A 72,089-nucleotide genomic window follows, 5' to 3' on the forward strand; every position below is an offset into this window, starting at 1 on the left:
CCCCTGCTTGTGTTCCCTCTCTCGCTGGCTGTCTCTATCTCTGTCAAATAAATAAATAAAATCTTTAAAAAAAAAAAAAAGAAAAGAAAAGAAATGGAGCCAAACTTGCAGTACCTCACAAATGTGATGAGACCAAGCCTCACAGTATTGTTACTGTCTCAAAAAACCAGTACATTCCCATCAGAGGAATATCTTGGATTTTGAATAGCAGATGAGTACAAACAAATCTTGGATCAAGAAAATTAATCTCTGGGGCACCTGGGTGGCTCAGTTAGTTAGGCATCTGCCTTCAGCTCAGGCCATGATACCAGGGTCCTGAGATCAAGCCCCATGTCAGGCTTCCTGCTCAGCTGCTTCTCCCTCTCCCTCTGCACCTATACCCTGCTCATGCTCTCTCTCTCTCACTCTCTGTCTCTCAAATAAATAAATAAAATCTTTAAAAAAAAAAAGAGGGAGAGAGAGAATTAATCTCTGCAAAAGTTCAAAGACAAAGGCAGAAAAACTCAGAAATTTATATGCAAAGATTAGGTCTCTCTCAGAGAGATTGTTCAGTGTTGAAATGCACACCCACCAGTCAATGCTGAATTGAATTCCCAGAGAACGTTAAGATAAAAATGTAGTACATCCCAAAAATCTCAGCTGAAGGGGGAGGGAAAAAATGTAGTATCACGTAAGTGAAAAACAAAAAATACAAGATTTCTAATATTAGGTTATCTGGAGAGTCCCTCTCTTGCACCCATTCCAGTCACTAGGAATAAGACCTTGGATTACTCTCCTAGTATTTCTCCCAAACATTGGAAGGGTGCATCCCATGAAGGGTAGAGAGAAAGAACTTTAAATGTAGTAGGTAATTCCATAGTAAGAAATCCAATAAGCTGGTGTACAGAAGAGATAATAAAATCAAAACCATTGACTCCTAGCCATGATGATGTCTAATAGAAGTTGCAACAAAGAAGATTGTAGTTCTTTATAAGGAGAAAATATGCTAAAAATTAAAACACTCTTCAATAATGAGGTGACTTTTCTATGAAGTGAGGAGCTCTTCATCATTATAAAATAAAGCAAAGACTAGATGACTGTTAAGTGTCCATTCATTGATTTATTCAGTCATGCATTTATTTAACAAATACTTATTGGGTTCTTGCTAATGTGTCAGGGATATTAAGCTAGATATATCAAAGATATAGTCAACTCAAAAATTTTATAGAAGTTCTGAGTTTAGGGCAAGAATTGGAGAGTCAGGAATTAATCAATAAAGTTTGAAGCAATTCTAAATGTATGTGTCTTAAATACCTGAATTGTTTACATTTGTAAAACTCAGATGATTTTCAAGCAGTCCATGTATTAGAGTGAAGATCTGTACAATGTCCCCAATCTCCTCTCTTGTGGCTTCTTCTTTGTCTTTAGCGTATTGTTTAGTAGTTACTTTTTTAGACAAATTGAGTCAGGAACATTGCTTTGGTGTTCTCGTTTACATGGGAAGTTGTCAGGCCTGATCTGACCTGCCTTTCCATCAGGATTATAAAGGTGACGGATAGTCAATTTCAAGGATTCATGATCCATTTTACCACGGCGCTTCACCTTGCAGCTAAGTAATACAGCTGTGATAAAATCAGCCATAATCACTGCATCTTACTCAGCCCTGCCTTGGCTATAAATACTAGTTTCATAACAACAAAAAAAAAAAGGCAAATGAAACGAGAAGGGAGATTGAAGAAAGATGGAGGCAAATGTGAAGGCTTATTCATAGTGACTAATGGGAGAATGTGTTTATGGTTTTTGCCCTATTTGTTTTTTTGGAAAAGAGAAAATGGGAACATACATCAAACAATGAAGAAGTTTGCTTGTAGTTGATTCATCCAAATCAATTATAAGCATTTTATTAAGCATTTATATGCATTTAGAAAAATTATTCTTCGCATGATACACTTTGGACAGACAGTTAAACAAATCCCAGCTAGGAAGACCTTTACATATATGCATATGTGCATATATGCATATGTACCTATACATATAACAAACCTCTTTGGGGGAGACAGATATAGAGACAATGGCATAGATACAAAATATGGGGAGAACTGAAGAGAGTGATAAAGAAGTTTTGGAGCCAAAATTATGTACTCATTCATTGTTGGGCCACACACTGTTCTAGATGTGAAGGGAATAGCAGTGTCAGAAGCAGAGAAAAAGCCAGCCCTCCAAGAGCTTACAGGTTAGGGAAGCCACAACAAAATAAACTAGATAGTATGTTAGGAGTGATAAAAGAAAAAAAAAAATGAAAACGTGCAGAAGGGAAGGACATAGAAATAATCAGGTGTGGAAAATTTTTCAGATTTCCTGGCTGATATTTTAGACACCTCTCTGATAGGATGACAGTTGAGTAATAGACTTGAAATAAGCTTAGGATAAGTCATCTAGGTGCTTGGGGGGTGAAATATCAAGTATGTGTGAAGACCTTAAGGAGGCTGGTGTGACCTGAGTAAGGGGGAGACAGGGCCAGAGAGGCAGCAATAGTCAGAGTGGGAAAGGAGCCCTAAGACAGTTCATGGGGCCTTGAGCTTTTGCTCTCAGTGTGATGGTAAGCCTCTAGAGTCGCTTGAGCCTATCAAAGGAGAGATGTCATATAAGGAATTCGATCTATGGGGTTGGAGGGAAGGGTCTAGGTGGAGGGTTCAAATTTAGGAGTCATCAGCATATTAAAGCCACAAGGCTGGATGAAATAATCTACTCAAGGCTGAGCACAAAGAACACCAACACTCAGAGAGGCTCTTCTGGAATTTGTAATTGGCCAGCTTTGTATCACCAGCCCCTGTGATTCTCAATTGCTTCTTTCCTTGGATGAGTTCTAACATGTAAGCATATTGGAGAAAAAAAAAAAAAAGTGTGGGGGTGGCACAGATCACTAGGTGTGGTAGCATTAATAATAGTAGTAGCATGATTGGTGCCAAGAAAAAAATTGTATTGAAAATTTACTCCCTGTCAGGCACTGAGCTCAGCATTCTATGTGCGCGTTCTTTCACAACCGTTCCAACCCTGCAGATGTGGCAGAACCGTCCCCGTTATTATAATTATTCCCATCCAGCAGGTGTGGAAGTGGAGGTTTTGAAGGTCGAAGACTTCCTGGAGATGATTCATTGAGCAAGGTGTATCTGCTTTCAAAGCCGGGTCTCTTGAATCAGTGATAACATTGCTGTGATGACGTTCCTTTCCATGAGGTAACATGCGTAGTCCTTCCAGTGATTCTCTTGTGTTTGTTAGCAAGAATGATTTCCGCACTTCCATTTTGTCTGCACCCACACCCAGTTAGAACTGTGGAAGAGCTGCCCACTGAAATTGCGTGATGTGCGTTGTTAAGTGGGGAGGGAGAAGGGATTTTAATGCGCGGGCAGAACTGGATTTAAATCTACCTACTAGCCGTGTTTTGGTGGGGAACTTACTCAAGCAACCTCTCTAGTGCCTCTAATCCCTTGTCTGTGAAATGGGAATTATGTCACCTACCTAAGTGGTACTTAACCACAGAATGATGGGAGGATTAAAGAAGAGCACGCATGTAATGTACCTGGTATAGTGCCGGGGACAGGTTAGGCACAGAATAAAAATTGCCAGTGTGCTGTGACCCTCATCACTATGACTTGCACCGCCTTCTACCTATTCACCATTGTCTCCAAATACTGTGCACCACCTGGTTGTACTTTATCTGTTATGTAAAGCTGGGTTTGCACCTTCCTCTGCCTTCTAGAAATCTGCCATGCACACCCCCCACCTCAGGCAGTTTCCAGATCCTGGTCTTTATGAAACTCACACTTTTGTTTCCCGTTATGCCTTATATTATGGCATCCTTCATCTTGCAAGGAATTCTAAGTGTATTATAAATCCTTGTAACAAAACCATGAGGCAGATTGACTTGGTTATAGAACACATTACAGGGAGAAGCAAGGTCTTTATCATTACTTTTTTCAATATTGAATATTTACTGAATATATGTTATGTATTGGGTACTCCAAAAGCATAACACATAGCGCCAACATTACCACTGCCCTCTATAAGCATTTATTTTAAACACAAGCCTCCTAAGTCTCACATCACTGAGCTGAGTGTCCCTTTCTTGTCACTATACCTACACACCCAATAAAACAAATTCATAAAAGATCCGAATTGGGTAAATAATTTCCAGAAAATTTACTTTATAACTATTTATTTATCCCTGGTTCATGTTGAATTATTTTTATTAGACAGAATATATATGAAATTAATGCAACTGTTGCTGAATTGTGAAATTAGACTTCCCAGACTGCATTTCCCTTTCTTCTTTCTGTGTTCCCAAGGCTGCTAGAGTGCATTTCACTCTTCCGCTCTTTGCTAACTTTGAGGTTAACTATCAGTTCCCCTAGGCTTCTCTCTATTCCATTTGCTTCCACTATTATTTTTTTTTTTCATATACTCTCTGATAGTCTATTTGTTTTGAAATGTATCATTGCCCTCTGCCCTCTTTCTCCCCATTTCCTTCAGGTTTCCATTTCATGTTCCAGTGACAGGAAATAAAGGGTAAAGAGGAGGAGGTACATCTTTGGGACAGGCAAAAGGATTACTACTGGATTCAGTAATTTGGTAGGAGCAATGCAACCTCTCCAAATACATTGTTCTACAGAGGGAATACAATTTCCAAATTGTTGGACATAGATTTCAGGAAGGCTTCAAAAGTATTTGTGTATGGACTCAAAAATAGCTGTTAGGCACCAAAATGGTCTAGTAAAGATAATTGATGGAAAGAAAAATATAAATGTAAAACACCAGTAAACAAAATGAGTTCGAAACCTCTACTGTTGAAGTAGGAGGAATTGGAAAGTAATTGTAAATCAGTAGTGTGAATCCAGTGTGTTTTCATAGCTAAAAGAGACAAATGATGGGCATTATTAGAAAAGTTATAAGAAACAAAATTGAAATGCCTCTATGCAGATCTTGTTGCCAAAAAACAAAATATGCAGGAGTGAGTGAGATTTAGCGTTCCTGAATTTAACCAAGGAGTGAAGAAGCAGCCAAATGAAAACAGATCTTTTTTTCAGTTTAGAAAGGCAAATACTGAGACTGATTGCAATATAAGGATATGAGATCGATAAGTGTGTGTTTTCTACGTAGTGTTTTTCATGGAGCAGTAGTTACACTAGTGGTTATAACTAATTTGTGGCTTGAGACTTGTTTGGATTCCAACAGGACTTCTCAGAGATCTTGATATTCTAGTATTTATTTTTAATCTACAAGAAACATGTGGTGTTCTTGGTTGCCCAACTTTATTAGATCATGGAGTCCTTTTCTTGTGTGTGGAACATCTTAACAGACTGGAATTCAACTGACAGTCTGTACGAATTTTTTTTTCCCCATGGTGGAGATACCCCTTAATGTAGGAAGAACAGGTGTCTATACTTACACCCAAAAGTGATGAAAGCTTGTGATGAAAATAAATATAGGTAAGTTCAAGCAGGGATTTATTAAATGTTTGTTCGTATGACCCATACATAAGGAAATCTAAAATGCTGAGGTATAGTTTAACCTTTGTTTGAAACTTCAGGACTAACTAACCGTTCAAGTAATACTTTTGGCAATTCAGGAAAACTAGTAAAGTGAGTTTATTATGACCCACTAAGTAAATATTTATTTTCTATTATTTTTACTTAAATCAGTTATCCAACTGGGCCTCTCAAACTGGAGATTGACATAATTCAAGGACAAACAGTGCACAATTTTTTTCTTTGATAGGAAATAATTTAAAATGTTATTCTTGGTATAAGAACAAACTCAAGAGGTGCCTGGGTGGCTCAGTTGGTTAAGCGTCTGCCTTCAGCTCAGGTCATGATCTTGGGGTCCTGGGATGGAGCCCTGCCTCTGGGTCTCTGCTCAGTGGTGAGTCTGTTTCTCCCTTTCCCTCTCCCTCTGTGATCTCTCTCGCTCTCGCTCAAATAAATAAATAAATATTTTAAGATAAAATAAAATTAGAGTAAATTTTGTATTTCTTCCAGAATACATTTGCCTTTGTCCTTTTTTTTTTTTTTTTAAGATTTTCCTTGTTTATTTGAGAGAGAGAGCATGAGCAGGGCAGTGGGGGGGGGGGGGGAGGGAGAAGCAGTCTCCCTGTGAGCAGGGAGCCCTATGCAGGACGCTGGGATCATGACCTGAGCCTAAGGCAGACGCTTAACTGACTGAGCCACCCAGGTGCCCCAATTTACATTAATTTTAAAGATAAAATAGCAGATGTTAGAGGGAAGTTAAAGTTCTAGTAGATTGTGCACCCAGATCCCTGAGGTGTCATAGGTATTCTTTGGTGCTGAAATTTGAGATGCCTTGAGCTTAGAATAGCAAAATAACACCTGGGGATGCTAAAAGCTGTTTTAATGTATTTTGAATAAAAGGTATAGAAAAAATCCATTACTTTAATAAATTCCAAAGACGTATCTCTGCCTTCTTTGGTAAGCTCCATGTGTCAAGGTTGGTGGAGATACACTACCCGTGGTCTCCAGTCGAAAACTGCTTCTTCAGTGAACTTGAACTGAACTTCATTGATTCACAGGATCACAGGATCTGTTCTAAATATTAAAAAAAAGAATGAGATGCTATGCTTGATATTATCATGTCTCCAGTGTGAACTTAATTCAGATTTAATGCAATTACTCTGTGTTGATTAAATCTCAAACTGTTATTAAAAAACTGAATTATTGAGGTTTACCACTTATATAACAAGTTTGGCCTTCTACATTGCACCATAAACCTTAATCATTATGTTGGCAATAATCGCTTTGTGGTTATTTAACATAAATAATTATTCAGCTACTAAAATGAGATGATGCAGCATTACATTGTCCCTACAACTTGTAGGATAGCATTGCTATTTCTGCTTGAATTATTTAACTCTTAGCATGCAGTCCTTTTCATTGTCCCTGTCTACTGAATACTAAATAGAATAATACTATGGCCCTGGCCATGGAGTTTCTAACTCTCTGCCACATCTTGATGTTACTAGGCCATATTTAAAGACTGTCATCCAGCTCTTAAGGCTTTTCTCTTTCTCATGGGATAGGAGCTTCTCACCACAAATAGACTCTTTAATAGTAAAACATCAGAATCTGGAAACCAGCTCTTTTCTTTGTCATCTTAATTATAAATTATCTGCTCTATTCCCCATGTTTTAACTATTGAGAAAAATAAGTATCCTGTCACCATATTACTTTTGTCCCTTTTTGTTGTTGTTGTTTTGCGGTAGCTGAATGTATACTTAGGTAACAAGCATTTATGCAGGGATTTTTAAGGAATGGTGCTTGGTCTTAACCGTGATAAGGAGGGGAAAAAAATTGAGAATACACTTTCTTGGTCTCATGGAGTATACCATCTAGTTGGGAGGGTTGTACGCACCAGTTTTCCTATCTCCTGAAATCATACTATAAAAGTAGAAGGAAACAATGTCTATTTTTATTTATCTCATCCTGTATTTGGGATCTGAAGGTCATATTTTGTACCTGAACTCAGGTCTCTCCACCCGACTCCTCCTTGTCCCTTACCAAATAGAGAGTCTCCTTCATATATGCAGTAGGGTCCCCAGATGCTTAGTTCTTGCTATTGTTACATTTCGGCCCAGGATGAGCCAGAGTTTAAGTTGTGCCTCTGCCGTTCATTTATTTATGTGGCTTTGGAAATTCATTCAAGTGTGTTGAGTCCCATTTTCTCATCTGTAAAATGTGTATAGCAATGCCTACTTTATAGAGTTGATGAAAAGAGTTGAGACAATGCATGGAAACCACCAAGCACATGGCTGGCGTATTGTTCTTGTTCAGTAAATGGCAGCTGTATTATCTATTATTGATGGTGGATTTACTATACAGGCCACCTATGGGGATAAAACGATTCCTGTACATAAACAACTTGTCAGGATATGCATTTGGTATCCATTTGTCTCAGAATATTGCATGAGAAATTATTGAAAAGTGGCCCACATGCTACCACCTCACCATCGTGTACCCGCCACAGGCATTTCCAATCAATCATAGTAAGCCCAAACATAGCCTTCTAATTTTTCTCAAAACTGTGTTCCAGGCAGCTACGACTGATCAATCACTATTGGCATGAGAGATAATTCCTATTGCCATCTAATAGCTAAACAGTGCGGTTAGGTAGATAAGACACAGTGGTTTTAAGAAATTAGGAGCAATGAGAAGACATTTTGTTTAGAGGTACTGAAAACTGTGATGTAAGAACCTTCTCAGGGCATAGTGAAACAATAGCTGGAAGAGTCTGGAGCTCAGCACGACAGAACATGAGGATAAGTGGGTAGACGTTTGACAAGTTTGCCAGGATGTAAGTGATTTTTCACTCTGGGTATTGTGCAAATGCCAGCCACAGCCAGCTCACTTCAAAGGACAGTGATGTACATAGCAATTTGTCTGTCACTGACTTACCTCTGTTGGACAACCTATCTCAGAGCAAAACAAAAACAAAAAAAAAAAGGAGCTTAATTTCTTCAAAGGCATTGTTCAGATGGACCTTACATTGATTTTAAGTGTGGGTCTGTGCTGATTCATTGTCTCTAATTCCCGGATTCTAGCATACCCAGACCCTAGGTTGTGCCCCTGGCATGGCTCTCACAGAGTTGGGCAAAGTTAACATGAGATAATCCGCCTACAGGGGACTGGGGAGATTTATGGCACCTTTTTAGGTTTGATAAAGTCACACTCTTTTCTCTAAGGAGACGTCCTCTTGTCTTAACTATGAACTCACACACGATGAATTGTGAGCCCAAACACATAGCCACTTAAAAGATGCTGCAGGAGATCAAAGGAGCAATGTTTCACAAAGGAATGGAAAGCTCTTGCTGCTCTGGTGGTCTCTAAGCCTCTCAGACCCAATCAAATATTCATTTCCTTGCATTCGGTCAGATACCAGGAGTTAAGGATCACGGGGATGTCACGCAGAATATCAAAACAGAATACCGCACTGGCTGCTCCAAAAACCAGTGAGCTTCTACTGTGGAATTTGCAGGCTGACTCTACACTGTGTCCCTCAATCCTGTAATGGATCAGCTGGGGTATAGCCTCACCCTAACATGTCTGATGACTCAAGACTATGAGGACCAAGCACCCTGAGGGGGCTTGATTGGGCTGTCAAGACTCAAGGGACTTGTGGCATGATGGCTATAATGAGTCAGACCTAGGTTCTCGACCAGTGTAAAATAAGGATCCTGACTGTTCCATCAGGACTCAGTTGTTTATTTCAGATGAAATGGTAGACATACCATCATACATTCTAATAGATACCGGTTGTATAAAGGAGGGAGTGGTAGGTATCGCTCTGATTAACTTTAAAATATTAAGACTTTTATAGATGCTTAAATTTTAAAGAAAAAAGATTTTATTCTCTTGATTTTGGTGGTCTCCAACTTAGGCCAACTTGAGATCATGAGTTATACAAAATATGCTAGTGGGTTTTATTTCTTTTTAATTTGTTTTATAAATAAGCACTGAATTCATTTATGACTTAGACCACATCTGGAGTCAGGAATGGACAAATGCGAGTGGTCCAAATTGTGCAACATCTTCCTTATGATGAATATTGAAGAGAATGGAAATATTTAGCTTAGGGAAGACTCAGGGCAGATACCTACTTAAAAATAGTAGAAGGTATACCAAATGAGAAAGGATGCATTTTATATGGAAGGACTTCTGTCTACAGGTGACAGTTATTGGAAAATGATATGTGTCTAAGATCAAGGAAGAATATTTTGGTTAGTCAAACTAAGAATGAAATGAAGCTTGCTACCTTGCAAGGTAGTGAATTTGTTTTAAATTGAAGTGATCAAGTAGAGATTGCCTGACCACCCATCAGAGAGACACTCCAAAATGCTAGTTTCCTAATAATAAGAGGTACCTTAGAATATACAAATACAATTTAAAATTTCAATAAATGTAAGTAAATTGCTATCCTATCTTTGATCCAAAAACAGGATAATGTGAAGGAGGCTTAAATTTAATATGGTGAAGTACACAGGGAACTTGGTGCTGGTGAATTGACCCTAGAGCATTAAAGTTGAACTGAAGGTACGACCAGAGGGAAAGAAAGAATTAAAACAAAATACACTCTTGACTGTTTTCCAAAGTTGGTGGCGAGTGAGGGAGCACCCTGCCAGTCAGCAGGGGTTGCTGGTAGAATGGTCCAACAGAAAAAGGAATCTGAAGGTTCTTTCTGGGTTCTGGGAGAGAGAGAGAGAGAGAGAGAGAGAGAGAGAGAGAGTGTGTGTGTGTGTGTGTGTGTGTGTGTGTGTGTGTATAAGAGAGTGAAATTAATTTCTAAGAAAGAAGAAGAAAAGGTACTAGCCTAACAAGATAATTTAAAACTAAGAATGGGAGGATCAACAGTGGAAATGGAGGCCAAAAAAGATAAGAACATGAATCTAAAAGAAATGAACAGAATACACGTGGAAAAGCAAAGTGATGAGGAAGCCAAATCTACCCTGGCTCAAGGGGCAAAGGAAAACTTCAGTTTGTGAGTGGAGTCAGTAACGCCACCTCTTCCAGCCAATGGGCTCATTTGAGAACCAGCTGTGATGGGACGCAGCTGCAAATGTTAACTCAGCAGATTCACCCTAGGCCTTTTTATCATCCTGGTCTTTTTTTTTTTTTTTTTAAGATTTTATTTATTTATTTTAGAGACAGAGAGCGAGCAAGAGAGAGAGCACGAGAGGGAGAAGAGGCAGGGGGAGAGGGAAAAAACAGACTCCCCCCTAAGGAGGGAGCTCACTGTGGGGCTTGATCCCAGGACCCTGGGGTCACCTGAGCTGAAGGCAGACGCTTAACTGACTGAGCCACCCAGGCGCCCCTATCATCCTAGTCTTAACAGAACTAGGAAGTGAGGTGCTTGAAAGGCCCCTCTGTTTGTCTTTTGGATCAGTCATTTGCAGCTAGAAACAGGCTACAAGAGCCCTTTGCCCAGGGCCTGCCCTTTCTGAGACCAGGCAAACCACCCTTCCCTTCAGATGGTGCCCCTTCCTGTATGGTCATTCTTGCCTTGGGCTCCAGAACAGAATAGTACCAGAGAAATGTCTTATTCTTAATAAGCAGACACGGGATCTTCTAAATGCTACTATGGTAAGTCATCCATGTTCCGTGCTGATGAGCCTAGGTTACGTGAGTCTTCAGGTTGTTTCTTTCCCAGTCAGGCAATATGCAATTGCTTAGGGATTTTCCTTATAAATATGCCCTGTCTTTTGTTGTCCAAGCCACAGTGTCTGTTCCAACCATGGACGTCAAACCCTGTCAAAGTGAATTCTAGTAGAGTTTGGAAGGGATGAGTGTGAGTTTCTGTCGCAATAGGATGTAATAAATTGACATCTTTCTTCCTAAATACACTTCATCTAGTTTGAGTAATATGAGCTACCTAAGCATCGGATTATGCACCTAAGTGTTTTGGTTTTTTTTGCAACAACAGAGAATTATGAAAAGGCCATTAGAGGTCTAACACTGAGTTTTCAGGTCTCCTCTGTGTCATGTACATTCTGGAGCATGGCTTAATTTTAAAATGGGAGAAAAAGGAAAAAATATTGCTGGCATTATGATGTTGAATAAGGTTTATAATAGCAATAATCCCCCATGAAAACAGTTGTTATCATAGTTAATGCCCATTTTGTCAGTGTGTTAACCTTCCCTGGCTCTGCCTCGGGCCATTAAACGGCCAACCATTTGTTAAGCACCCTGGAGCAAGCAATTTCAGGGGGAATATTGTTGAGCTCATTTGCTAAGTAAAGCACCTGAGAAGACAGTGATAAACTCTACACAGGGACAGGTACACACACACATCTCTGTGCATACCTTTCCTACGTCCTACCTTGAAGAATATCATGCTGTAGTGTTAGTTCCAGAATAGTCTGAGCAGTTCCACGGCCCCACAGTGTCCATTATTAAGCCAGCCTATCTCAAACTTGGGCTTTTGGGCACCTGCCCTAGCTGTCTCCTGCCATTCTTCCCTGTCCAACTGGTATCACAGTTTAGGGTGTTTGATAATTTTAACTCTGACTTTCAAGAGTAGGCCATACCTTTAAAATGCTCAAAGGATATAACTAAAAACAGAGTAAAAGTGATGTTACTTGCACACAGGAGCAAAACAGGAAAAGGAAGGGATAAGATGCTTCTGCTATCTGGGACCATCTGTCCCTTCAAGAGACACACCTTTGCAATAAATTACATCTTTTTTTTTCAATAAATTACTTCTATTGCTGATTTATTCAGTTATTAGATACTTTCAATGTTATCTCTTTTAATCATAATGACATCTTTACGAGGCTTGTAACTGGTGGGTGCAGAAACAGAATTTGAACCCAGGCTCTTTGACTTCAGTTCCAAGCTCTTCATCACCATGATAGAATGCATCAGATTCCTAGAAAGTGGCTGCCTCCTATCTCATTTACATTGCATGCCAATTCCGTTCCAGACCAGACAGCAGTTATCACAGTGGTTACTAGTGTTTGTTAAGGTCAGCTATTAGTTATTGTCCAGGGAGGCTGTGTTCAATACATCTTGCCCAAGTGTGAGCTGGTTTTCAAAGTCACAAGAATGCAGAGTTCTATAACCCAAATCCTGGTCAGGAACATTATAATGGACTTTGTTAAAATTTGCTTATTCTTGGGGCGCCTGGGTGGCTCAGTTGTTAAGCGTCTGCCTTTGGCTCAGGGTGTGATCCCGGCGTTCTGGGATCGAGTCCCACATCAGGCTCCTTCACTGGAAGCCTGCTTCTTCCTCTCCCACTCCCCCTGCTTGTGTTCCCTCTCTCGCTAGCTGTCTCTATCTCTGTCAAATAAATAAATAAAATTTTTTTAAAAAATTGCTTATTCTTTTACTCTGCAAATGATTTCATACTCTGTTACTATAGACACTCATTTGGTCCAGAATTATCAAACTCCAATTTTGAAAAGGATTTACCTAATTAGTTAAAGGTAGCTGCAACTATTCTCAACTACTTTGCTTCAGGGGAGAGCTATTTCAACCCAATGTCATTTCGGAGAAGAATAATACAGGTATATTATGTAAGTTTTGACATAATTAGTCATTTCGTTAATGAAATAATTGGACCTCCTTAATCAAAGGTGGAACTTCTTCCTTAAAGCTTAGTTTGAGGAATCAAATGGGCGTAACAGTAGGAGGTACAAAGATAGATTCAGAAGAGACAGAAAAAAATTTAATGAGAGAGAAATCTTTTCTCATTAAATTTCTAATTTGGAAAGGCTATATTCTATTTTTAATTTTTACTTCCCATCATCATTTTCACCATAGTTAACATTGTTAACTGCTAATATCGGATGAGTACCATAGAAAATGCACGCGAAACAATCCCAAAGGACAAACAGGAGGACCATAGGTTGTTTACCAGGGTTATGGTTAGTCCTTGATGCAGATCGTTTACCAGGGTTATGGTTAGTCCTTGATGCCTTGTATTGACAGAGTGAAGCCTGGGAGCAAATTCTGTAAATTCAGAGATGATCCTAGACTCTCCATTAGTCATTGCCTTTAATTGTTTCAGCAACCTAATACTTGCAGATTAGGAGAGCCCAGTTAGGATTTAAAAACAAGGAATCCCCCCCCCCCCCCCAGCATCTAGAATTTACAGGAGAACTGGCTTAAAGTTATAAGCATATCTCAAACTCATACTTTTCCAAGCACTTGAAATGTCATTATATTCTATTGGAAGAAGTAGGAAGCTGGTTCATTAGCATATGCATATCAATTATCTGCATAAGTGGTCTTTTTATCATCACTTTGCTGTCCAGGGTTTTTCTCACTTGGTGTTCTGCCTGGCAGAAAGCCTTGGAAATCTTGGTGTTTCTCAGATTAAGTAAAGTTTCCTACCTCTTCATCCCTTGGTGTTCTATAGAATTGAGCTATTAAAAAGCAATAAAAACACAGACAGGTGTCCAGTATGAGGATGAGTAAAACTGGGATGTGGGATTTCTGCAAATTTAGTAACATAAACACACACTGTAGCCTTGTAGACAAGTGTGATGCTGTAAGTTGTTCGTTCATGCTAATTTTTAAAGAATGGGTCAAGATCAGTTGTAAGATGTCTCTAAATGATGTGGTGTGAGGCTAAGATATAAAAGCTTGCAAATAAAGTTTTCAATAATTGAGAACAGATTAGAGATAATCCCTCTAACAATGTCATTCTCATTCATTTATGTTATGATCCATTTTCTTCAGCGGGAAAGTGGTAAAAAAGCCAAAAATGAAAAAATGTGTCAAATTCTTGGTATGGTCTTCAAGATGTGTCCCGTGTATTGATGTCACACCATCTGCCTTGTATAGCCAGACTGAAAAATGTTAACAACATTTGCTTGAAGGAGGAGCAAGGAGAGGGATTCTCATACAATGTCAGGACCAGTGGAACCCTGGGATTAGAAGCAACCGTACCCAGAGTTAGGGCTTTCAGCAGGAGGAAGAGCAGAGTAGGTTCCCCAATTTGCCTTTCTCCTGCTGCTCTTTAATAGCTGCTCTGAGATAATAATTTTGGATGAAATGCCGTCATTGTGGCCGTGCAAATATGAAGTGGCAAAGTCTGATTTAAAACTGAACTCTGCGCCTGTGTACTCAAAAGAGACGTTACCTAAAGTAATCATACATTGGAAGGAAGGCGGCCAGTTGCCCCAGGGAGAGGAGATCATTAATACTTTTTGGAGTCTCAGGGGCCTGTGGCCTTGAGAAAGACAGAGTCTGAGCACAAGTAAAACATCTGCAGGGTGTCAGGGCACCAGACTGAATACGGGCAGGCCCCGAGCCGCAGGTGAATGTGTTTGTGTGACCCGACTCTGCCTTTCTGAACAGGAAGAGAGGCTACGGGGGCTGTGGCTCTTCATCTTTGTGCTGGGAGTCAGCCAAGTGGGCTGTATTGAAAACTGTTTTTGATTTGAGCATATGGGCATATTTCTCTTGTTCCCACTTCCCTTTTGTAACTCTCCCAGCCGCCTGGAGCTTTTCCGCACAGCCTTCTTACGTTCTGAGTTTTAGAGACACGGGTTTTTTTAAAGTATAATTTAATAAAAGCCCGGAACAGTAACAGCTGTTGCTCATCCCCTTTGTCCTGTTTCTTATCAAATTCTCAGTTAGTTAGAGTAGCACTGGCATGGAGGACTAGGAACCTTGAATGGTACCAATGGGATCTAGCCTCAGTTTTCCCCCAATCGTAGTAGAGCTGTATGGACAGGACCCATCTCTTATTGCAAGCTCCTTTATATACATATACACGCAGGAACTTATATTATCATTTTTACTAGTGGCCTGAATCAGGGTAAGGATACTGTGATTTGAACCTAGGTATTGCTGACTCCAAAGACCAAGCTCTTTCTTTCAGTGTACTGCCTTCTCAGGGGGAGAAAAGGCACCCCCTCCACCACTCCCTGCACCCTAGGTATTAGATCTCAATATTTGGGAAAATATTAGTGCTCCAGAAAAAATAATAATTAAAAAATATTTTAAAGCCACCTGTGCATGAATGAGCAAGCGTTTGGTTTGGGGCAGCAAAACCCTAGAACCCTGCGGGCTCTGAGCTACTCTCCTCCAAGGTCAGTTGCAAACTAAGAAGCAAGAACTGGTCTATCCACCTGAGAGGAGATTTGTTGTGCAATCTAAAATCTATACACTTGTTAAAAGACTATTATCTATTTTTCATTATCCTTTTGATCTTTCTAGATTGCAGATTTAGAAAGGAAGGAATATGCATTTCTCTTTTCCATACAAAGCCCTCCAGCATGGATGCACTCTATATTAGAAAAGAATCAGGCATCTTAACTGTTGTTACTCTGTGTTCCACGAAGGATAAGAATTTGTGAACTCTAACTCCCCTGCTTTAAAAAGGAAAAAAAAAAAAAAGGAAAGAAAAAGAAAGGAAGAACAAGAAAGAAAGAAAGATTGCTACTGGCTGATGCAAGTTTGACACATTAAAGAAAAAAACAAAACTGTGTATACGTTTTGTTTTTAAAGTCAGAAACATTGTAAAGCATTACAGCCAAGGCTGCCTCAACATTTGAAGAGTTTTTTCTAAAGGAGGTCTTTATGAAGGTGCATTAGCATGTGCAAATTAAGATTCCCCATATACCATGGAATAAAAGGAAGCATTTAGAGACAGCCCAAAGGCTAATTAAATATATATCTTCATGTGGGCTTCAGTAGATAGCGATGCATTTAACGGCACTCCCTTGCTTATTGCTTCTCTGTTTGGGAAGGGTTCTTGTCTTTCATTTTGACACTGCCAAATCTTGGGTAAAGCAACTATTACGTAAGACCGCTCCTTAGAAGATGGTTTTCTTCCACGTATAAACAGTCAGTGTCATTCTAATTAATGCATTTGTGAGATATTTTCCTTATCCTGTAGATTATTCTTTAATAAATCAATAACATGGTGTTTTAATGACTCAACACCCCAAACAAAGTAAAAATAGGGCACGCCAGTCTTTAGTCATGGTGTCTTAGATGTGGCTAAAGCAAGGGTATGTCCATGGACTTAGGAAGCCTGTCCTCCTGGCACAATATAAGCACAATACAAGCCGGAGCTGGGGTACGATTCCCCTGCCCCCGGCACCAATACCACATGCTCTTACACTAGCTATCTCTATTTACGTGGCTGAATAAAGAACCTTTGGGTTTACATGACTCTGTATCAGCATCCTCCTTCATAGCCCCACAACCTCACCCCCAAAGAAGCCTGAGGAAAATAAATGTAAATTGATTCAATAAAACCTCTTTCTTCACTAATATGCAAATTAAGAGAGCCATTTGAGAGTGAAGATTGATACACAAAGATAATAGACATATAGTCACAGACACTTCTCAGAAGACAGAATTTGATGTATTGTGATTCTTCAGCTTTTTTCTCTCCAGGAGGTCATTCCCTCCCGATTGTATAGTCCTTTTCATTAATGTAGCCAAGAAAACAAATGCATTGCTCTTTTTTTCCCAGATTGGTCTAGACTTTCCGTATCAGACTGGTTAGTGGCACCAATAGTACTCATTTGCCATCATATCTTCAGGTTACATATAAATACATTGATCATATTTACAGTACCAGTATAAGGCAGTGGTGCTTTGTATTAATACTTATATAATAATAAATATGTGTGTGTTTGTGTGTGTGTGTGTGTGTATGTGTGTGTATACACCAAAGAATGTATACATCATCAATATGGGACAGACTGTTTGCTGAATTTGTCTCAGGTCCCTGTTCTACACAGGAAGAGTTAAAGAGAAATAAGGCTGCATTGTGGCTGAGGCTATACAAACATTATGACTAAAATAAGGAATGATTACTGGACCACAGAATTCTTTAACAACCTTCATTCTCCCTTCAAACCTCAGCTCAGCCATTTCTTTTTCTTTCTCTTAGCAGCCTGCGCAGGATGAACAGTTTGTTCCTTCTTTGTTCTCTCACGTTACCCTATGTGTGCACTCAGCATCTGATATTGACATTTGGTATTAATGCATCTCTCCCTTACACTGAACTAAGATTTTGGATGACAGGAACCAAGTCATATTAATCTGTACAACCCCATCTAGTTCAACGCCTGCAATGAAATCAATTCTTAGCAAAAGTTGTTGAATTAGATGGAACCATTTTAAATAGCCAATTCTCAGTGCATTTGTATGTGATTGATATACCCCCAAAATATTTACTCATAACTTTCGGGAATATATTATGGAAAGTGGCGTATAGCATTAATGACTTTTTTTTAGAGGCTAAATCTTGGCAAGCTTGAGGTGTAAGACATTAATTCATTTTGTGCAAAATAAGCACTTTTAATACTATGGCGTATTTTCAACAGCGTTATAGGAATTAATATAATGACTGAGCATCAGTGAGGAGCCTCCCTAAAACCAGGCAAGAATATAAGTGATAACTAATCCATACCAGGACATCCTGAAGATTGCCAAGAGTTATGAAAAGTCATTTACCTTCTGGTTTTCTTTAGAATACCTCCCATCTTATGCCAAGAATAGTTTGTTCTCAACACTAGTTGATTAAGGGTGCATCTACTGAGATGGTGTCTGTGACTAACCCAGAAAATTGTCACAGATCCCTCATTTTCTCTTATGTGGTCATCACTGATATTTAATTCCCATCTTCAGAAAGGGAGCAGCCTTTCCCCTGTAAGAGCATCAACACACTTCAGAGAAGATAGAATTCCATCTCCACTCTGTATCTTATTTTCTATGAAAATCCATCCAGAGTCATCTGACAAAGCCGCCCTTCATGCTGACATAGACCAGTTCCCCTCAAGTCAAGTGCCATATGGACAACTGAAAGTTAATTTCTGGCACCTTCTGAGCATCAGTGCATGTAAATATGTCTGGACTTGTTTCAGGAAGGACAACTCACATCAATTATCTTTTCGTATCTTTTAATATTTATAGTGAAAAAACCCGCACATTTGATACCGGTCATGGCCAAAACAGCATGAATTATATCCCATCTAAAGCAAAAACATCTGAGGAGTCTAAGATGAAGTGAAAGTAGCTTTTTTACATTTCAGTGGACCAGAGACAAGAATGCTTCATTAAACTAGAATCATAAGCTGATTGAGGGTAGGGGACATTTCATTATTTGTCTCTACCTTTCATAGCTCCTTACATGATATTGAGGATATCCATTGTTCAAAGTAAATATTTGCTCACTTATTAAGTATCAGATTGGTTATTACGGACAGTGTGAGGTTCTTCCACACGCAGTTCTTACTTATTTATTGTTCTTTCTTCATTTCTAGAATTGCTCCTGGGACATATGCATGATCACACTCCCTTGTGTTCCTGGGTGGCCTCAAGCTGCCTGCCACACTGCTGATCACACATTCTGCATGAAATCACACAGCCTCTTAATGTGACAGTTCCAGGGGCTGAGATGAAGCCAGGGAGAAGGCATGGTTCTGTCAGTCAAAGAGCTTTGAAATCTCTGATTTCTCTGAAGGTTGTGATTTTTCTGAGATCCTCAGATTTCTCTGCTGTGATTTCTCTCGAATTCTTCTATTTTGGAAACAGTGGAATCTGCGGAAAACATTGATCTGAGACTTAGGAGCTCAGGGTTTAGTTTTTGTTTCTTCTTTTGTGTTCTCACCACAACGCAATTAAGGACCTTGAAGAAGACCTTGAGCATTCCACTTTGTGATTTGGAGGATAAATAAAACTATGTATCTTAAGATACATAAGAGCTAGAACCATATGATGATATGGACCCTAGGCACCTGGCTTTAAAGCGCTGCCCCCATAAAACTTCATCTTGTCGAGAAGCGGAAAAAATGGTGAGCATCGTTAGTCCTTCAGAACCTGAGACACAAGACCATTTTGCAGTTTTAGGTATTCTAACTGTGACTCTGACATTATTCATGACTTGGTAAATATTTCTCCATCCCCAAGTCAACACTTAAAGAAACAGACAATATCTGTCATTGATGTCTTTTTTTTTTTTTGACATCTTACTGAGCATTAAAATGGAGTAGTGTTTTACCTTGATTCTTCCTGTATAATCGCAAAGCAAAATTACTCCTTCTGCGTAATGACTTCACAAAGTGCCCAGCTGGAACACATATGCTAGTAGCTACAGGTATTGAACTAGTAGTTGGCATCTGAATAGGACTTTTGTAGAAATTTGTCATCCTTATACCCAGGAACACCTGTGGCCTCAGAAATTTCAGGCTAGGGGCGCCTGGGTGGCTCAGTCGTTAAGCGTCTGCCTTCGGCCCAGGGCGTGATCCCAGAATCCTGGGATCGAGTCCCACATCAGGCTCCTACACTGGGAGCCTGCTTCTTCCTCTCCCACTCCCCCTGCTTGTGTTCCTTCTCTCACTGGCTGCCTCTCTCTCTGTCAAATAAATAAATAACTAAAATCTTAAAAAAAAAAGAAAGAAATCTCAGGCTAGTGGGACACCCTTTAGAATTTGGAAAGATGCAGAGCCCCTTAATTTATTACTCATTAGAAAAAAGCATCGGTCAACTATTAAAATCTGTCTCTTCTCCCTCACCCCTAGGCTCCAGCAATCTGACTCTGACCTCTAGTAGAAGCAAAATAAATAAATCAAGCAATGACAACATTTGGGAAACAATGATATTATTTAAAAAGTCATTGATTTGATTTTAATGTACACATTACTTGAAGGAAAAATACGGTATTCGCTCTTTCATGTGTGACTTCCAGCTGATTCCTGCATGTGGCTATGAGTCTTAGTCTGAATCTAGTGTAAATCACTCAAGACAGAAATATTTTCTTTGTTCGTCCATTTATTCACACCTGGTTGTGAAATATTTCCCAGTTGCATTTCCATTCATCTTCACCCCAGCAGGGTGTCTGTGCTTTAGTGGTCCTGCTAGGTTCGTTCCACTTTGCCAAAAGCTTCGGGACAAAACTTGCCATGCTCCTGATGGCTTATGGGCCGGGGGGGGGGGGTGGACCTTGTATACAAGGAGATGCACCCTATAGGATTCATAATAAAACTGTCTCCGAAGAGATAAGGTAAGCAAGACCATTTTGGAGTGAAATCTGCAATATCTAAGAGACACAGTCCTGTCCCAATGCTTCATCCCACCCCTACCCTGTTCTGTTTCACTGTTTCTTCCTTCGAAGGCCCATTCTTCCCTGACTTGCTCACCATGGCCTTACTCTTTCGTGTTCCCAGACCAGCTCTGCTATTCCTGACTCTTTCTTCATCCCTTGGTTTCCAGGTGATTTATTTGCTCTTCATATCCTTGCCGTCTTCTGGGGCTATCACCTGTGAAAGGATGAAGGTGTTTTCCTTGCCATAGGGAGGTCACACGTTGGTAGCAAAAGAACCAGGATATTGGTTATTTGCCTTTTAGGCCCAGCTCAAATGAATCCTCTTTAGGTTAAATGGCCCCTCCTCTGTCTTTCCCTAACTCTGGTCCATCCTTCTGATGTGGGACTTGTATTATGGTTATATCATGTTGATTCCCTCCCCTTTCTTTCTCTATTGTCCCCCTATCTTCCTCAGGTAAGGCCTTGACCTTTGAATATTTAGTGCTTAGAATGATGCAAAGTATGTGGTAGGTGTTCAAGAAGTTATTTCAAAGTGCATTAGCCTTCCTGGTCATATCATTAAACGGTGATTATCCAGGTTTGTGGCTTTTTCTCTTTCCATAACTGTAAACCAAGGGCTTTAAAGGATTGGGGTAACTTGATAGTCTGCTGGAATGGTGGGGACCAGGTCAGGCTTTTTTCATCTCTGTAGGTTTGTAATGGAAAACATTAGCAGGGCTGAAATGTTTTAAAAAAGGACAAGCGGGCTGAATCAGATAAAATAGAAAATATCACATGTTACAAAATTCCACATGGCAAGTGATGTATTTTTTCTGGTTTAAAAAAATTATAAAAACAAAGAAGCAAACAAACAAAAAACCTGATCTTTCTAGCCTATGCTTTAGTCACTGTGCCTGCCTTTGCTGGCTCTGACTAGAAGTGTGCTCTGTCAATGGGTATTTCTGGGCCCGCTTAGTTTTTCCCAGCACATAAAAGTCTCTGTGGGGTCCTGTATGTGGAGTTTATCCTCACTTACGGTCAGGGTAACCGGAAGGGAAAAATGAGACCTACCAACTATTTCCATCTGAAGGACAGAGAAAACGTACATTGAAAGATGAATTATATCCTGGACCTTGTTTTATTACCACCTCCTGCCAATTATGTGGTGGGAGAAAGGATGATGTTTCATAGAATTTAATAGATTTCTGAGCTAGAAGGCACCTCAGAAATCATCCAACACAATTCCCTTATTTTATAAATGAGGAAACTGAGGTTAGGAGAGGTTAAGTGACACGGGCAGGAGGGTAGGAAATGGCAGAATCCAATTTCCCTAACTACCAGTCAGCCCTCCATCTCACCGCCTCCGTGTGCCCCTGAGAAGCAAAGAGTTCAGTGGGGATCCTCTCCCCTTCACAGTGCTTTCCTTTGCTCCCCTAGGTGCCTTCTCACTTTTCAGGGACTTATTAACCCCCACGGGTCTCTCTTCATCTTTCAAAATTCATTTTTAGGAAAGTGACTCACACCATATTTTTATATAACCATTAAGCCTTAATATTATGGCATTTTAAAACAAGACATAAAGGTTTTGAAATATAGAGATAAATAAAGAAGAGGGATTCTCCATAATATCAGAATCCAGCTCACCTTAGTGGACATGACATCTTTCAAAAATAAAAGCAGTGTCCACACAAAGTTAGAAATTCAAAAAACCCAGGAAGGTAAACTCTAACATCTAAGATTCCTTTTCCCATAGTCACTCTCTCTAGTGGAAGTTGCTATTAACAGATTTTATCTCCAACTCAGCAAAATATAAAATGCTTATGCATAAACCAACATAGCTAGTTGGATAGCTGGATGGATGGACTGTCTGTCTGACAGACAGATAAGTAGATAGGTAGTAGATAAAATTTTTGACAAAAGAGTTTAGCTTATACAAGTATGTTTTCCATTTATTTTTTTAAAGATTTTATTTACTTGAAAGAGAGAGCAAGAGAGAGCAGGAGCAGTGGGAGGGATAGAGGGAGAGGGAAAAGCAGAATCCCCGCTGAGGAGGGGGCTTGATCTCACGACCCAGGGATTATGACCTGAGCTAAAGGCAGATGCTTAATTGACTGAGTCACCCAGGTGCCCTTCCATTTAATAATATAATGGATTTTTTTCAAAATCATTACACACACACACACACACACACACACACACACGTGCGCACGCACACACACACACACATATATAGCCATCTCACTTTTTAAATAGCTGGATATTGTTCAACTCTATGGATGACCAATAACTTACTTAAGTAGTCCCTAAGTTTTGTCCAGGTTTTGCAGTTATAGGTAGAATAATCATGTCTGTGTGTCTGTCTACGCACCCGCACCTGCACCCACTACACACACTTTTGCAAACAGAACTCTTAATAGTGGAGTTGTTGATTAAAGGGTATGAGCACTTAAAAATGCGATATTTTGAAATAGGGCATTTAAATGTCTAAAGAGGAAAGTAACTTTAAGATAAAGAAGCCTTTTATTAGAGCTTTGTCTGTCATCTCTCTAGGGCTCCAGAAAAGATGCCAAAGAGTGAGCAGCAGGAGCCTTCAGTATCCAGAGAAGGGTGTAGGTTCAGAGTCTAGAGACCCCAACCATAGATCGGGGGCAAAAATTAAGTAGGATTATAAAGAATCCAGTTCAAAATGGCTCCATAGGATTTATATGGAATGTTGAACCAAGAAGCTCACCCACTCATGCAGTGTGGAACAAAGAACGGGCCTCCATCTATGCAAAATTTTTCCTTCTTCCAAGCAAGTCTTCACTGCCAGATGGGTGAACCACAGACCTCTGTGCAGTGACTGTGTTTGACCAGACAAACCGAAGTTCCTAGCAGGAAACCAGGTAGCATTTCTTAACGGTTCCAAGATGGAGACTGGGGGTTGTTACCTACTTGCTTTTTAAAAGGAGACAGGCTCTCCTCACTCTTCTTCTCTTACTAGCTTATTAGTTACTAGTGCAGCACCAGCAAGCTAAGAGCAGCAGCCAAACCCTGATCAATAATGTATCCGTCTGTATCCGAATCAAAGGCACCGTGGTAAGGAAAGCATAGAGTGCGTTCAATCACAATGCGCAGCAGCGGGAGCCAGACAGCTGAGAGGGACCCGAGTTAGAACACAGAGAAGAGAGACGCTGAGCAGGGGGTAGAAAGCTGGGGAGAGAGACCCAATTGTTAAAAACAATACAATCCTTATTTTGAAAGGTTGACGCTTCAAAGGACAAAGGAGGCTCAGAGCTTTGGGAAATCAGAATCACAGATACATACATGCATGCGTGCGTGCGTGCGTGTGTGTGTGTGTTCTGCTTCAGAAGTATGGGGGTCAAATGAAGCAAAAGTCCTGGGCAGTTTTTTGGAAAATTCAAACAGAATCTCTGCATTCACCTGAAAGTTTCCAATGTCTCGTTGGCTTCTGCTTTCTAGGTAAGGCATCAGGCCTCTAACCAAAAGTCAAGCATTCAGAGTTCACATACTGAGTCCCATCATTTGAACTCGTAAACCATGCGGCATGTCTCCCAAGCACTGCATCTGAGCCATACTTCTACCGTTTTCTGTGGGGAAAAAAAAAAAAAAAGTTTGAGTTCAGACGTTGGAAATAGAAATGTGAGAGCTGGGACAAATCTTACAGGTCATTTAGCTCAAACCTCTAATTTTTAGATATGGAAACTAAGCCTTCAAAAGTAGCTACTTTAACTAACATCACATAATTAGGACTAGATCTCAGACCTCTTTGATTACCACCTCAGTTATCCTTCTGTGTCTCTACCACTAGGCACGTATTCAGCATTTCTATTTTTGTTCGTGAGAAAAAATTAACAGGCAACCAATGTTTCATTATTGCCTTGGGGAAAAAAAAGATGCACTTATATCTTTCTACAAGTGGATTAGCATTCAGTAAAGAAAACAGTGAACTGAAATCTCTAAGATGATATGATTTTTCTTATTCTACGATACTTTGGAGTCCATCACTCTTTCAGCAAATAGACCTGACTTGGGAAAAACAAACAAACAAATAAAACCCGCCAAAAAACAAACAAGCAAGCAAGCAAACAAGCAAACAAAAAAACTATGCATGTGTGTATGTTGGGAAGGGGGCAGGATGAAGAAAGAGATACTTTATTCTCTGGGCAAATGTAAATTATTGGTATCACCACCAGTTTTAATCTTTTATCGTGAACCTGAGCTGTGTGGGGTTCTTCTAGATCTAGGCTGACCATTTTCATATGTGCCCAAATGTCTCTGGGGTTTGTTTATTTTCTATATCCATTTGCATGTAAGACCAAAAGCCTGCAGAGCAAATCTGTTCTTTATACTTACGTTACTTAAGGTCACACCAGCTGCTACAATGTATGAAGTTTATTTCTAGCTCACCTCAGGTCTAAAACCAGTGTTCTTATTGCTTTCCTCTAAGTGAGAATTCTGTATCTTTCTTCAGGTGGTTTCTCCATGTTCACTGCAACTTCCAAGGTCACTGTGATAAATGTGAAATTATGGAGAGTCACACATGGCAGGAGCAGGGCTAATGCTTTCTCTTATAGTCCATTGGCTGGTATGGAGTCATACTTCCAAACCTAACCACAAAGAAGCCTAGGAAATGTAGGCGAGTTGTGTTCTCTAGAAGAAGACATGGGTTCAGGGATCAACCAGCAGCCCCTGCCACACTACTCTATACGCAGAGCCTAGAAGAGTGTTAAGCTCATAATAGGTGCTTAAAAAATAACTGTTGAAGGAATCTTCAAATGAAGGAGTAGAGTCTGTCCTTCCAATACTCTTACAATCTTATAGGGTAAGTCATTAAGTGTGAACGACTTATCCAAATAGGACGGAGAATTCATTATGATTCCATTTTTAAAGAAGGTCTTACTACTTTGCAGCTCCTTTGATTTTTCTTTCCTCTCTGCAAGGATCCTTACCTGAAAATAACTTGCTTTTCATGAAAATCTGTTTTCATGAACGTAAGGCTAATTGGAGCTGTCTGCTGTCCCTTTTCTCTTTCTTTAAGTTCTCATAAAAGAGTTGACAGGATGGGAAGAGTGTGGTGAAAAATCTTCTCACCACCATGACATAAGCAGATCACTTTACAATCTATGGCCAGAGAATGTAGATTATCTGCATTCCACATGTACAGTTTTGAGTTTGCTTGTTATTTTTTATTTTAAAATATACGCAAGGAAACATACATAGCTTGTATAAATTGGATACGAATCTATCCTAGTGTATGAATATCCAGAACAGGCCATTGGACAAGCTCCTCTGATTCTTAACCAACCTCGGGTGCAAGAGTTTCTTCAGTTCTTCTACTCAAGCTCTCTGACTACCTGTCAAACCTGATCCTTTGCTTTTTATCTTGAGCTGTGCCAAGAGAACAGCAGGTACATGTCCCTAGAATAACAACTGTGTAGCGGAACAACTGCCTGGGGCCTGGCTCCCTGCCTTCAACACCTTAAAGGCTTAGGGTTGTAGCTACAGCCTTTGAAACACAGTTCTTTGCAAGCTTTGTATCCTCCTCCCACCTTGCCCTTTGCAAATCCCCTCTGTCTGCCTCATGTCAACAATGTAGACTCAGGTTGGCTGGCTGATTATTCTTTCTTTTACTATAGTCTGTGAGAATAAGATAGATACAAACTATTGATTTAGGGTGTCACAGATTCACGAAGCAGTAAAAAGTAGAAACCTGAGCAAGTGACCGTCTCTAAACTTTAGTGTTCTTCTCAGTAGAATGGGTTGAGGGTAACTTTCTGTTGAGTTAGGGTTGGAAAATGAATATTAAGTGCCTTCTCTCCACACATTTATTTTTCTTCTCATTTCATTCCACACCATCGCCTAGACTCCTTATGGGAGCTCCTAGCTTGTGGATGTTCTATCCTTCTCTAGTTATTCATATATAAATGTCTAGACCTTAAGCACCCCATTCTGAAACTAATTCATTTAAACGCAGAATTCATTTGACCACCTTCTCTGCTCAAGCCTTCTTAGGCTACTAGAGCCCCACTGTCCAGTGTGGTAACCTTTAGCCACGTGTTGCTACTGAGAATGGAAAATGTGGCTCTTCTAAGTAAATAAGTGCTTTAAATATAAAATACACACCAGACTTCATTAAGACTTCACATACAAAAAGAGTGTGAATATCTCATTGGTGTTTTGTGTTGCTATGACTTGAAATGGTAATCCTTCAGATACGTTGGATTACATATAAAAGATTGTTAAAACGGGTATCACCTGTTTATTTTTGCTTTTTATACCTGGCTATTAAGAGATTTAAAATTAAGCATGGGCTTGCATGCGTGGCTTGAACTGTATTTCTATCAGACAGCATTGGAGTGGAACTTTTCTCTGACTCAAATTCCATATTCCAAATTTCTGCTGCAACAAAATTCTCTCTCCTCATCCCAGCAGTCTTCCTTGGAGCTCCACCATTTTCAGACAGATTTGTTCTTCCTTCTTTTCCAGCATGGATAATATTAAGATCTCTTAAAGCAAGAGGATTGAAATAGCATTTTAATGTTTCCAAAAAATGTGTCTATCATATATGATTTAAAAAAAAGAGCAACCTGACCCCATAGCCACTTAGTTGGAAGAAAGAGCTGGACTCTGAGTTCTTCTGACCTCTAATAGTCTTGTGAATAGGACTTTGGCAGAAGGGTGTAACATTTGGTTCTGGATTCGGGTTACATAGATTCAAATCCTTGCACTGCATTAAGTTGAATCTGTAACCCTAGGCAAGTCTCTTGAGCTCTCGGAGTTGGTTTTTGCAGTGAAAAATATGTCTTTGTGAAAGTTAGACTTAAATTATGTAAAACATCTGACATATAACTGGTCTTTAATGAGTGGTCCAAGTATTATTTCACATGATAAATCATACTGCTTAATAATTCACTGGGACCACTGGGACTGGGACCACGGGCTGAGGTGGACACTGGGGACATGTAAATTCCACCAGTCTGTTACAAAGCATCCTCTGCATCTTTTGTGCTTCAATCCCATCAGTTCTATTTCCATTAGATTTTTATCATGGGTCTGGTTTTCAACAGATGCATATTAAAAATATCCATAAAACTTTGAGGGTGATACCAAGATGTAAAAAACATTAAAGATATAATTCTAAAGGTTAAAAGAATACTTTTAGTACATACTTTATTTCAAACATTATGTTTAATCACAGAAGGCAACTAGCTCCATGGTCTTATGAAAAAAATAAGAGACAAAAACTTTCAGCGAACATGGGGATGCTTCACATTCTCAGTACTCAGGGATACGTATGAATAGGTTGAGCTTCTCCAAAATTAATGTGGCTATAGTTGAAGAAACACAGAATAACTTCCAAAAAATAGAAAAGAAATTCTTTGTTAATTTTCTTAACTCCAGAGATAGAGAGGTGAGAAAGGTTCTATTCTTCAAAGTGCCTTCAGAGTCATTTTTAGTAGCCTAAGGAATTTTTTATTTTAAATATAATATTCTACTTTTCAAGATTTCTGTATATATTGTTATTTGAGCAGACTCTTGGAAGGCCAAAGTAGACAGGATAGAAACTAAGGCAGGACTCTTCAGTGGCTCAAATAAGCCAAAGAAACCCAAGATCTGCCTCTTAGATCTTGGATTCATGGTTGCTAATTGAGTTTTGGGACCAGGGCCTCCATGAGAGGCCTCCATTGACTGGTGTTTTCTGAGCTCAGGAAGTCCAGGTTCCCTTAGGTTCTTTCTGTTCAACATGTATATTCGAACATTCAGTGCTTCTCTGTCATGATTATCTGAGGCAACATAGGCTATGATAAAAGATGGTGAGACCAAGTCGATAATGTCAAATCTCCTAATTTAGGCCCGATGTGATCCTGCTGAGATAAAATAGACTTGTGGCCCGAAGAAGCCAAATTCAATTGTGTGTGAACCATGAGAGTCCCTAGAGCTGGCACTGCAATTTGAAACCATATGTATATGTGTGTGTGTGTGTGTGTGTGTGTGTGTGTGTATGTGTGTATTGTGTATATATATATATATATATATACAAATTACTACCCAAACCATCTGTGGGCTGGTAACATTATCTTAGTCAAGTAGTAACTTGAGACAGTCAATAAACAGGTTGTAGGACAAACAGCGCCTCCTGACTACTTAATGAATCTTGCTTACAGCAGCTTGTACAGACCCTTCTGATGTCTGAACTCCTTTCCTTCCTTTCACCACAAAGCAAGCTCCTGGGATTCCTCAAGACCCAGTTGAAATGGGACCTATTTGTGAAGTTTGGTGCTTTCCTGTCACACACTTCATTGCTACCTCTCTCCCCCAAAAGCTACCACAGCACTCTGCATGTGATTGTTTTTGCAAATGAAGCATGAGGGCTTCGGGATCAAGATTTGGTCATTTGTCTTTGTACCCCATGTGCCACCACAGTGCCTGGAGTGGGACAGGCAATCACATGGGTTTTGAAAGGGTGTGTGCTTTTTCTGAAAGCCAAGGCCAATATGACTGGGTCAATCACTTGATAGACCGATTTAATCCTGCCCACAGAATGGTCTAATAAAATGTATTCACAGAAAAGTAGAGACAACCTTAAGAAATCTCAAGTTGTCTTTAGTTATCTTGGCAGAAAGGTACTTGGTGGGAGAGAAACATGTTGACCAGTGAATTAGTTTTCTCCTTCAGTTTGTAGTAAGCAGACCAGTGATTCTGACTTCATTTTAGCGGAAGTGAAGATGAGCTGTCTTGCAGTGGCCCCTATTAGGATTATTGGAGAAAACGGATACCCTTTTCAACTGCAGAATACAGAGTAAACACTTTTTAAAGGATTCATCAGTGTGGCTATTTCCATGCATGGTTATTTTTAAAATTTTCTTTACTACTGCTGCTTTCTGTTACCTTTAAACTATTTAATTAATTTTAATGTTTCTTTGAATATACTTTTTCTTTCTAAATCTTTATCATTTTATCCCCTTAAGTGCCTGCAATACAGGGCTCATCTATGTGATGTATTTTCAGGAGAATAGGGAAGGACTCTGTAATCCTCCTTTTATTTTCTCAAATATCTCACTGATGCTTGAAATTGTAAAACTAGAGAGATTCATTCCTTTGGCTTAAGACTTGGGCCCCTTGTTAGCGAGGATGTGGAGAAAAGGGAACCTTCTTACACTGTTGGTGGGAATGCGAACTGCTGGAAAACAGTATGGAGTTTCCTCAAAAAGTTAAAAACAGAACTACCTTATGTTCCAGCAATCACACTACTGGGTATTTGCCCAAAGGATACAAAAAACCCACTAATTCAAAGGGATACGTGCATCCTTATGTTTATAGCAACATTATTTACAATAGCCAAGATAGGGAAGCAGCGCAAGTATCCATCAATTGATGAATGGATAAAGAAGATATATATCTACAATGGACTATTATTCAGCTATAAAAAATAATGAGATCTTGCTATTTGCAATGACACAGATGGAGCTAAAGAGTATCATGCTAAGTGAAATAAGTCAGTTAAAGACAAATACCATATGATTTCACTCATAGGTGAAATTTAATAGACACAACAAATTAGCAAAGGGAAAGTGAGATGAGAGATAGAGAGACAAACTTACCTATAGAGAACAAACTGATGGCTACCAAAGGGAAGGTGGGTGGGGTGATGGGTGAAATAGGTGATGGGGATTAAGGAGGACACTTGTCATGATGAGCCCCAGGTGTGGTATGAAATTGTTGAATCACTATATTGTACACCTAAAACTAATATTACACTGTATGTTAACTAACTGGAATTAAAAAATAATAATAATAAAAACCTTGGGCCCTTATTAAAAGATAATCTTTTATAATAGATAAAACATTTTCCTTCCTTAAACTTAGGTGATCCAACGTACCATTTTATAGCATTTATCCTATTCATTTTCTGTTACATTTATTTATATGTTTATCTTATGTCCCCTACTAGATTATGAACTTCTTGAAATCAAAGGTTAATTCTTCATCTTTCTATGTCTCCCTTTTCCCAGACAAATCTTTTCAGGTGGATGAAATGTTGGTTGTAAGAGATGACATGTGTAAACCCACTGTAAAGTCAGAATGAGTTACCAGTCAATTGGCCAGAAATCAGAATTCCACAAAGCGGGAGAAATTGCAGCCTATTGGACATATTTGCACCTGAACAGGTGACACACAGCTGCCGGTGTCTCGCAGCTGCTGGTGTCACCTGTCTTCACGAGGGCTTACATAGTAATCAGGTAGAACTGATACAAATAATCTTTTTTTACTAAGACTTCCATTGTTCAAAATTGGACGCTCCCATTCCTTATGCCAGACAAGTGGGAGCAGCAGCATAGCTTCATGGGGAGCAAAGTTGTATGGAGGCCCAGGCAGCCCAAGCTCTTATTCATCTTTGTCCCCAGCTCTGCAACCTCTCCGAAAGCCCATTTGCCTGCGCCAGCACAATTTCTCAGTTGTTGTTCCATAGTTGCCATTCCATAAAAAATTGTTGATAGACACACACTCACACACACGGAGTGAAAAAGAGGAAGGGAAATTAGTCCATAGAATCAGTGTTCTTATTCACACAAAGAAGACAGCAGAGGAATCTCAGTGAGGTCAAATAACATGCTTAGGATCGCACAGCTAGTAAATGAAAGAACTAGTTTCCTTAACCTTATGTGGTCTAACTGCAAAGCCTGGGAATTTTCCAGCACATTATGCTTTTCATCAGTCATATAGTCTAACAATGGAAATAATCTACTTGGTGCTTTTCATATTAAAAAAAAAAAGATTGTCAACATATTTTCCTTTCTACTTTCCATTTACACTTAGTCTGACTTTTTCTTTCCCATTTGGTTGATTTTTTTTTTTTTTCTTTCATCCTGGCCTTTTGTTTTCCTTTTCTCCCTCCTCCTCCTGCTCACTCATCTCTTCCTTCTTCCTCATTCTTTATTTCTTTTCCACTCTCTCTTTTCCAGTTCCATTAATGAAAGTAGATAATAACTTGTGAATTCAAGTGGAACTTCATTTCTGAAACTGCACACTCATGCTGGAACCCATTAAGCTCAATAGCGAGAAATGAGAGAAATCATAATTATCAGGCCACTAAAATACATGAAACATAAAATTTGTCAGGGAAAGTAATTGAAATTATTGGAGCAGTTGGGCCTGGTGCTGAGCAGACCCTCAGTGATAATGGAAAGGTTACGGGTGATGTTTAGCAATGCTGATGAGGTCCAAGGTGACTCCACACTACCACAGTCAGCAAATTTATGCTCAGTTGGTATTATTTTGCTAATCCATCTCTGGGAATTTGGAGAACAGTGAGGTTTGGGGAGCCCCTTCAGCTGTCCAGCGAAACAGTTAGGGGACTTGTTCTTTTCTTCACCTCGTGAGTGGGCTTTTCCTTCCTTTTCTCATTCTGTTGTCTTTTCTCTCCTTGAACTTCATCTTCTCATTTCACTTCTTCCATTATTCTTTCTTAGTTTGGCTTTTTTTCCCCCTCTGTCCTTTCCCATTCTCAGTGCTACTCTTTTCTTTAATCCCATCTAAAATTACTTGATGATTTGTCTGATTGGTGTGTGAAGGGTGCTTCTCACCCATGGCAACTCTGTAACCTGGGATCAGAATTTTTCTTCCCTCGACCCAGGTGCCTACCGCTGAGATTAAACCCCAGTCCCAGTCTGCACCTACAGCCGCTCCTGCTGCTCTCACGACTGAGCACATGCTGTCACTGCGCGTGTTCTGCTGATGTCATCTGAGACATCTGAATATGCAGGAAAGAAAGAGAGTGATTCTCCTACTACCAACCTTAAAATTCTGAATGAGTCTCTGATGTCAGCAATGTAAGAATTTTAAGTAGTCAAAGCTACTTATATACCGCGATTATGGCGTACGGGCTGAGACACAGAAAACACCATCCAGGAGGGGGGACTAGTTCATATAAGGTAAACCAATGTATTCAGACCACGAGAGTAAGACATTTTTGACAAAGGTGTCTGAATCATGGCGGAAAGTCTTGAAGAGAGTCACCACAGCTGATAATACTTATAGGCTGGATAAGCATGCACGTATATAAATATGCATGACATTAATTGATGGCTGCCTCATAACTTTTATCTCTTTCCTATCTCCTTCGTGGCAGGAGATGAATGTATCTCTGCGCCCAAAGTGGGACTCAAACTCACAGCCCCAAGATCAAGAGTCACAAGCCCCACCAACCGAGCCAGCCAGGCACGTGGCAATTTATATTTACAACACATTTTAACATTTTCCAAAGTTTTGTTAGATCCCCACCTATTAAAACTATGGAAGCTATTATTATCCCCATCCTGTAGCTGAAGAAACTAAGCCTTTCTGAAAGATTAAATGATTCAGACACTGTCACTCGATTAGTGAGTGACGGACGTTATGTCTCCTACCCTTTTGGTCTATGTGCTTTCCACAGTGCCTTATATCCCTACTATTAGAAAATTTTTGATTTGGGCTCGAATTTGAAAGAGTTCAGTGGCTTCATTTGGACAACTCCTGTATTGTAGTCACTGTATCGCAGTATGTGGCTGACCAAAGCATAACTACCCTGGTATCAATGCTGACAACTCACCAGTACCTAACCTCTCTCAGAGGTGTGCATTCTAGTTCCAAATCTCCCTCCAGCGGTAGCTCGGTCTCTGCTTAAACAGTTTTATGAACGAGTGACTTCAGAGCTAGCCCATTCCATTGTTTTTTTTTTTTTTTTTCTCTATTGAGACAGAAGCCATTGGCAATTCAATGGGATTCCAGTCTTTAGAACACTCCAAACAAATCACAGAGACAGGTACTGAGCTTGTAATATATGCCAGCTTTAGGCTCAGATGCTGGAGATAATCTCTTCTTCTACAGTTGTGGCCTAGTCAGATTCTCTGTATTTGTAGTTGAGAATATGGTTTTTGGGGTCAAACGATCTGGTTTGAAACCTAAATACATCCTGTATTGTTCAAGGTTATGCAGGTTACCTAATTTCTGTGCACCTCAGATTTTCCATGTGCAAAATGAGGGTGGTAACAATGCCAGCAGATTGGGTCTTGGCCAGGAATAAATTACTTGACAGAGATGAAGAACTTGGAAGATAGCATGGCACTTATTAAGCAATAAATAAAAATCAGCTATTATTACAGTAATGATAGTAGTTTGGGATCTCTAGACCCCTCTCATCTGCCTCTCAGAGTCCTCGTCTCTAGATTAAAACCCTAGGTTCAGTATGTGGGTCATTCATTTATTCACTCATCCCAAATGGACTGGCTGACCGCTAAGGGCCAGGCATGTGGCGAGCTCTAGAGACGAGCCAGGAACAAACAACCCCAAATCTACAGGAGATCCCTGTCTGTCTATTCGGATTTTCATATGTACAAAATGAGAACCCAGTGCAAGACACACACACACATCTTTCCCCCTCGCTGAGCTGGTGGTGGACAATAGGGGAAGACTTAGACTTTCCCTGGAGGAAGCCCTGAATCAAGGCTTGGAGGACAAGTTAGAGGTAGCTGGGAGAAAAGGAGAGGGAGAGGAGAATGGCATTTTAAATCGGACATGTGCATGAAACAAGAGGCATTTGATGGGCAGTATAAGTGGTTTTGTACGGGTGGAGGATAAGCTGCCTGTCAGAGAGAGGAGGCCGCAGAGGAGGCTGGAGAGAGAGCCAGGCTCTTACAGGCTCTGTTAAAAAAAAAAAAAAAAAAAAAAAAAAAAAAAAGGAAGGTTGACTTTTACCTTGATCTCTTCTTGGCAGCCTCATTACACTGGAATAAATTAAATTCTAAAGTCTTCTTTTACATGTGCTGCTATTAAAGAGAGTTTGTTTGAACAATAAACAAAAAGCAGGGCTTTCAAGGCCCAGCATACAGGCTCAATCAGTAAAGATGCTGGAAGAAACCAGGGCCCATGGGAGGGCGCAGACCCCCTGAGGGGAAAATCGGGGCATTGTTTCAAATTCTCTTGTACCACAGATTCTTAGGGAGTTCTGGAAAATCATCATATAAAACGGAAAGTTTTAAAAATGTTCTAATGACAACAATAAGAGAGATTCTGCAAAGCCAGCTAATTCATGCCTTAGAGATTCTTAGAAAGAAATGGTCAATTATGAAGGAGTCTACTGAAATTCTTGTACTGCTCTCTGAATTCCTGATGGCTGTGAGAAAACTTTGGGGATGAAGATCTCCCGTGTGTCACATAAGGGCAATCTGTGATTGCTTTCCTGGCATTTTCTCTAATGTCATGTCCGTCCATCATTGTACTCAGAGAAGTGTTTTTACTATTCCATTGAAAAAAGAAAATTACTGCATATGTAGCATTAATGATCAAAAACTAAATAATAGGGTCCAGAAAATAAATAAGTTTTACTTTATCATGGGTCTTAGGAATAAGAATAAACTAGCCTATTTAAATCTTTTAGATTCTCCACAGCATGTATGTACAAACACCACATACCACAGGGGAAAAACAAAAACAAAAACAAAAACATTAATTCTAAGCTCCAGGCATTGACTTGTCATCCAGTGTTCCCAAACTGCCAAGTTGATGGTATTATTTCAAACCCAAAATCATCTAATGAAAGTACCTGCTAGGCTGTTGTTTAATAGGGGTTTGTCATGCTATTTTACCGTTCCTGTAGTAAACTTCATTCTGTCAGTGCAGTGCGGACACTTGTCCTAAATTACCTCAGTGTAGCTAATGGGTACCACACTCAGTATTGCCAGAGTATTTACGACAAGACATTGACATTTATGCATATATAAAGACATATTTGTGTAAATAACTTCTAGTGCAGAGTACCGAATCGTAGAATTACCTTACTCTGGAAACATTGGTAAGAAGAGGCACTCGTTGTTCTAAGTAATACAAGAAGAAAACTTATGGTTTTAAACAGTGGTATAAATAAAAGGAACCTACAATTAAGGACAGTTTGACTTTTTTCCTTGTCCTACCTTATGCCACAAGGAAGGAACTGATCTTTAGTGGAAAGCTGGAAAATATCTTCGGAACATCTGTTATAACCCTTTATTCAGTTGGTAAGGAATCCATGTCTCAGTGAGGATTGCTCCTTTGCCAAAGTTTTACAGTTAATTAATACAAAGTTAGGATTCAAACTCAGCTCTTCAGACCCCTGATTCATGCACTTTCCACTTCAACATTGCCTTTTCTGGACTTCGCTATTTCTTCATAAATTGTCTTCGTTTTAGAGGTTTCATGAGAGTTAACATCTTCGAGTATGCTACTGTGTTCCATCCAGCAGAATAGGAATGATAGTAAAAACCCAGCCTCGTGCATTAATTTATTTTTTTTAAAGATTTTATTTATTTATTCGACAGAGATAGAGACAGCCAGCGAGAGAGGGAACACAAGCAGGGGGAGTGGGAGAGGAAGAAGCAGGCTCATAGCAGAGGAGCCCAATGTGGGGCTCGATCCCGTAACGCCGGGATCACGCCCTGAGCTGAAGGCAGACGCTTAACCGCTGTGCCACCCAGGCGCCCCTCGTGCATTAATTTAAAGTTGCTTTATTAAAAGGATTCATTTCATTTAAAAACATGCCACAAATAATACGAATAAAAATATGTTCTGAGTTTAATAATGCAAAATTTCTATCTTGTTAGTGCTCCCACACTGAGAACACCATCTAAATGTGGAAAACAGGCACTTTCCACAGAATTTCTAAAACGGATGACGCTCAGTAACTATGTCAATTAGGAAGAAAACGCATCTCGGAGTCATCCCTTTGAGCACTAGAGCTCTTTTATGTTTGGATGCTACTGGCAAAAATATTCCTGGACACAGCAGCTGTAAAGCGTTTGAGCAACAATGAAATTTCACAGGAAGAAAGGTTAGAGCTGGGAGCACACCAGAGAACTAATTGCTAAGAGAGCCGCCTTTATGTATACACTGCAGTAATTCCTAGAGACACCATTTAGAACAAGAGAATCAACAGTTCTGTTCTGTAGACACTGTGTCCCCAGAATAGGAACAACAAAAAAAAGAGGGGTTCTGCTGGCTCTGGGGCTTTGCTGAAAGGCACAACTGTGGAACCATCAGAGGACATCATGGGAGCAGTCTGTCATGGGGCAGGAGACTGCTCAAGTTTTATAATTCACAAAAAGTATCATTTTCCCCCCAGTGGTCTTCCCAGTTTCGGCAAAGGAAGCTTAGTTTTCTTTCTTTCTTTTTTTTTTCCTTTTTCAATAAAGTCGATTGAAGTATAATTGATATACAAGAAACTGCACTTATTTAAAGTCTATAATTTGATAAATTTTGACATGTTTACACACCTGTGAAACCAATGCACAATCAAGTTAATGAACACAGATATCACCCCTCCCCAATGTCTCCTCAATGCCTCTTTATAATTCACCCCTATCCCCACCTTCTCTGCTTTCTCCTATCTCCGAGCAAGCACTCATCTACTTTCTTTTCCTATAGACGAGTCTGAATTTTCTAGAATTTTATATAAATTAAATCTTACAGTGTGTATTCTCTTGGTCTGGCTTCTTTTACTCAGTATGATTACGTTGAGATGCATCCATGTTATTGCACATTTCCAGAGTCCATTCTTTTCACTGTCGAGTCGTGTTCTACTGTATGGATCTATGCCATGTATTGTTGATCCAGTCATCCATCTACTGATAGACGTTTGCATTGGCTCCGGTTTGGAACTATTACCAAGAAAGTGGATATGCATATTCACAAGTGTTTATGTAGGCCAATGCTTTTTTTATTTTATTTTTTTCCTCTTAGGTAAATACCTAGGAGAAAAATAACTGGATCATATAGTAGGTTTATGTGTAATTTTAAATTCTTTACCATGGGGGAAAGGGGCAGTGTGGCTGGTTCAGCTGAAATAACACCTTTCAGCAAGTTTTTGGCTTGGAGTTGGAGCACTCAGAGCTGTTTGTTCCCAGTTTCGGGTTCTATTTGATTACAACTCCCATAAAATGGGGGGGGGGGATCACAGGGTCCCTTACCATCTGGGAAGCACACAGATGAGCAAAGAATTAAAAATACAATTGCAGAAGGACCCTGGGCACCCTGAGACTTGTCTGTGGACTCCCTAGTGCTCGAGAGACCTCTTTTTCTGTGCAAATCATGCAGCATGGAGGCAAGACTACAACTCATCCTCACCGAGGAAATGTGGAGCTTCCAAAATGAGTGACTTATAACTGGATAGTTTTTCAAAAGTAGAATAACAGTCACCAGGTTTAAAACCAGGTATCTGTGTTAGGCTAATTAATTCACATACTTTCACACACTTTTTTCACATACTTCATATACTAATGGGAAATATTTGTGTTTTTCACATACTAATTCACATAAAATCTTTTATATACTTTTTCTCATTTTAGTCATAGTATCTCTGTCAGGGAGTCAGAAAAAAATAATTTTCCCATTTTACAAGTGGCAGAAAGTGGAGCTCCACAAACCTTAGAAAGACAGCCTGGGGTAGCAGACAGAATACCAAAACTGGGGGTCAGGAACACAGGGTTGTACTCGTGTCTTCATAAGCCAAGTACTAGAGGACCTTGGGCAAATCATTTTATTTAATCCTCTTAGGCTTCAGTTTCCATCTCGGTAAGGTAAAAAGTTTGGGTGGGATCAGGCATGTCAAATTGTATTAGAAATACAGTCTTTCCAAGGTCCTTAAAAAATATATATGTAATATATATAGATATGATATTATATATAATATATCTTATATATATGGTTGTGGAAAATGAAGTATTTAATTCCCTCCTGGAGAATCACTTGTAAGTATCATATTAAAAGCTCTAAGAGCCCTGTCACCTAACATTTCCCAAAGTTGTTTGCTTCAGAATCCTTTTGCTTATTAATCTTCTCGTAACTAACACCTTATGAAATTCTTATGCTAAAAAAACCAATGAGAAACCCTGAAATAAATAAACTCTTAAATTCCTAGCAGCTCTAACATTCTCTCTGCTTTGAAAGATGTTACCCTTGCAAATTCACAAAGAAAAGCATGGAGGAAGGGAAATGAGAGGTGAGGTTTCTTAACTCCTGTCCATTGCTTTTCCATGCTACCAAGACTAATCCGATCTTGTCTTGTGCTGCTTTATGGTGACAAGTCTAAAGCTCCCACCATAGGCTGCCAGGCAAGCGTTTCTAGGACAACAAAGTTCCTCGGCCTCATTCTGGCCAGGAAAGAATTTGCCAGAATTCCTGGTTTCTTCTTCTAGATAGATTTCCTTCACAGACTTTGCTTACATGACTGAAGGTTCTATATAAGGCGCCGAGTATCAGCGGAGGTCGTTAGAGGAATCCATTTTACACTTCCTGCTGAGCTGTATGTAAACTAAAAACGTTATTTTGAAATAGCAGGGCTTGTCCCACTCAGGCAAAATAAAGCATGGGAATATTGAATTGCCAGACAATTTCTTTTTTCAGTCTTTGTTTCAGGCCAAGACTATTCTGCTCCCCAAATCAGCAGGTGGAGACAGTTTCTGTGAAGTCTGTCTCAGACTCCCTCATTTAGAAATTTTCATGGCACCAGAAAACAGTGTCTAGAGAATCCCAAGGAACAAATGAGAGGAAATGATCCCCTTATTTCTCACCCCCTATCCTGTCACTAAGACAGCAGGGTCCTTGTCTCACACTGAGATAGTCACACAACTCTATTTTCAAGGAAAAGCAAAGTCAGTAATTTTCTCACTAGTGCTTCCAATTTTACCTTTAATTTCTCCAGGACAATGAAAATAATGACATTCCGAACAATATAAAGATTGAGCTTTTTTCTAAATATCTGTATTACATGACTAAACAATAAAACTCTTTCAACATCAATATTTCAAGAAATGCGCTGGCAAGTGCCTTAAATGCATTTAAGCATGTACGTATGTTAGAAATTTTAAAGGAGAAAAATAGGTGAAAGATGCAAGCTATGAAATATGCAACTTGGACTGGTTTAAAAACAAGTTTAAAGTGGTTGAAATCCAGCCATTAAGGTGTTCAAACTTAATGCTTTCTAACCTCTGAAATGTGCTCTCAAAGACAGCTCTGCTGCAAATGCAAATCCCTTTCTCCACCCTGGAATGAGGTTACTAAGATCCACATATTGACTGATAATCTATATAAGACTCAGAACTGGATTTTTAAGAACTCCGCTGACAGTCTCATGTTCTTATTATCCGTTTCTCTTTTCTGAAAATGTAGGGCATATGCCCATTTATTTTCCAAATGAACTTTGTAAGATTTTTAATAATAAATGGCTTGAAATAATGGGTATCATTTGGAATTCCTTATCAAAGGAAGTGGAATTCTTCCACAGGATCATTCTTATTTTGTTCATGATAATGGAAAGCAGGTAAAGTGTGAGGGTCGGGTTGAGGGAGGCTGGTCTATTATCTCTTTGTGATATTCTAGGCTGTTTTCAACTATTAAACTTGCATGCATTTTATTTAACATAAAATAAATAATAACACCTCTCCTTCCCCCATTCACTTTTTTTTTCCACGTTAAAAAGCTCGTGTTTCTAGTTGCCATGGTGATGGTGCCACTCTGATATTTGTTTAAGTGAAACACTTTCATCTCACTGACTTGAAGACAGGTACTAGAAGGACCAGAAAAAATAATTGACAGTCTAGCCTGCTAGCTGGAATAGAGGACCCTGTTTTATGGCCAAAGGGACAACAGCTTTGATCAGAGAAATTATCCTCATAAGAGTAATGAAGGGACAACTTAGGTCACTGCGGGGTTTATTTTATTTTCTCTTTCAATTGTATCTTATTGTGTTTTGTTTGGAAATGAGTAAAACCTCATGTTAGGAGTAAATAGTCACTGTTTAAGACTGAAGTCATTTGTAGACAAATTGCTATTGGGATCCAAGGGGATCTTCGGAAATGAAGACAGACAGGAAACCTTTAAGAGAAAGCCCCTTTATTTTCATAAGAAATGAAGCAAAGAAGGGGCACCGATTATAATCAAGAAGGCAGTCCCTAAAATGGTACCTAGGTTTATAAATATGGTCAGTCCACTGAAATGAGTTTTGCATTTGTGGCTGCAGCAAATACCATGAAGTCATTCAGAAAAATCGATGCATTTCCAGTTGCCACACAAGTTAAAGGTTGTCTGTTGCGCGCAACTCAAACGTGGACTCTAGCATGTAAAATCCATAATGAGAATCACATTCGATGAATGTCAGTTCACCAAGATACTCTCTCTCGTTACAGGCACATCTAACTATGAAACTGAAGTTTTAGGAGATAGATTATGCTTGTATCTGTATTTTATTCTTCAGCTGTGCTATTGCTGATGTCACCTTTGTGGAATAGCACAGAGGTTAAAGAATAGCCTTTGGAATCAAATATACTGTAGTCCCAAACTCCACCCCTTACTTTCAGTGTGAACTTGGGCAAATGAGTGGACATTGTTGACGAGAGTGAGAAAGCAAATGGTTTTAATGTGCAACCCTGGGCCTGACTGGGCATTACAATGAATGTCTCTTTTGTAAAATGTCCTTTCAGTTTTAATGACAGTGGGGAGCAAAATCTAGGGCTTTGGTTAATTCGAAACATGAGCTTTTCCTTTAAAATTTGTAGGTGCACTATCAGAGTTAAAATGTTTATCCAAACAAGTCTGGGGTGCTGTGCTTCTGTAGAACTGGCCGAGGGGTAGTTAGGGTCGGCATTGCCACTGAAACTGGTGTAAATTTGGACCGGTGCTTCCACTTCTCTAAGCCACAGGGTCCTTACTGACCAAATAAGGGAGTTAGATAGATGACGTCTGAGGTCGGCTACTCTGGGCTTATGACTCTTCCTCTATGTTGGGCTGGGTGGTAGAATAACACAAGGATCCCCCTTCTTAAGGAAGTTTAAGAATCAGCTCAGCCTCAACTTCACAGACTCAGAGTGGAATTGCCAGGAGGTGGGAGGAGCGGGGGATGGGGAGCTTCTAAATCAAGGGGCATAAAGTCTCAGCTGAGCCATCCGAACAAGCCCTGGAGATCTGGTGCACAGCACTGAGCTGAGAGTCAACGATAATGGACTGCCCTTTAAACATTTGTTATGAGGTTAGATCTCATGTTGCATGTTCTTACCCAATAACATAAAATAAAAAGAAAACTAAGATTAAAAAATACTTTTTAAAAGATTAAGAATTGTAGTTTGAGAGCCTATGACACCTAGAGAGAGCTGAACTGGGGGGCATGGGTTTGAGTTTCTCGTTTGGTGGGATGTGTGCTCCAGCATCTATCTGGGCTTCATCCATTTTCTGGTTCATGAAGTTTTGTTGTAACAAGCAGTGAAAAAGAAATCTGTCTCTCAAACTTAAACAAAAAAATGCAATAAAACAAGTGGAGGAGGACATTTCCCAAGCCATTCTTGGTCTGGTGCCAGATGTAGCTGTAATGATTCATAAATCACACTGAGTGTGATGGAAGTGACTGGATTTACAAGCATCTCCTTCTCTCAGACTTTTAATTATATCTGCATTCCTCTTTATTGCTAGTCTTCCAAAAAAGGTCATTCCTGTTTACTCTATCTCTATATTTTGTGTGTCTGTTATTCCTCTAAATATGAGAAAACAAAACATCAGAAACTTTACAAATACTCTAGATGACTGGAAGATACTCTGTTTTCTGATTTTTAAATCCGCAGTCTCAGAACATTCTTTATTCTTCTCTTCCTCCTTCACTAATGTACCTTTCAGATGCATAAAGGATTTACACAGCAGTTTTCTCTTCATCTCTTTTGCTCACACCCACCTGAAAGTAGATAAGAGTATCTCAAGCACACATCCACAGTCATTATATGCTCCAGGGGTACTAGTCAAACAGTTTCAGGTTTTAATGTAGTAAAAGGGTAGCAAACAATATGCGAAGAAGAAAAGCACCAAAGAGATCTAGGAATTGACTTACCTGCAGGTGTTAACTGAAGCAGGCTAGCAAGTACCATGCACCTTCTCTATACGGTACCTGGTGTTCTGGAAAATTGCATATAAATTATATCTTTAAAAATTGATTTAGATGTTTGGTTCAATGGAATAGCATTAGAAATTTGACCATACATTTTCTGTGCATCTGAAAGCTAGAGTAGGGATTGTGACTCTTACTTTACTCCTCCTGTTTCTGTAAATATACTTGATTTTAAGACTGGAGTATAAACATCACTGAAGTTTTTCTTTTTCTTTTTTTCCAAGTGTCATTTTCTTTCTTTCTTTCTTTAAATTACAGAATAATTTTTAAGAAAAAAATGGCATGCCTATAATACTTTAGTCTGTCATTAGAAGTAAAGTAAATACATTCTAGGTTCAGTGGCTTTCAAGTGTTTTTGACCATGACCTGTAATTTAAAAAACAACAACAGCAGCAACAACAAAAATACTACGTAGTAGCCAGATACACAGAAACACACACACACACACACACACACACACACACACACACACACACTTTAAAGTTTCAAAAAGCACTGTTGACCCTTCTATGAATGACATATTCTATTCTTCCCTTCCTTTCTACTCCATTTCTTTAAAAAAATTATTGAAACCTGCTAAATTGATTTTATAACCTACTAGTATGTCACAATACATGGTTTAAAATACAGAGAGATACGTAAATAGTAGTAGGTCAAGATAAAGCATGGAGAAATTGCATAAATAAATGACAGAAGTTGAGATTTGGAGTATTAAAGCCCCAAACCAGGCAAGTCATTCAAGTAAATGTAAAAAGTCAGAGAGCGATAAGAGAGTATATGTTCCCATGAGAATTCTCTTTAGCTTAATTAAGTCAGAGCTGTGTCTATGACAAGCATTCAAATATTTGTCAGAAGACGGCATCTCTTACTTATACACTGGTTTCTCATTTACCTGAGATCTGGGGGTGAGAGGGGTGTGTAAGTACCAAGTCTTTGAAAGACTATCTAGTAAGGAAAGAAGAGAACAGACCCAGCTATTGAGAAAAAGCAGAAGAGTGGGGTCATACGCAAGTCCTACTTGGCCTGGAACGTGATAGGAAGTCCCTCGGGACTTGCCATGTTAGCCAGGTGAGGAAGGTGGGGTCTACAGTCTGGGATTCATATGGACAGAGTAACCAGGTCTCCATGGTACAGTGGGGAAGGATTACACATGGAGACAAGGGATTTTGTTCTAGCTCTTTCCCTGGCACTGGTTTCAGAGTTACTGTACAATAAGTCCCTAGATTCCTCTAGTCCATGTTTCTCTTAAGTTTGACTCTTAAATTCTTATCCACAGTAACCATTGTGTGGTCTTCCAATCTGAGATATAAGTTAAGATGTAGACCCCGCAGAATTCAGGCTGTTTCTCTGGGAATCCAGAAACCAGAAATATGGGACCAGGATGTAGACCTGGAGAAGGAAGGCAACAGGAGAGATAAACAGACCTTGAATGTCCAGGTAGAAGGGGTCTGGATAAGGGCAGTGACTCTGGACTAAGACCAAGAAAACTGAGTTCAAACTGAATCTGTTCTTGAGCCATCACTTCTGAGAGTGGAGTCTTTGTGAATACCTATCCAGGACTGGGTCCATGTCACATTGCTGGTGAGACTGAGCCATCAGTCAGAGCCCTGCAAATGGAGTATGCATCTAGGGTTAGAGGAGTAAATTCATGTTGTTTCCATCTGAGCTAGCCCAAGAACAGAAGGATATTTTCTATGAATGACATGGCCAGTTTTCCACAAAAACTTTCAAACACCAAAATTTGGACTACCAAACAATCTATTCAAACAATCTGTGACCTGACTCCTTTTAAGCACTCTTTTGTAGGATATTGTAAATTTACTGCTGAAGTTACAGATGTAGATTTTTTATAGGCTTGCTTAAAATATATACGGTGTGGACCATCTATAATGACAATTAAGCCCACAGTGTGATTGAAGAGTTCATTTATTTGTTTATTCACCAAACATTAATTGAGCACCTGTGATTTTTCTGGGGGTACTGTATTAGCCTTGAGGCCAGAAAGATGAATAATACTGAGACTCTGTCTTCAAGGATTTCATGGTTTAGTAGGAGAAATTGACGTATAAATAGACAAATTGCAATACAATGTGATAAGTGCTTTAATAAAGATAAGAAATGATTAATATAAATGAAAACCAAATTAAGCACATTAAGCTCTTCTCAAAAGAAGGGAAATTTGTTCATGTAAAATATTATTATTAAACTGTATTATTCTTCAATTCCCTAAATGATATTTGAAGATAATGTCTTGCTCTTTTCTCTTCTAGCCCCATTAGTTTTAATTTTTACTCCACTGGAGTGGTTGTGTGCAAGCAGGCACGTGCATAGGTGGGCTTTGCATTGTTATTTTGCCTCTATTTCCCATAAAAGTGTCAACAATTTTTACAGTTAAAATAAGAACTGTAATTAAGAGACACAAATCTTAAGACATCAGAGTATTCTCCCCCCCCCTCCCCGGCCCTAGTCCTCTTTTGGGCAATTAGAAGATACTAATGGGAGAAACAAACAAACAAAATGAAACAAAACAACCCTCCCTCCCCCAAAACAGAGCAGGGAATAGAAACGTGGAAGGAATGAAAGAATGACAGCAACGATGACAATTAATACTTCCTGAGTTTTTACTCTGTGCTAGAGACCGCTCTACATCCTTACGTGTCTTAATGCCTTAAGTCCTAACAACAACCCCATGAGGTAGACCTATTATTATTTCTGTCGTATTAATCAGGAAGCTGAGGCATAGGGAGGTTAATTAACATGCCTAATGCCACACAACCAGGAAATTCAGAGCCACAAGTTGAACCTAGTGGACTCCAGAATTCATGATTTAACAACTGTACTAGGCTGTGTTGAAAAATGTTGCTTTTCACATTTTTTCTTAAAATTTCCTGAATTGATATTCATGTGAAATATATATTAATAGAATGGAGTACCGCTAGCAGAAAAAGGAAATGAAAGGATGTGCAGTCTGTAACATCTCACTTCCTCCTCTGTATTTTTCGTTTGTTGCTTTATCTTGTAGGTGGCATAAATCAGGACTGTAGAAAGGATTAGAATTTTCAAGAACAGTTAAGTGTCTACTTGGTATCTATGCATCAGATTTTTTTTTTTTTTTTGGTAGAAATCTTCCTATCCACCACAAAAGCCAAGTGTACTAGGAAAACAGCTTTCTACTTTTATATTTGTGAGAACAATACAGTTAATTGAGAATAGGGTCACCTTAAAAAGGGTTTCCATAATGCTAATTGTATTTCATTTGTTCCAGTCCACCTTCTCCATAATTACAACTATTAATTAAAGGACTCCTTTATTCCCACTTTCTTCATAAAGAAGACTGAGGCTCGAAGCAGGTAAATGAATTACACACACACACACACACACACACACACACACACACACACACGCCCTTTCCCTGGTTGTCAATTTCAGGTGAAAGGGGAGTGAAATAGATAGGCCCTTACTAATATCTTACTGCTCTAGTTCAGGAAACTGTTCTTCCCTTTAACTAGTAGTCAGGGAGTTCAGAAAATGGATACATATGTACCCATCTGAGATCCTTGTGTATCCTTGTGGATACATTCCTTCTTACTTGTGGATACATTCCTTCTTACTGTGTTACCAGCTTTTTCTGCTAACAATATGTGACTCAATTCTGCCCTGATTCTTCTGCTCTTGACCTCTTATCTGGATGTGCAAATAGTTGTGCCTTGACTCCCACGCACTGATGCTCCCTTGATTGTTAGTTTCTAGTGGTTTCCTGATGTGCATGATGCTACATTGTCCTGTGCCCTGAGCCTGACAAATCTTGTATTTTGGAACTGAGAAAAAGCCTTGATATCATCCAATCACCTTTTCCCCCATTTTATCAATAAAGAAGCTGAAGTTGGAGATTCTGACTCCTCAAGTAGATCTCTCTTCTCTGATCCCTTCAAGTGCTAGCAGTAATTACACAAAGACTTTCAGGCTGTCAGGAAGCCTTTGGGGTCTCCCTTTTCCCGTGCATATTCTTCTCTCTAATACCAGTGGCATGACGACGTTCCTTACCCAAAGATCCTGCTAATGAAAAAACCCTGCCAGCTCATGGCAATGATTTCCCAATGGAAGAGCACTGGGCTTAAGCAAAACAAAACAAAAAACCTAGGATCCAAAACCTGCCCATGACATCGTGCTGTGTGACATTGGGCATTTGGTTTAATCTCTGTGATTTTCAGCGCTCTCATCTGTAGAGTCACATGCATGCGGGGTTGTTGTGAGGACTTAATGAAATGATGATCACAAAGACTATGCTATTTTTCTCTGCTCAAAATCTTCATTTACTTTTCATTGCCCTTGTGATAAAGATCCAAGTCCTTAATTTGGCACCAATGCCCTTACATGATTTCTCTTGCCTGTCTTTTCCTTGCTCTGTTTGCTCCAGTGTTCTAAAATTCTTTCAGTTCTTAAAGTCCAGAGGTCCATGTTCTCTCTTGTCAGGGAGAGTCTGTTGTTTTCTCTGCCTGAAACTCTCTCCCTGACCTAGCTAACTCAGCTATTGGGACTCAGCAAACATGTCATTTCCTTAGATGTCCAGGCTTGGTGAGGTTACCTGCTGTGTGTTCCCAAGGTCTCATTCTGCTTTTTGTTATGTCCATTATGCTCATGGGCATTTGTTTAATACCCCTCTTCTCTAAATTGTAGGTGTCATGCAATTAGGCATCTTGTAAACATCTATATCCCCAGCACCAAGTATCTGACACCAAGTATTAGGATATCTGTTGGCTCTTTGATTATCTGTGTATACCTATAGCATATAAATGCAGTACCGATTGCATGAGAATACCTGTAGAGAAGGACTGAATAACTAGGATTTGTCTGCTTAGCTCTTGGTAGCTCTGTAGCAGCTCTTGGTAACCGCTGTCCTGGCTGTAGCAACAATAAAGCATACAAGGCATTGTTACGTTAACTCCAAGCAAATAAAGTATAGTTAGACTTCTCAGACATTCCCTCTGGCCTGTGTGCTAATGAGCTGGACTCATTCTGCTGTAACTCCTAAGTCTGCAGAAAATCTCATCTGGCTCCATTGTCAGCCAACCAAGAGGATCAACCCAGCTCTTACCTTCTATAAACTGGTGGCTTCCTAGTGAGAGAATGTGCATCAGGGTAAGCTCCAGTCATAGTTGCAAGTAACTTTCCAGCAACTCTGTCTTTTCACCAGTTAAGTCTGGCATAAGTTTGACATTATTGCTAGCAACAACACTGTGGTTATGTCATTGTCACATTATCATTCAGTAAGACTAATTTTATTTTTTTAAGATTAATTTATTTATTTTAAAGAGAGAGAAAAAGAGAGCATGAGCAGGAGAGCCAGAGGGAGAGGGAGAAACTCAAGCAGACTCCACACTGAGCACAGAGCCCAATGTGGGGCTTGATCTCATGACCCGGAGATCTCCATCCAAGCCAAAACCAAGAGTAGGATGCTTAACCGACTGCACCACCTAGGCTAGGCCCAAGAATAATCATCCCATTCCTTTGCTACCCCTACTTAATTATCTGCATAGCTTTTATTTATTTTAGAATTGAATTTCATCTTAAGGGATAAAAAAAAACCCTAATAGTAAATAGTAGATATTTATGTAAATATTTTACTTCCCCCAAACTATTTACTTGGGCTTAATATGATCCTGGTTTACTTACGTTTTACACAAATTTAGCAGGTGTTAGTGCTTCAGAGTCCATTTCCCAGTCACACACGTGAATTGCAGTTAAGCAAATGAAGTAAAATTTATTTAAACAGACTGCATTGTTTGCATCCAAAGAGGCTCACTTGGACTAATTTGGTTTACACGAGAATAGGTCAGTCTCTTCAAATAACTCATTGCTCTGTGCCAGATTGCCATAACATCCCTAACTTCCTCCCCATTTTGCCTGGACTGTAGATTGATCCTAAACTTACCTGTTACTACTGCAGTCAACTGTTATGTTACCTTGGCAACTTGGGCTACTCTACTTTCAAAGAAAAAGCAGAAAGCTTTCAAAGAAAAAAATGAGACAGTTAAAAAATAAGTATGAAGACTCTTTTCATCTGAATAGCCGTATCTTTGAGAGCTCTTCCTGAAAAGCAGCCTGTTGTTAGCTGATGTGACCAGATTACTGAGTACTGAATCCATGTTTCTAGAGGAGTGTGTGTGCGTGTATGTCTATACTTGGATTTCTTAAATTGATCATTCAGGTACTATGATTGATCTGTCTCTCTATAATTTTAGATCATCTTCCCTAGTTGTTTGAAACTCAGTTTTGTTTTGTTTTTTTTTAACTTAGTGAAAAGCAAAATATATTTTTCCTTTAATTCTGAGACTTTTTATTTACTGCAAAATTTTATAAATAAACTTATTTTTGGAAGGAATGTTTCCTTCCCCTAATGAGGGTTGTGTTCACATAAGATAAAAAACCCAAATGGGAGATGTTAGAAAAAAGGGAGGAAATATTTAAAGGCAAAACAAAACAAACAAACAAATAAAACCCCCAACTTTTAGATTTGTTTTATTGTTTAGGCATTTCTACACGACCTGTTTAATAGAAAATATTTTTGTGGATGAGCGTTTATGACAAAATCACTGCATTCTTTTTTGGTAACACCACGAAGGTGAGAAGGTGCATTCAGCCCTGTGAGATTTTCTCTTTGTTGGAAGGTGTAAACTGTGCTATAATCACATTGCTGCACGTAGCTATTTTCTATGGAGAACTAGGGTCTGAAGGGGTCAGAAAGCATATCAAGGGCTTCCCTTTATTCTCTCCCTAATGCAGGCACGGTATTTTGTTAATTTTGAGATTGTTAGGAGTCTTTTCAAAGTTTCAGACAAAGTAAACTTTTGGTCACTTTTGAGACCATCTCAACATTGACCACTGGGTTTTTTCCATGTAAGCTTTCCTCATGCCAACTTTCATTTCCTGTTTTGTTTTTTGTTTTGTTTTGTTTTGTTTTGTTTTGTTTAACACTGTCTGTCTGGATACTTCCTTCCTTACTGATGCCATTGCAGTCATTTGCTCTTTCCATCCCAAGCAGAGAGGGCACTTCCTCCTCTGGGCTCCCACAGCACCTGTTATACCACTTTGTCACTTGGGTTGTGAATCTGTTTTCATGCTCATTTTTCTCTCAACTTTGAGCATCTTGAGTGCTGGAACTCAATTTTTTAGCTTTGTATTCATGTGCTTATAGCAGTGAGTGGTGTCTATTGGGCTTTCAAATTGAGAGTCCTGATACGTATACAAATAAGTGAAAAAAAATTAATGATTTCATATTTTAGGATCACTTTGAATTCTGATTCAGCCATACCAGTTTGTGTTACCTACAAATTTCCTAAGATTCTATCTCGGTTTACATCCAAGTTATTGATAGATAGACATAGAGTAGATGATACAGGGGTAGGTAAAGATGGAGACTTGCTCGCCCTGTGGCCCATCTTGGGAAATACACCTGCAGTCTACATTTTACAATTGATCAATATAACATTTGGGGAAGAGAAGGCCATTAAATATTTCAAATAATTTGACATCTATGAGTTGATCAATTGGAGTAGTATCCAGACTATAATTTGTTTATATTTTCCATATGCTTTTTGATATGCTTGGCTGAAAATAGGCAAAAAGGATCAAAAGACTTCTCCTGTTTGCTGCTGTATGCAAAACAGAAATAAATTTAGTTCCATATAACTAATAATAAGTGCTCATAACTGTCGCCCAATTCATTTTAGAATTTTGCTAGAAATCAACGCCCAATTCATTTTAGAATTTTGCTAGAAATCAACGTTAAGTTCACCAATCCATAATTTTCCCATTTCTTAAAATTGGGATTTTTGTCCTACTTTAATCTCTATGATTTAGTGCCCGTTCTTTTACATTCTTGCAATAAAATCTTTCTAGGCCTGGAAATTTGAAGACATTTAAATTGCCCAGGTAATAATTTACTGCCACCTCATCTGCCAGAACTTTAATTCGTTTTTACAATGTTTATCCTACCTCTTCTACAGAGAAGATTTAGTTCCTTGCTAGAGAAGACGGATGAAACAAAGGAGTTGAAAATCCTGCTTCCCTCTTACATTTGTTGCTAGGTCGCTATCTTCCTTAAGCCGTAAGCTTTTCTGAATAAACCTCACAAATATAGACACTCTTCTTTTGATTTCAGGGTGTTTCACGAACCTGAAGCTCTTTCTGGCCAGAAGGCTTCTTGACACTGTGTACATGTTCACAGCACGTGTAATATCTATCTTTTATGCCTCTCTTTTAACTTTTTATTGCATGGCTTTTAAAGTATAAACAAAAGATTCTTCTGCAGTTATATTAACTTAGTCACGTCCTTTTCAGAAAATGGTGATGCAAACCAATTCTACAATTTATCATCTTCTTAGTTGCAGTTATTTTAAGCAATTTTGATTTTGGATGGAGGGGGGAACTCGATGGTAAATCTCTGTACAAAATTACTCCCTTGGAACACCTGACTTTTCTGTGAGGCTGGCTTTATGTACCACTGATAGAGACATGGCAGGAGTTATTTGAGACCCTGCCTTGTTAGGTTCTTGAGTTTTTATGGAATGTCAAGCCTACTCCCCACTGTCCTGCTTGTGACATCCTATGCAACCACATACATATGTGGGAACAGACACACACTTCCCTCCAGGAATTTTTATGGAGTATAAATTCAAACTTATTGTCCCTGGATGGTTTTAAAGACCGAGTGGAGAGAAACAATCATTTCGCAATGGATTGAACTTCAAAATATGTCTTTAACTGAATCTCATTTTGATATAATATCACGTCCTATAAGGTATATCACAAAGCAAGAAACATCCCTGTGGAATTCATTGCTTTGCTTACAGGATATTGCTGAGGCTGTCGTATTTCTATGTGCCCATGACAAGGTACTTCTCTATTATGTACTAGAAGAGTTACAATTCTACTGCTATTCTTTTAACTGATTCTGCTTTCCTCTTCGAGAAAGTTAAGATCCAAATTTGTGACTCTCGTTGAAAGTGTGCAGTATAGGAGTGCCTTGCACTTGAGTATTCAGTTCATTTTGAGCTTGTACCTACTGTTATTTGCTATGTTGAATCTTTGTGAATCCCCACAAATTCTTTTTGTAATGAGGTAAGAGAAAAATTAAATAAACTGTCCCTTCTTCCTTCTTCCCCCATTACAAAGTCACAGTGACACTTTCTCCTAAGGGTCCCACTACTTCCTTCAGTGCAATGCAGTTTCTTATTGGTCATCATTCAAACCAACCACCATACATATTTTATGTGAGTTCAGTGAGTAGATTGAATATTCTCATGTCTGTCCTAAACTTACACATAAAGATATCCAGTCGGCATTAGGATCAAATGCAATCAGGGTACTTTCCACACTTTTCCTTCTTCTAGCCTTGTCAAGAATTTATCAGATGCTCCACTTTTATTACCATATTTTCTGCAGAAGTACAAGTAATTGAAATTTTTCATCATTACTGTGTTATACGTCTGTACTAGTCCTATAATATGTATTAGGGAAACATCAACCTTACCTCCCTATTTGTGGAGCTCCCATAAGAATATCACTTGTTTGTTTTTTGTTTTTTCCCTGCAGTTAATTATATCATGTGGATTAATGCAAAACGAGAAAGACAAAACTATTTATTTACTTACTCAAAATGCACATTTTGTGGAGTTTTTTGATGTTGGCTTCAGGGGACAGCCTGAAAATCGTACTCAGGAAGCATATTCTTTGAGACCTGTTACTGAAGATGCACCAGGTTTACATTCTTTTTTTTCCCTCCAATCATCCAAATGGTCTGTCAGTTTTGATACAGTCAGATATTAGATTTAGTCTGACCTCATTTCTCTCATTAAAATGAGGCAACTTTTATCATAGATAGTCCAAACTCTCTCCTGTTTTTGAGGAATTTAATCGTGATCTTTGATTTTGATGATTTCTATTAGATGCAAATCCAGTTCCCAGTTGATTTCTGCTTTACAGGCAGCCTCTTGTCAGCACTTCCTTGAAAATGCACAACTTCCCTCAGTTTTCGCAGGAGAAAGAAGAAAGAGCCCGAAAGAAGCCCAGGAAGAGAAAAGGGAGCAAATCAAGGGAGTGCATCTTGCTGCATCACCTCACATTGATATCCTTACCTGTTCAGAAGCCACCTCTGAAGACAGTTCCCAATAGGAAGCTCAAAAATGCCTGGTACTCTGAGGAAACGTTGTTGAGCCACCCAAGGAGACTAAGAGTCAACGATCATTAGGGTGAAAGTGTCTCATAAACATATTGTTTGAATGTATAAGAGTATAAAGTGCATCTGCGTCTTTACTTTTATAAACCTAAAAAAATTGGCTAGAAAAGTATAAAGCTATTTCTACTAATTGCCACTTCTGTTGTTGTAAGACAACAGGCAAAATGTGTGACTGAAATGGGAAGGTTTTTGATTTTGTGGTTTCAGGACCAAACTTGGCACTGGGTACCTTGGAGTTTGGACATTCAAGCCAAACCTTTCAAGGTTTTGGACATTGTAAAGTAACAATCTTATGAGAAATCAAAGGGTGAAAAATTCTGTGCAAGCAAAGGTTGGCTCACGCATTTTAAAGGCAGGTTTGACTGAATCTATTAGGGTGCAGGGTGAAGCTGCTGGTGCAGAGAACATGGCTACTCAAGAAAGAAAAAAAAGAGAGAGAGATTCTGTTTTCAAACCCAGGAGGAAGACAAGAACTTGATCTCTAATATCTATTCCTGCTGCAGGGAAATTTACAGTGAGAAAGAGGGCAATGGAATCTCTCTCTGAATTATTTTATCCAAATTACATCAAATGATCCAAATTCTTCTTAAAAATGGCATTCAAAATCCCCCAGACGTTTTTCTGAATGCTAATAATTTGATAGAGATGGATTTAAATACCTTTATTTCCTAATTTGTTGACAGAGAAGAGCAGAAATCATAAGAAAAGTTAGTATGTATCCCCCGTATCATTCTAACTACCTTTGTTTATGATTTATTAAAGTGATAACCTGTATAATTCAAATATGAAAAACAATTTTATGGAGACTTTATTCAACTTTTCTAAAATAGGCATTTTGGTATAACATATACATTACAAGGTAAGCTTGCTTTGATCAGTCTTGGAATTTTCCTCATCAGATTTCATTAATTCTTCTTGCCTAAGGAAAAGTTTTAACTTTGTTGTTGAGATATTATTTCTAGGATGACTGCTGCTGCTGTTTAAAGAAATTATTATTATTTTTTATCTAGTGCATTCATGGTAGTTAATAAAGCATGATTGGATCCATGGTGATGAAGAGGATATAAAAGTGCAATATATTATTAAATTCAACATCTCATGTTGATGCAAGGTCAAAGTTGAGAAATTCAGCACTCATAAGCCAAAAAAAAAAAAAAAAAAAAAAAAACCCACAAAAAAACCTTTAGTATTGTAAGCTCTGAAACAAAATGCATTATGCATTTAAAAAATAAATGCCATATATTATGATAAGCATTTACCAGGAAAGGGAAAGAGTATGCAAAATATAAATTTATATATGTAGGAGTCTGCAAGAATAGAAAATCACCATATTAATAACATTGGAAAAAAGTGGTTTGGCATGCTAAATGCTCAGTTTTAATGCTGCTTGAATCCTGTATTCACTATTTTTTTTTATTCTACTTAGATAAAGTCAGTGTGCTATTGAAAAGGAAACATAAAAAGGAAAGTATACAAGGCCACATAATAGAAAACACAACTTTATATACCCTCCCCCAGATTAATTCAGGATTTACTTCCCACCACCCATCATGATTTTGGGACTGCCTTCAATTAATTGCAATCATCACACTGTATTATAATTTTATATATCTCTATATAGATATATATATATCTCCCTGCTTTACTCCTTATATCCAATGAGCCGCTACATGAAGGCTATGCCTACCTCTACATCCCAGCGCCTCATGTCTACACTATTCAGTGTCTGACACATAATCAGTAGTCATGATAGGGTCGCTTGATCAAGGAACAAATATATGGATATGTGGATATAGGATGACGCATGGACTAGGCAGGACGTATGGTGCTCTGGGCAGAACTATAACTTTGAAATACTTTTAGATGCTGTAGAATTCAGGTACTCAAAATATTCACTTCCAGATGTGGTCTAACTATAATTGAAGGGAAGAGTACACCTCTATCATCCCTCAGTGCAGAGGCCATTCTATCAAATGGAAAATTTCTTAATTTTATCATCTTCACGGGAGACCCTTCCATCCCGACCGTGCTAATTCGTCTGGATCTTGTCCAGTTCCTTTCTGTATCTTGGAGAGTGATGTGCACCCACGTGTTGTTACACTAGGTTTTGTTTTGTTTTGCTTTGTTTCCCGTGCAAGGGTGGGTAATGCTTTTGGTTCTGTTTCTACAAAACTGCGGAGGAAGCACAGCGTTTCATGGCTCTCTTGGCCCAGGCAGCGTTTTCAGCCAGTGTTCGGTGAATAATGCACTCGTAGGTTTCCGGATTGTCAGTGATAGCTTGGAGCCCATAATCTTGTAGTTTGGATTATTTCCCCCAAAACTGATTACCTTACATCTACTCTCGCTAAATGAAGCTCATATGCTGATACGCCACTTTCACGCCCACTTACCCAGACTCGCGGGAGTCCTCCTGAGCGCTGTCCTTGTCACCTCAGCGTTTCCTTACCCGCTAGAGCTTGCTGTCACATGAGCATGTGGAGGTTTCACTACATATAACCTCTTTAACTTCATTTAAAAAATACGATAAGTAATATTGCCTTTCAGAGCAGATGCCTTGGATGGTGGGGTGTGAGGGTACAGTAGAGAGAATTTGTGGCACAATTTTGATCCTTTCTGTTACAGAGAAGTTGGTCTTTTCTCTTTCATTTTTCCCCCTCCCCATCTGTCAAAACCAACAGGCGTTTCTTCACGGACATCGGTCTACTTTTGTGTCTGTGGGCTTTAGGCTGCCTCCATTCTTGGGTTAGCTTGCTTCTGTCCGAGGATGGATATGTGCTTGTAAATGCAGGGACCTTGACCTTGCTAATCTTTTTGAGTGGCTTTTTTTTCTTTCACCAGCTTTATTGATATATGATTGACAAATAAAAACTGTATATATCTAGGGTGTGCTGTGCGATGTTCTGATATACATACACATCGTGAAACAATTGCTTTTGAGCTGTTTGCTTGAAGTGTGATTTCAGGAAAAGGGGCCTGACTGTAGAATTAACTAGTTCCATAGACTCTGCCTGTCACCTTCTATTTGCACATGCGTGAGTGATTTGATTGGGGTTTCTTCCCCCATCTGAGGAGATTCTGCTGTCTAAATACAGATTGCATAAGAGGGCGTATTGTATTGTATCATTGTGTATCACAGTCTTCAGGATGCTTTATTTCCTTCTTTCCCTCCTGTTTTATAGCTGCCTCTCCTTTAATCTGGACCTTACTGTTTCCCCTCTCCATGCCCTGATGAAGGCCCGCTCTCTTATATTATGGCCATCTGACCTCTTGTCCCTGTTTTCCTGATACTGTCATCTACCAGGTGACTTCTGTCCAGGGAGGCTCATCTCTGACTAAACATCTCCCTCATTAGGCAGCTTTGAAAAGAAGACAACCTCACAAGTAGGTTTTAGAAATTCTTGGCTTCTCGATAAATCACGCTTGCCTACTTATTTTTTCCAGAGCATGTGTATCAATTACTTGGGCGTAATTTCCCCTTACATTGTCACCGGCATATGTTGAACAAAACATTCCTGTCCAGATGCGGGGGTATTGGGAATACAACACAACAGTGATCTTTGGAGTATTATCTGCATGGAGAATTGGGGGCTGTTCTGGTTTGGGCTGGAATGTTCTCCATAAAGGCCAGCGTTGGAAATGATCTGAAGGGCAAATTGCTATTTTGGTGGAGGAGAGGAACTATACACCAAAATTCTCTGCCTGAAGAACAATCTATAATTAGAAGAGTCTAGTGAAAGGCAAGGTGACAAAGATACCATGTCCAGGCCAAACGCAAAGTAAGATAAGGTGATAAGGTTAAACTGAGCCATTCTAGGGTATTAGCGAGATCCCTTTTAGTGAATGCCCAATCCGGTGGCACAGAGGACATAATCGGGGTTAAAGGAGCAGGATGAACTGAAACGCAGAGCTCCATGCCTGGTTCCAGAATGTATACAGTATACATGAGGACATTTGGAAACACGAAAAATATAGAACAGTAAGTTACTGAGCATCTGAAGGCTTTATATACATTGGCTTCAATTCTCAAGGCAAAAATTATTCTTAAGATACTAAAGATGGCTTAGCTTGGGTTGTTCCCAAATGAGACTGATAAATATATTTGGGTGCAGGTCACTAAAGAGCCCATTAATAAACCTGTGACCACTGTGAGCAGTCCTACTGGAGACCCTCTGGGTGACTGTGTAGAATATACCTCAGAACTGTCCCTCAAGAGGTAAGGACAATGAAGGATTTATCCACAGATTCCCATCTTTCCTTGGTTGAGGATTACTCCTGGAAGCACTAACTTCCCTGCACTACCATCCTGTTCTCCATGTAAGAAAGACCTTGGCTACAGAGACAGAGAAACATAGGTACTAGAGATTAGGGAATTGTCCACGGCAGCTCCTGATGACTTCCAAGGTGGACTAAGGAGCTTGTGGGTGAGGCAATGACAGTGCCTGCTACAAAGGGAAAGTATCATTCTTTCCATGTAACCAATTGGATAGAAGGAGGGGCTCTGTTCAGAAACACTTCTATCAAAATAAGATTTTGTCTCATTTCAGTCACTCAGATCCAGGACCTGTAGTTAAGTTGTGTGCATTTCTGCATTGCTGTCTTTTCCACTAAAATAAATATGATATCAGGACCAAGAACTAGCATTTACTTTATTTGCCTCCTTATCACCCAGCACAGTGCTTTTGTGAAACGAACTGCATTTGATTCTAGTGAAATTAGAAAACAGATGCTCCATAAGTTCTCCTTTCCCTCAAAAATCAGAGCATTTGCTAATGGTAACCTGCTTCCCTATGTCTATTTTCGTAATGGTGCCAACCCCAAAGGATCCAAAGACACAGAATTAGCAATTACCATACAGGCCATTTAGCGTACTTAGAAGCTCTTTGCCCACCACTGGAATGCGGCCACTGGGACAGAGCACAGCGGCCGTGCAGCAGCTACAATAACACAGCCTAAAAATGGGAGATGAATAACCTCACTGGTGTGTGTCTCTCCTATAACAGGTCACGTATTTGCGATCTCAGAGTCTCCTCTAGGTCACATTTGAACTTCAGCTATCAAGAGGACATAATAATATTCTTAAAGTAATTATTTTTAGGGACATAAAAGCAATTCATTCTATCCTTTATAAAATCTTGCCCATTAGAATGGAAAGTGAGAGCGACCGTCCACAAAGGGCCTGTGTCTTTGTTACAAAACTGAATGCCCAATAAGCAGAAGCCTGTGTCTTGGGAGGTGCGTACACCATGCCATGTAGGGTGATAATGATGACATCACAGACACCTAGGTGGTTATTCATAGCTTACAGACCCCTGGGACATAGGGTACTTAAAGCAGTCCTCATAAAATACCCACTTTGCAGCTGAGGATGTGAAGACCCAAAGAAAGATGTATTTCACACAGGGTCACAAAACAGTAGCAAGAAAAGTGTAACCTTCAAGTAAGTTCAGAGTTTTCTGGATTCAAAAATTCATTCAACCAGGTATCGAGATATCATTCTTCTAGTCCTGGCACTTACGCTTACTGCTGTATGATCTTGGGTTAGTCACTCTATATACTTGAGTCTCAGGTTTCTCTCTTTAAAACTGTGAACTTTGATTGCTTCCATGATATTTTTCCATACCTTTATAACAATGATTGTAGAAGTTTAAAGTGCTATATAAGAGGCAGGTAACCATTACACATTGAGGACCAGACACTACTCAGAGTTCTTTGTACATTTTGGTTTTCATTGACTTTTCATACAGTTAAGTATAGGTAATGAAGTTGAGTTGTAGTTTCTCATTAGAGATGGCAAAGCTTCTAAGGGGAACAGAATTTAAACTCTAGTCTCTCTGATTTTGAGTCCTATGCTGTTTTCAGTACATCTGAGACAAATCCCAGGGCCTCCCCAGTCATGTTATGGAAGAGGAATGTTTAACAGAATCTGTATTACTGAGGAGCATCAATGAAAGTGGGATGTCTGAAAGTGTTCTAACAATCAGGAGTCCTAGCACTCATGCTAAGGTTAGCCAGCGAGTTTGAGATACCAACAGGCCTGCTACTTCCCCCTGACCTTGGTCTTTCCTCCTTTGTCCTCCCCATTCTCTTGCCCTCATGTTAATGCTTTATCTCATTGTCACCGCTGATTAGAATCTGCATTAGACACTAGGGCAGAAACAGTTCTTGCCCTCCGGAAGAGACAACAAGCAAACAGGCATGTAAAAAACAGCATGCTTGTTATGCACCTCAAGAGAGGTAAGCTTGGGAAAGTGCTGACGGAGACAGCCTGGAGACTCAGAGAGCAGCTCCCCTCCCTACCAATGAAAAGAATCCACTAACTCTTATTTATAATAAGACCGCAAACATATGAATGATAGGGTTGGAAATGTTACCTTTCATCAGGAGTATTTCCAAACTTGTATTAAAAACATTTAACAACCTGAGTGGCTTGAGGACCAACCAATCAGAGTAGATAGTTACATTTCAGAGCCCCAAGACCCCTTGCTATGCCTACGTTAATAGATTAGCTGCTGAAACACTGGGAGGTCCAGGAGGTCCCAGGAGGGCGGCTGTGGTGGCCACAGCTGAGGAGTGGGGATGGGTGAGAGGCAATAGAGGGATAAGACAATGGCTTGATTTTTGCAATTGATATTGATATATACCTATATTTTCACAACTAATAAACTCCTCCAGTAGCAGTTAGATACCAGTTCTGCTATTTATAGAGGGTACTCCTCCATTTGCCTGATGCCTTCCTGAGATTTGCCTTAAGCCCCCTGTAATATTTCAGACATCTCTAGGACACAGAAAGAGGTGCCCAGTAATCACTCCAGGCACACAGCTACCTGCTTTCTTAGTGGGTAATACCACATACCTACAGATTATAAGAAAAACCTTAGAAAATTGTTCCAAGTTAAGATTTGATCAAAGGAGAACGGGTTGATATCTTGTAAACACTCCCTATTTAGCTTCAGTGAAATAATAATACACGTAACAGTATTAAAATGCTTTTACGCTCTACCATTGGCAAACCACTTTCATACATGATGTTGTTTCCTTTTCCCTGCAATTTTGTGGACTGAGCAGGGCTGTTATCATAATTATCTCCAATTAACGGATGAAGAAATGGAGACTCAGGAAGTATGACTAACAGAGTCAAGCAGTAAGTGTGAGCAGATGACAAGATTTGGTGATCACTGAGAAGGTGAAAGTGTGTTTTTGGGTCTGACAGCCTGGAATTGTGATCTGGCCTCAACTCTATTCCTGGGTGACCTTGAACAAGGTCTCCTAGAATCACTGAGTTAGCCTCCACTCCTCTTTGGTAAATTAGGGAGGAATCAGTTACCTACTCTTTGAGTTGTCTTGAGGTTTCAGTGACACAATATTGGGAAGCTACACGGTGCTTGGCACACAGAAAGCACTTGAAGCTGCTCATCAGAGTCCTAATCCAGTGTCCTCATCACTACACACCACCTCTTTTACACCTACTCATGATACACTCACAAACTCAACCTCATAGTATAAAATCTAAACAGAATCCTGAATAATTTCAAATACAAACTGTTGTCAGTGTATTCTTTTAGTACCAAGTGCTGTGTGATAATATTTACATATTTTAGTGCCAATGACAAAAATACTAAGAAAAACACATAAGCAAATATAAATGTTTCCTGTTTTGATTTCTAATATGTGACTCTCTCCATTCTACAGCATATTAGAATTCTCCAAACACAGAACTTGAAGCTCCTTATCATAGTAGGATATTGATTAATTTTATAGCCAAAATACTGGGGCTAGTGAAGATCTAGAGGATAGCAGTGCCCATAATACATCCAGAGAGATTTGTTTTCTTCAATTTGTCTTGTGCAATAAACCATTCTCCACAACTTTTCTATTGGGTTTTCCAAACCGTCAAGCTGTGGACTTCAACTCCCCACCTTTTGTTTTGGGAGTGGGGAGCGGAGTGTACATTGGGCAAAAAGATGAGTTTTTCATAGTCTCTTGAACCTAATAAGATTTGTGTGTATCTTTAGAAAGTGCAAATTTCACGGTCTAGAAAGGAAAATATTTCATTTGAAAGCCTTTTCTGAGATGATTGAAAAAATTGCCAAAACAATTCAAAACTGGTTTAGAAGACAGAGTGTGGGTTAAAATAGGGATGTAATTCTTATCTTTGTATTTATTTGAGGCAATCTGTTCCTTGCTCTATGAGTCAGTAAGCAGTTTTCTTTACTCTGAATTTGAAAATGCATACATATCCCTAGACAATGAATTCTTCCTAAGTGTCTTGGACACACAACTACTGGTCACTGCTACTAAAAATTCACTGCCATTTTGGGGTTCAGCACTAGTCATTGAATAAGAACTGTTTTAAAGGACGATTTACCACACCTCTGCTCTCAGGAGCCCTGCAAATCTGGATTTCTCAGCCCACCACAACCACACATGTCACTCTTTAGCTCTCTTAAGCTTATCATAATCATAGGGTCAGATGCATAACCTAATTGTTCCCTGGTGTATAAAAATACAGGACTGCTGCAAATCTCAGTGAGTGGCATTATATGAATTACTTCCCAAAGCCCTCTCTGAAATATTTCTGGACTTCCAAAAATGAAAAATGCTCCCCTCTTTTTCAGAGGGAAGGTTTAGGGGCCAAATAAAATTTGCACAAGTATTGCCATCTCTACCATTGTTAGAGCTGGTCCTCCTTTGTAATAAAAGTGTTGATCTCTACAGTTAGCGCCTTCCAACATGCAAGTAGTCCCGAGAGAGGGCATCTTTGAACCTCTCGCCTTCATTTTTGTCTCTCAGCCTTGGCTTTTGTTCTTGCCTGTATTGGAGAATGCATTGTTCCTTTTTAGTTATTTAGGCCCTGGCATTCTTCCAAACCCAGACCAAGCTTTCCTTACCTGCTACAGTCCCAGCTTCCCTTTTCCCTTCTCTGAACAATTAACGCATTCACCTATCAGCTTCACCATAAAGCATTTGAATGTATAGCCACAAAGGGTAGAATTAAAGATGGAGAGGTAGGTGCTACTGAGAAAGTTAAAATAAGGAAAATTTTCATTCAGAGTAGCCAAAAGGGGGAAATAGGTTGACTTATGAGGTATTAACATCCCTGTCACAGGGGGTAGCTAAAAGTTGGCTGAACAGTGGGTTGGGGATTCCATTCTAGAGGGGACTCATAGTAGATGTGACCTCTAAACAGCTGTAAGGTCCAGAGTGGCTCAGTCAGTTAAGCATCTGCCTTTGGCTTAGGTCATGATCCCAGCGTCCTGCATTGGACTCCCTGTTCATTAGGGAGCCTGCTTCTCACCCTGCCACTCCTCCCTCGGCTCATGCTCTCTCTCTCTCTCTGTCTTTCAAATAAATAAATAAAGTCTTTAAAAGTAAGTAAATAAATAAATAGCTGTAAGGTCCCTGAGATTATATCTTTTTATAACAATAATAGCATGTAGACTCATTGAGAATAGACCCCTTACCTGCTTCTGTATCTTAAAAAGCAAGGCGTGTAGCAAGAACCACTTAATTCAAAAGTGATTGATTGTATTTGTTTTGCTAGTTAGTTTCCTCTTATAGCAAGAGGTATAGGGCAATAAGGAAAAGACTTAGAGGGAGAAGAAGCTTACAAGAAATGTGACAGAAAACTTGCCACATATGTAAAATATACTTCATTTATGGCTCTTTCCTTCATGTGATAGCTTTCATTACTTTTAATCAGGCCTCCTGATTAAGGTGATGCCAGGTCTGGTCACGGGCAAAAAATAAAAATCTGAAAAATACGTTTATGACTTGACACTACTCAGAAGAAATGTTTCTCTTCTCTTTTGAATTTGTAATTCAATCTCATTGGTTTCTTGCCTTTTCTTAAGGATGATATGATAGAAAAGAATCCTGCCTTATGGTACTTTTCAGTTGTTGCTTCAGAGAGCTCACACCCTTTCTGAGTTAATCCTCGATAGAGTCCTATATAGAAGTTATTGGTAAAAGTAATACCTTGTCAATTTTCCAGAGGAAACTAAGGCTCAAAGAGGTTAAGTGACTCTTGCAAGAACATGCAACCATTGATGAGACATAATCCCAATCTTTACTCTTAAACCCACTGGTTTAAAACTATAATAACACTGGCAGCATAATGAAATGTTATTTATACACTGCAACTTGCAGGGGTTGATAAATGAGCTTAATCTAGGCAAAAGAAACTTAAAATTAAAAAAAAACTTTAATATGTAACATAAGATTGTTTTCTGTAGTTAAATGTTGTTAGAGTGTGGTATGTACATGTTTATGCATCTGAAAGTGAGCTTTGTTGCATACACTATGTTCAAGGATTACAGAGAAAATAAAAAGAGCCATGCTAATGTTTCAAAAATCTCAGAGCTGGGGCGCCTGAGTGGCTCAGTTGGTTAAGCATCCGACTCTTTATTTCAGTTCAGGTCATGATCTCAGGGTTGTGAGATGGAGCCCTGCATCAGTCTCTGCACTGGGTGTCAGCGTGGAACCTGCTTATGATTCTCCCTCTCCCTCTATCCCTGCCCTCCTCCCTCTCTCAAAACAAAAACAAAAACATACAGGTATATCACAGGGAAAGATGCAGAGAAGAATGCACTTTTGTCAAGAATGTCAATATGTTGAAACTCAATCATTTAAAAAAATAGTAGAGGAAATGAAGAACAAAGGATTCATCATAGAATGAAGCAAAATTATGAATTAGATTGAATGAATGGATGGTTGGATGGAAGGAATGGACGAATATGAACATACGGCGATTTCAAACTGTAGTCTCTAATACAGAAGCTTGAAAGTCATACTCTCTTATTCGTCGTGTCCAGGGATAGGATTTCACACGCTTGACAGAGAGTACCCACGGGGTGGAAGGGACCCGCTACTTAGTGCTTGACCACTCTTTACCCTCAACCACCCACATGTCGTAAGAAACAGGCAGCAGTGCTCCCAAGAGCAGGTATATAACCTCACTGGTGCTTCTTAAGTGGCCATAAAGAAGTTGGCTGAGCATGAAATGTCATCATTAAGGTTTATGCTTTTAGTTGGGAGGAGGGGAGAAGAAACAAAAATCAAGACTAGGAAAAAGAGGAGGAGGAGAAATTGTTAACAGCTTATACAAGAACATGATGTGGTTCCTAGGAGATAGTTAAATTTAGGAGGGGAGAAAGACTCTTGTGATTCTGAATCCAATGTGTGCTGGTAGCTCTGACCCTTCCCGTCATCCAGAATGGAAGAGGGAGACTGTAAAGAGGCTCCGCTCATTGATACTTGAACATGATGTGACAGCTGGTGCTTTGCTCCGTTGTGAGGAGGGAATGGGGCAGCCGTCTCTAATCATGAGGGGAACGGGGTTCTGTTCAGGGAACTCAAGGATAAAAGTGCTGGCTTTTGGAGCCACCATTCTGTTGAATTGGTTTGGAAATGTACACACTGTTACTCAGATGACAAGACATGCAATTGCCCCAATATTTCTCCCAGTCTTCTTTGTGCTCAGCACACAGGGGTGGGGCAGGGGTAATGGGGAGGATATGTTTCACCATTAATGGTTTCTTTATTTCCTCAGATTTAAATAGTCAATTTTGAATATCAGGTGTCTTTTAGATGAATACAGGTCTTCTTCAACTTATGGTGGGGTTATGTCCAGATAAACCCATCAAAGTTGAAAATATCCTAAGTCAACCATGCATTTATTACACCTAACCTACTGAACATTGTAGCTTAGCTAGCCTAGCCCACCGTAAATGTGCTCAGGACACTTCCATTAGCGTATGGTTGGGCAAATTCTCTCGCACAAATATTATAATAAAGGGTGGAATATCTCATGTAATTTATTGAATACTGACATGAACAACAGGATGGTTGTAAGTGTGTTGGTTGTTCACCCTTGTAATCGTGGGGCTGCCCCTGCCAGCATCATGACAAAGTATCATACCACATATCTCTAGCCCAGGAGAAGATCACAATTCAAAATCCTGAGTACGGTTTCTGCTGAATGTGTATTGCTTTCACACCATTGTCAACTGTTAAACTGAATCTTTGTTAAGTCAGAGACCATCTGTAGTGCCATTCACATTCACACTACTTTCTCCTGTGGTGGCCTAATGTGGCATCTGGCTGCTAGGTGAGAGGCACAAGATATGATTTTGGAATGGGTCCTGAATGTCAACAGTGGGTCTCATTTCTGCAGTGGGGTGGCTGCTCTGGCCTGGGCTTTGGACTGATGACCAAAGTATGAGTCTATTATAGAGATAACCGTCTGGTCCTGCATGGCCTTTGGGTGTGATGTGATGACAGGGACTGCTGGACCTGATTCTAAACCTCTGCTTCTTCATTCCAACCCTGGGCCTCTGGTGATTGGTCTGTCCTCTCTGTACCTCATGTTAATGCAACAGAGCTTACACAAATGTGTGGACCCCTTGCGTGCCACAGATAAGAGACAAGGATCCAGGAGCACTGCCTCAGAATTATCTCTCTGGTCAGTTTTCTCCAAAAGACCATTACCACCCTCCCTGAATTGGACTGAAGCCATCTAGCACAACTCTCTTTTTCCAGGCTAAAGAACAAAGAAAAGGGGTAATGAATCTACTGATTCTAGATTTCTCCTCAATCTTTCCATTACATCAAAGTGGCGAAAGCCACTTCTCTAACTTGCCTGATTTACCTTCTCCTTCCATGGTCCACTAACCAAAAGAGATCCTTCCTCCTTTTCCTTTTCTCCCCTGGAAGGAACTTCCCAATTTTATCTTCCAGTTTCCTGAGGACATTAAATATCAGGGCTTAGCTGTAATGGTAAATGGGGAGCAAGGAGAGAAATCTATTTACCAACAAAAGAGCGTGTAGCAAGGGGTATTTACAGATTATTACCCTCGTTATATTTACACCTTATCATAAATTTGAATCTATTACAGTGGTATAAAATTCAAGGATTCCTTGCCACTATTGGAAGCCTGGAATAGAATGGAGTGTTTAGCAAAAACAATCTATGTTTATTCTATGAGGAAATTTTTTGACATATAATGCCAAGGAAACTCAGATGGCTTTCTATGGGGCAAAACATTTTTGCTAAATGGAAGTAAAAGAAAGAATCAAATACTTGATTAAACACACGCACACGCACACACACACACACGCACGTGCACGCACCCTCTTGTGCTTTAAACAATGATGATAGTAAATGTTTAGCATCTGAATAGGAGAGTCCTATTTCAATCCCAGAGGAGGCATTTTCACTCATGTATCACTCCTACTGCCACTCAGGCATTTACACACACATACACACACACACACACACACACAAATTTTAAATCACCATTCTTCAGGACTGTAAAGCTTTATGGCCTCCTTTTATTTAGTTCAGAAGCAGCTGCAAGATTTACCTAGTTCTGTCTTTGGGAATTGTTAAGAATGGGTAGAGAATTCTTTGTACTGTTTAGTTGAAACGTTTTCCTGAAATAATTGACTAACCTGATACCAAGAAGTTGATCTTAATGATTCCACTACTGGATATCCCTTAAGTTTGAGAAAGACTTTATAAGAATAGAAAAAAAAATAATTGTTATCTGCTGAAGCTTCTACCAAAGATGTCCGGCTTTGCTGCTTTCATTAAAATATTTATTGAATGTTCACAGTAGTTCAGGCACCTTGATTGGCCCTAGGTATACAAAATAGAAAGATGCTGTTCTGATCTTCAGGGAGCTCACATTCAATTCTACTTAGCAAGTTGTTTGAGTTCATGATTCTTTTTATCTTTTTCATTCTGCTCCTAAAAAATAAGAAATTAAAATTAATACACAATATTTAATTATCAGTTCTTTTTCACCTTGGATATCTCACAGTTGTGTGCTCTGTGTTCATAAATGTGTCACATGCACATACAGATCGTTCTGAGTATGATCTCCCAGTGATTTTATTTCTTTCTTACTTGTTCGTTGTCCAGGAATAAATTATGAAGAATTTAAGATAATAGACATAGTCGTGATTCCTTGATATCATTATGTGATGTTTGTTTTTTTTTTTTAAAGAGAAAGGCTGATGTTTCAGGATCTCATTTTTAAACATAATCTGAATAAACATGTCCTTGAACTCTTTTCTCCTCGAACTTTTTCTGTCTTTGTTAGGGCAGAACTTCATTAAGACTGGACATGCCAGTATCATTAAAATGCTGCTTTTGTATATATCATTTTAAATCCAAAGTGAGCATGAATAAACACACCCAACATCAGTACGCAGTTCTTTTATAACGTTTAAGAGAGAACCAGAAATGCTTTCTCCCTCACCTGAGATTTTAATTGCAATAATCCCTTAATGGGTTTACATTGCATGCCCAAGATCCTGTAAACCCTTGTCTCCATTTTATATTCTACTGGCCTCCTCCTTGTGCATTTCAAAATCAGAACAAAGAGCCCACCCAGGAAAGAAAATCCTTACAAAGTGCTGTTCTAATACACCTGCCTCCTACTCTTCTTCCACCTCATGTTTATTAGCTTTTTGGTTTTGTAATGAATTGATAAGAAGTTTATAGAGATTAAAAATCCTCACAAGAGTCCTCGTCCACCAAAGCCAATTCCACTGGCTTTGTCGGTGAGATGTGGTAATAAATGGAAGATGGATAAAAGGTGTGGAACAATGATGCAGCCACATGATCCTATTGCAGAGCAAGTGAAAAAAAAAAGTGGTATTTAATTCCTTCAATGTCTTGAGAATCTATCACTCAGACAGAACCCTTAACAGAAATCTAATTCTCCAGTTGCTGGACAAAGTTAATTAATTTGCAAATATATTTCATCTTCTAAGTGACAGCCTTGTCTACTGTAGGCAGTGAGGAAATAGGAGGCTGAAACTAGAGCGTGAAGTGCTGGCGGGCTCACATGACACGACTCTAACCCTAGAGAATCGAGGTGACACCAGCTCGTTACATCTTCTCTAAATGAGCTGCTCGTAAAAGGGAAATATTTTGATTAAGGTAGCGAGGGGGGCACTTGCGATGCTCTCCATGTGCCGCTTCTAATTGCTTTGCCATACACTTAAGTTTCTTCAAAGGAATGATGCCTGCAGGGACAGGAGCCGTCCTGATTTTTGTCATCAGCCCCAAGGTGGGTGGGGAGATGTTTACTTTTGTTTCCTGATTTCTCTAGTCACTGCCTTAATCTCTAGGGCCTTCATTTTGGATCCACGCACCCTGTATGGGAGTCTTTCTAATTACTTTAGAGACTTGCACTGCCAACTTTCTAACACAAGGTTCAGTAAGGACCCTGGCATTCTAGCTTGGGACGTTTCTCCGTATAGATTTCCGACTATGAGAATCCTTTCCCCATGTCCAAATTACTTCGTAGGCTCGTATGCTTCTATGGCATTGGCAAAATAATTACAAAGTCAAAACTGACAGGGGAGGGGGAATTAACACGTACATTCAGACTGGAGTCAGACTCTGCCTCATTCCCACCCTAGGAGGTTCTTTTATTTGTAAGCCTGGACGTCTTGGCTCCATCTGCTGATTCTGCAACATCATCCCAGATGCTAGTACACAAAGCAGGAAAGCAGCATAGTGAGCAAGGAGAAAGTGGTTAAGGACAGAGTTGGAGATGCATACCTGGAAAGGATCATGCAGGGCTTTGTGTCACATGATGGACTATGGCTTGTATTGTAAGTGCAGTGAGAAGCCAATGAAGATATTTAAATAGAGAGATTAAATGACTTGAATTTATGTTTCTTTTTTTTTTTTTTTAAAGATTTTATTTATTTATTTGACAGAGATAGAGACAGCCAGCGAGAGACGGAACACAAGCAGGGGGAGCGGGAGAGGAAGAAGCAGGCCCATAGCTGAAGAGCCTGATGTGGGGCTCGATCCCATAACGCCGGGATCATGCCCTGAGCCGAAGGCAGGCGCTTAACTGCTGTGCCACCCAGGCGCCCCTGAATTTATGTTTCTAAAAGAATACTTGGGATATTGTATGGAGGATGGATGAGCAAGGAGTGAAAGTAGAATCAGGGTTGCTGCTCAGAAGCCTAGTCGGTGAAGTTAGTGGGTTGGAAATGTTGATATACTGAACATTGATACTGGAGGTAGAGCAGATAGGCCTTGCTAAAGGGCTGAAGGTAGAAGATGAGGGAATTGAAGGGCAAATAGGGGAATCAAAGATAGCTACTGCATTTTTGGTTTTGAGCAACCGAGTAGACATAAGCACCAGAGAGTTTGGTCTTTTTAGAACACGGGCCTTGACCTGCTCTTGTTAGTTCCTGTCCAAAGGATGGGAGCATAGCCCCTAAAACTCAATTTGGTGATCAGACTCTTAAAACAAACTTTTCTGGTACTGTGTTTCTTTCTGTATTTTTGCCCTTGAAATACTGTTGCTCTCTCTTTTCCACAACTGCATTGACTAGGACTGCCCCTGTTACTCCCTTCTGGATATCCCCATCCCTACACCCCCAAATCCCTACTGGAAAAACTCTGTTGATTTCGCACAGACACTCCCTTCCATCCTCTGCTGTTGGATGTTCCAGTCCCACGCCCAGCACTTGTACTGCTTTTGTGGTGGGTATAGTTTTAGATTCTAGCTCCTTTCATCTTGAGTCTATTTCACTCTGATTTACTGAGTCTTTTCCTGCTTAGTTTTGAAATAAGAAAGGTAAATACAGTGATACCAAAATCTGTAGGAAGTTTTTACAAAAATTTTACCCTCACTTTGAGTCCAGTGTCCCCAGAAATACTCCAAAAAGTACCCCTCCCCTTTGGCTGTACCTAGGCACCACTAGCATTATAGAAATACCAATTGGTTTATCTAAAGCACTCGGTTCATTATGTCCTCACAATGGTCAAACATAATAACCCAAGGCAACACTCTAGAAATAATTACACAATTATGAGGAACTGTAATTGAAGGAGTTCCTGAGAAAAGGAAGAAATAAAATTTTATTAAAAAGAGAAAAGGGGAATAAAGAGAGAGAACTGTGTGTGTTCCTTTCCGAAGATCAGAGCTATTCCATGTCTTGTTAGTGGGCATCCATTTGGAAATTTTAAGATATACATCTCATTTACTGTCTTACAAAGTAGAAAAACAAAAGTACTCTTTCTCTTCATTTAGCAGCCATAGATTTATTTCTAGGATAGCTTTGCAATATACCAATCAAATGAGTTGTAGCTAAATGTTCATTTTATTCAGATGCTATAGGTCTGGTGAACTAATGAACAAGAGAACTATTTGCCTCATTCACAAATGTACAATTCTGCTATCAAAAAAAGGGGGGCGGGGGCAGGGGGAAGAAAAGAAGGGGGAAAAAAAAGCACCACTTTTTCAAAAACGGTGTTAAGAGAATCCGTAAGCCAGTTTTTAAAAAATGATCAATCACCTCCTGCAATCCAAAAATGGGGATATAAAGCAATTTTTATAATTCCAGATAGCACTAAAAAGCTTGAAATTGCTTCATTCTTTTCAAAGAAAACATTATTCTAGCTAAACTTTCCACCCAGTTGTCATGACAACCTTGCCTGTTTTCTACCATGTAGAGACAATTAGATATTAACCTGGGCATTTAAAGGAAGACACTTCTAACTTAGAGAAAGACTTGTTGATTTGTGTTTGGCTGAGTGGACCAAGGAATGACTGTTATAATTTTTCCTGGAGCTGATATTCTTTGAGCCTTCCAGGCCATTGTCTTAGAAAGGAGTAGCTCCGATTTTTACAGATAAAGTAAACACAATCAAAAGGAAAAGGATATAAATGGGGTGTGTTAACTAGTATGCTACCAACTGGAAAACTAAGAGAAAATCATATTTTTTGTTTCTTTTACATCCATCTTTAATATAGGGACTGTCATCACTGTAGATCTATACAAAATGGAAGAGTAATTTGCCCGAGATTTAATTGGAGAAGCTTGGGGCAGGGAACTGTATCTCTATGCTTTAACAAACAATAGTTATTAAATCTGTCACCCTAACTCTTTCATTTACTTTATATATCTTGTGAGAGACAGCAAGGAAAGCAATGAGATGGAAACCACCTGAGAATGCAGAAATTAATCCTTCCTTTATTAGGGTTTTTGTCTAACTGGAACTCTTCCTTTTTCAATTCAGATAATAAAATTCTTTTTTTTTTTTTTCATTATCTTCCTTGCTGTTGAATCCTTTTTTTTTTTTCTTTTCTTTTCTTTTTTTTTTTTTTTTTTTTCCTACTTACCGAATACTGCCAGAGTGGGAGAAGGCTCAAGGCATATGGTTGGGAAGGAAGAGCTGTTTTAGATTAAATGGACTCCTAGAATGGATCAGAAGCATTGTTGTCCTAGAGCATTTGTATAACTCCAATACCGTGCTATTTCCCTGGTTCATGTAAATGTTTGCATAGACTAGAGCTATCCCCAAAACATGCACCATACAGATGGGGAAAAGGTAAGATGCTTTAAAAAATGTGACTCTAAAAGAATAATTATTTTTTGAAAAAAAATTAGGGCTTTTCTCTTCAGTGTACTAACCCGAGGAAGCAATATATTTTCTAATTATGCTATCATTGTTCAAAATATTTAGGGAGCTCTTCTCCTGGAAATTGCTTCTAGATTCTCCTGCATGTTGTTTCAATTGTCCTAAGAAAAGCAAATCTGTATTCTTTGAGAGTAAGCCAAGTCAGTTAAAAAGGTGGATATTTGAGTTTGGCAAGACCATTTTTATTTTTGTTTTTTGTTTTTTGTTTTTTCATTTTTTTAAGAAACAATGAAGATTGTACTTGTGTGTGCATGAGGGAGGGGACGTGGGTGGCTGTATCAGTTTTCTAGGGCTGCCATAACAGAGTAACACAGACTGGGTGGCTTAAACTACAAAAAAAAAAAAAAAAAAAAAAAAATTATTTCCTCACTGTTTTGAAGGCTAGAAGTCCTAGGTCAAGGAGCTCACTGGCAGGATTGGTTTCTTCTGAGGGCCATGAGAAAAAGATCTGTTCCAGGCCTCTGTCCTTGGCTTGTTGATGGCTGTTTTCTCCGTGTGTCTTCACAGATACATGCCTGCCTCTAAATTTCCTCTTCTTATCAGGACATCAATCACTTTGGATTAGCGCTTACTTTAATGACATCATTTTAACTTACTTACCTATTTAAAGACCGTAGGTCCAAACACAGTCGCCTTTTGAGACACTGGGGTTAGAACTTCGATCTATGAATTTGGGGTGGGAGGGACACAGTTCATTTCATAACAGTGCGTATGGCTTCTTAATGGGATCTGATGGCAATTCCTACAGAGAAGTTTCTGGAAAGTACTCCTTGGAAATTACATCAGTTGTGTTTTGCTGCATAACGCCCCATCCCAAGATTTAGTGGCTTTAGAAAAAATCAGTTTATTATTCTGTCTCACAGTTCTGTGGAATGGTTAGATTATTCTTTTGCTAGCTCACCCAGGCTCACTTAAGTGGTTGAATT

This window comes from Ursus arctos, unplaced genomic scaffold (assembly GCF_023065955.2).
Source record: "Ursus arctos isolate Adak ecotype North America unplaced genomic scaffold, UrsArc2.0 scaffold_4, whole genome shotgun sequence".
Classification (NCBI taxonomy): Eukaryota; Metazoa; Chordata; class Mammalia; order Carnivora; family Ursidae; genus Ursus; species Ursus arctos.